Raw genomic sequence first — 72,089 nt, 5'->3', positions numbered from 1 at the left:
ATAAGATTACCTTTTGATGTTACTGCAGCTGGTGTTCTGCAAGGACAGCTAGTGCTATCCAAATGCTGTCCGCATTCTTCTTGCACTTCCAAAGGGAAAAGCCTTCCAAGGGGGATTTCTGCGCATACAGTATGTATGTATATGACCAAGTGAAGGTCTTCCAATGATTCATTGCTGAGCAGCAGGCTGCTCTCCAAATCTGGACTGCCCATGGAAGGGAAAAGCCGAATGAGACTTGAGCAAGTTTGGTCATTAGATCTTCGTTATCTTTAGGGATGAACAAGCCGAGGACACCAAGTTCTTCATTGTCTCCGTACAAGTTTGTTGTATTGTTGGGCAATACTATCAATAACACTGGTTCAGTAAATTGTGTTTCATTTTGTTAGTTTTCCCTATAAACCTCATTGTACAAGGGACAGAGTTTCAGATAATCACAGTGTAAGGCCGAGGAATGGTTCTAAATGATGGACAAAGTTATGTATTTGTGAAGGGTCTTGAAATGTCCTGAAAGCAGCTATGGAGAGCAGCAATTCCTCTTCATAGCTGCTGTCTGAATCGCTGAGTTTCTGCAGCATTTTCTGTAGGTTGCTCAGGATATCAAGCATCTGCAGAACCTCATGTCTATGATTTCCCATTCCATTGAGATGTCTCTCTGGGGTATCCCTACCCTGAAGAAGTTTAAATCCTCTCTTCGACGAGCGTTCAGTGAGCCCCTCGTTTCATTGCTCCATCTTTGTGTTCTCTGCTTCTTGTTAGCTCTTGAACCACGTACTTATCCAGACTCGCTGCCATAGCCATGTATCCTTCCTGGGAACTTGCCTCTGTCGCCATCTTGTGCCACATGGCTTCCAGCTCCATTTCCAGGCCTCCCGGTATGGCCCCAGCAAGGACTTTCTCGATCCCTTCATCTCTATCTCCGGAGATGCAACCAGAGAATCTGGAGGAAAGCCACGTAGTCATGGTGAGAACATATGAATTGAACTCAGGTCACTGGTGCTATGCTATCATGTCGGATTAAACTCCATCTGCCATTTTTATGCCTACTTCACCAAACATTGACTTCTCTTTGCAGCTAAGGCTATTGTCAACACTATCAACAACTTCATGGCCTCCCTGAATTTAATGATCTTTCCTCCTGCATCCACATCCAAGTCACTACAAATGACATTTCTCCATAACAATCTCCCATTTGGGTTCATGTCAAAGACATTATTAAAACTGATATAACTCACATCTTCTGCCCTACTCTCAATGAAATATTTTGTCACCTCTTCAAAGAATTGAATCAAATTGGTCAGACAAATTTTATGAAACACATAACACAGAAAACCTACAGCACAATACAGGCCCTTCGGCCCACAAAACTGTGCCGAACATGTCCTTACTTTGCAAATTATCCAGGGTTACCCATAGCCCTCTATTTTTCTAAGCTCCATTTACCTATCCAGGAGCCTCTTAAAAGACCCTATTGTATCCGCATCCACCACTGTCACTGGCAGCCCATTCCACGCACTCATCACTCTCTGCGTAAAAAACTTACCCCTGACATCTCCTCTGTACCTACTTCCAAGAAACTTAAAACTGTGCCCTCTCATGCTAGCCATTTCAGCCCTGGGAAAAAGCCTCTGACTCCACACGATCAACGCCTCTCATCTCATCATTTTATACACCTCTATCAGGTCATCTCTCATCCTCCGTTGCTCCAAGGAGAAATGGCCGAGTTCACTCAACCTATTCTCATAAGGCATGCTCCCCAATCCAGGCAACATCCTTGTAAATCTCCTCTGCACCCTTTCTATAGTTTCCACATCATTCCTGTCGTGAGGTGACCAGAACTGAGCACAGTACTCCAAGTGGGGTCTGACCAGGGTCCTATATAGCTGTAACATTACCTCTCGGCTCTTAAACTCAATCCCACATATTAAAATGTTATTTTTTTGTTATTCTTAATTTACAATTTTAGCATGTTTATAAATATTACAAATATGTTAAAAAATTGTAAATTTATGAATAATAAAAAAATTTAAAAAAATCAAAATTAAACTTTGTGATTTTGAACTACTTACAATTAAAAAACATACAGTTTATTGGGAAAGGTATTGTCTAGCGTGTTTTATCATGTACTGAATTTAATTGGTAATGGGAATAAGAGAAAATCAGTGAATTGGGATAGAGAAGAGAGTAAACGCAGTGGAAGGGAGAGATACGTTTTTTCAGGGAATAGTTCACACCTGCCACTTCTGAAGAGATTTGTAGCACCTTTCTCTCTCAGTTGGACAATTACATGTTGAAGTCCCACTTCAGAGGCCTGAAATCTAGATTGACACATTATGCTGTCCTGAAGAAGTGCTGTACAGTCAAAGATGCCTTCTTTCAAGTAAGAAAATAAACTAAGGATCTCTCAACATCCCAGGAAGACAGAAAAGATTATGTAGTTTTAGAGAAAGGCATGGCAGGCTATATTTGGTATTGCTCTCCAATCTACGTTACCAGGAGATATGATAGGTCTATCATCAGATCCATATCTCATAGCAAATCATAAACACAAAAGATTCTGCAGATGCTGGAAATTCAAAGCATAGCTATTTGTGTTTCCTTCATTCCAACTTTGACTACACTTTGAAAGGATATTATTGACTATAAGGTGCTTTGAGACATCAGTAAGTCCATATGAAAGGGGCTATGTCAATGTGTGCTTTTATTCTTAATGCTCAATCACAAAGTTTCTACTTATATTGGAAAAAGCTGCAACAAACATTCTGTGGGAGAGCAGGGAATACTTGGCAACAACTTTTATATTTTCCTGTTCAGTTTTATACTGTATATGCACCTCAGAAGCTGTGATCAGATTTCCTTTATTATAATAATAAGGGCAAACTGCCTCAATATTATTCTTATAGTGAACTTCACACTAATAAAGTTCCTATAAATACATCTATCCTGCCTTTTAATTCATGGTTGGAATACATCACTTTTCCATAACACCATTATAATCATGGAAGCCACTGCAATATAGAACAGTACAGGCCATTTGGCCCATGAAGTAGTGCTAACCCTTTAACCTACTCCAAGATCAATCTAACCTACCCTCTCACTTAGCCTCCGTTTTTCTTTCATCTGTGCGGTGATCTCTTACATGCTGCTAATGTATCAACACCAACAAGGAGCTCTAATCACTTCCCGCTCTCTATGGAAAGTTCAAGTTCAAGTTTATTGTCATCTGACTGCATCTATACAACCCAGCGACACAATGTTCCTCGGGACCACGGCGCACCCACAAAACATATGTCACACACAGCACATAAAACAAAATATTACCATAAATAAGTTAATAAATTATAATTCAAAATGCATGTAGTGTGCAGCACAGGTAAACAGTAAACACTCATTGCTGCAGTGACAAGATTCTCAGTTGTGACAGGGTATTAGTCACACAGCCTGAGGGAATGAGCTGTTGCTGAGTCCTAGTCCTGATCCTTCTGTACCTCCTTCCTGATGGTAGCGGGTCAAAGAGATTGTGGGATGGGTGGTTCTGAACCTTTACCTACAATGTCACAAACAGGAGGGAGGAAGAAGCTGGTGATTTCTCATTGTTTTTTAACTATCTTTGGTAGGTTCTTGCAGTCCAATTCCTTGTAGCTTTCATACCACACAGTAATGCAGCCAGACAGGACACACTTGATAGTGCTCCAGTAGAAAGTTATTAGAATGGAGACTGGGGAGTAAAAAAAAACTATCTTTGACATCCCATCATACTTTATTTCAATTCCCTTAAAAGTATATCCTCTTGTATCAGCCAACCTCCATATCATCTAATAAAACTTATTAACTCAGCCTTCTACTTCCCCATCCAAATCATTTATAAAAATCACAAAGAGCAGGGAGTCCAAGAACATTACTACTATGTTGACTCAGGCCTAGGGGGCCGGCGTCGGGCACGATGACGGACTCTCCACTTCTCCCTCTCCCTCATCAGTGTGTTCAGTTCAGCTACATTAGCCGTGCCGCTGTCTTCTAGGAGCGTGCTGACCATAGTCTTGGGAGGGCGCCCAGGGTTCATCCTCCCGTGCTTGGGCTCCCATATGATGACTAGGCTGGCAGGTAGCTCGGGGTGGCGCTGATTGCAGTCTTCTCACCTTGATTTTAGTGGTGAGCATCGGTAGGTTGTCATAGAGCTCGAGGTTCGTCATGTGCTGTTGCCAACTCACGTCAAGAGCCATCCGGAGCATTCATGTATAGCAACCACCTAGAGACTTTCGCATAGTCTTGGTGAGTGTCCACGTCTTGCATCTGTACATGAGAATAGACTCTATGACTATCAAAGAACAGATCTCTATGAAAAACCACTGGTCACCAACCTCCAGGCAGAATACAGTCCATCTACTACCACCCTCTGCCTTCTGTGGGCAAGCCAATTCTGAGGACAAGGAACCACTTTTCCGTGGATCCAAACATTCCTGACTTTCTGACTGAGGCTACCTTGTCTCTGGTTTTGCTAACTTTGAGTGAGAGATTATTCTGGTACTGCACAACCAGACTTTCCTTAATTAGAGTGTTTACAAATTATAACTATTACCAGGCTCCAAAGATGATATAATGATGATTAAAATTGTTGTTTTTATTATTAACATTGTAAAGCAGTTCAAATGAGTATGAGTTAAATTTTCTTTATATTTTCCTCTCTTTTTATACATTTTCTGAAACATGCAGATTTTTTATTCCATTCCAACAAAAGCTGCAACATGTACAATCTGTCTTCTCTTGTTGCTCTTCCTAATAAAGTGCATAACCTCAATTTTTCCACATATATAATAATAATACTTTATTGATCCCGAGTGGGAAATTCTTTTGTTATAGCAGCAACTTTTAAAAACACACTTAGCAGTGTGCAGACCGAACTAATAATAAAGTACAGAATAATAATATACACAATAATAATTTACCAATGTGCAATACTGTGCAATAATAATGTACAAAATAGTAAAACAGAGACTATTGTACTATGATGTGTGTTCTCCTGTTGCACCAAGAAGAATTATTGTATATGCTTATTGCATTTGGTGGGAAAGATTTTCTGTAACAATCTTTGTGACAGCAGAGCTGAATGAACCTGTTCAAAAAGGTGCTTCACTGATTATTCAGTAGGTCATGGAGAGGATGTGCCAGATTGTCCATAATGGGTAACAGTTTGTTCAGTGACCTCCTCTCCATCACTAACTCAAGAGTCTGGGTTGTAGCCAAGGACGGATCCAGCCTTCTTGAGTTTATTTAGTCTTTTAGCATCTCCAGCACCGATGCTCTTCCCCCAACATAAAGCCACAAAGAAGACAGCACTCGCTACAACAGACTGGTAAAGGATCTCCAACGTCCTGCTGCACACATTGAAGGATCTCAGCTTCCTTAGAAAATAGAGTCTGCTCTTCCCTTATTGTAAACAGCCCTGGTGTTGGTTTTCCAGTCAGGTCTGTTGTTGAGGTGAACACGCAAGTATTTATACTCCTCCACCACCGCAACTTCTTCTCCCAGAATGTATACAGGACTCATCACAGTCCTCTTCCTCCTAAAATCAATCAATTATACTTCTTCTTCCATCCTATTGCCCACTTGTTTAACTTTCCTGCATCCTTTTGCAAATACTTTGCACTCACTTCTATCGCTTTCGTAACTGCACTGTTAAACTAAGATAAGGAATGCTTACTCTGTTCCAAGCCCAGACCATATTTCAGTAAATCTGATCACTTGTCCGTCCTCCTCCTACCTGCATACAGGCAAAGGCGAAAGAGCAAAGCTCCAGAGATGAGAACGAAGAGGTGGTAGTGGGAGGCTGAGGAGTCGGTGGACTGGACCGTGTTCAGGGGCTCATCTGTGGATCTGAATGAATACACCATGATTGTCATGGACTTTATTAACAGTTGCAGACAAGTGTGTCTCCGCAAAATCATTCGGTGTCTTCTCCAACCAGAAGCCCTGGATGAGCCATGAGATCTGCAATTTGCCGAGGGCCAGATCAGAGTCATTCAAATCTGATGGCCAAGAAAATTACAAGAGGTCCAGGTATGATCTCTGGAAAGTTATCTCACGGGTGAAGTGGTAATTTTAGACACAAACAAGAGAAAATCTGCAGATGCTGGAAATCCAAGCAATGCACACAAAATGCTGGAGGAGCTCAGCAGGCCAGGCAGCATCAATGGAAAACAGCGAACAGTCGAGATTTTGGGCTGAGACCGTTCACCAGGACTGGAGAAGAAAGATGAGAAGCTAGAGTAAGAAGGTGGGGGGAGGGGAGGAAGAAATACAAAGTAGTAGGTGGGGGCTAGGGGGTGAGGGGTGAAGTAAAGACCTGGGAAGTCAACTGGTGAAAGAGATAAAGGCCTGGAGAAGGGGGAATCTGATAGGAGAGGACAGAAGGCCATGGAAGAAAGGGAAGGGGGAGGAGCACCATAGTTATGTGTTGGGCAGGTAAAGAGATAAAGTGAGAGAGGGAAATTGGAATGGGGAATAGTGAAGGGGTGGGGGTTCATTACTGGAAGTTCAAGAAATTGATGTTCATGCCATCAGGTTGGAGGCTACTCAGATGGAATATAAGGTGTTGTTCCTCCAACCTGAGTGTGGCCTCATTACGACAGTAGGGGAGCCTAGGACTGACATGTTGAAATGGGTATGGGAAGTGGAATTAAAATGGGTGGACACTGGGATACATCACTTTTTCTGGTGGACAGAGTGTAGGTGCTCGGCGAAGCGGTCTCCCAGTCTATGCTGGGTCTCACTGATATACAGGATGCCACACCAGGAGCACTGGATACAGTAGGTGACCCCCCCTACAGACTCACAGATGAAGTGTTGCCTCACCTAGAAGGACTGTTTGGGGCCCTGAATAGTAGTGAGGGAGGAGGTGTAGGGGCAGGTGTAGCACTTGTTCCACTTGCAAGGATTAGTGTCAGGAGGGAGGTCAGTGGGGAGGGATGATGGACAAGGAAGTCACGTAGGGAGCGATCCCTGCGGAAAGCAGAAAGTGGGGTGGACGGAGGGATCCCGTTGGAGATGGCGGAAGTTACGGACAATTATGTGCTGGACGCGGAAGCTGGTGGGGTGGTGGGTGAGGACAAGAGGAACCCTAAGCCTGGTGGGTGGCCAGAGAATGGGGCGAGGGCAGACGTGTGTGAAATGGAAGAGATGCAGTTGAGGGCAGTGTTGATGGTGGACTTTCCTGGACTAAACTTGAATCAACGAAGTATGGTCGACGGTTGTGGCAGGGCTTGAATGCTATTACCTCTTATAAAGTAAAACCAAATGAAATAAGCGGCACCAGGGGTTTTCATCCAGATAAGCTCAAGGCCCTTTATGCTCATTGACCATCAAAACAAGGAGGAACCATCATGAACTCCCTCAGCTCTTGATGATTCTATGATTTCATTCTCTGAGGGCGATGTGTGATCAGTCTCAGGAGGGTGAACCCACGAAATGCATCTGGCCCAGACAGCCAAATACAAAAAACCTGCGCTGATCAACTGGCTAGAGTGTTCACAGAGAACTTTAACCTCTTAGTTTGGCAGTCTGATGTACCTGCTTCAAGCAGACTTCAATTGTACCGATCCCCGAGAAGAACGTGGAAAACTACCTCAATGCCTGCTGTCCAGTAGCACCTACATCCACAATGGTGAAGTGCTCTGAGAGGTTGGTGATGAAACATATCAACTCCTGCTTGAGAAATGACTTGGGTCCACTCCAATTTGCCTACTGGAGCAATAGTTTTACAGCAGATGCCATCTCACTGCCTCTTCACTCAGCCCTAGAACAACTGGACAGCAAAGACACATATATTAGGATGTCCTTTATTGACACAGCTCAGCATTCAATACCATCATCTTCTCAAAACTAATCAATAAGCTTCAAGACCTTGGTCTCAATACCTCTTTGTGCAATTGGATCCTCGATTTCCTCACTTGCAGACCCCAGTCAGTCCAGATTGGCAACAAGATCTCTACGATCTCCATCGGCAATCTCCTATGAGCCAGTATAAGGCCAATCTCAAATGAGCCAGCCTTCATTAGAGGATTGGAGGTAGAGAGGATCAGTAACTTTAAATTTCTTGGCATTATCATATCAGAGGTTCTTTCTTGAGATCAGCATGTAAGTGCCATTATAAAGATGACACAACAGTTTCTAAGAAGTTTGCATAGATTTGGCTTATCACCTAAAACTTTGTCAAGTCCTAACTAGTTGCATCATGACCCGGTATGGAAACACCAATGCCCAGGATTGGAAAAGTCTACAGAATGTGGTGGATACAGGCTAGTCCATCACAGGAGAAACCTCCCCAATCATTTACATTGAGCACTGCTACAAGGAAGCAGCATCCATCATCAAGGACCCGTACCATCCAGGCCAGGCTCCCTTTTTGCCTCTATCATTGGGCAGGAGATACAAAAGCCTTAGGTCTCATACTACCAGGTTCAGGAACAGATGTTATCCTACAGCCATCAGCCCCCTGAACCAGTGGGGAGAACCTCACTTGGAACTGATTCCACAACCTACAGACTCACTTTCAAGGACAATACAACTCGTGTTCTCAGTAATATGTATTTTATTTGCACAATTGATCTTTTTTTCTTGAACATTGCCTGTTTGTCATTCTTTGCTTATGTATGGTTTTTCATAAATCCTATCGTATTTCTTCATTTTGCTGTAAGTGCCTGGAAGAAAATGAATCGCAAGGTAGGTAGTATATTATATACACACTTTGAAAATTAATTTACTTTGACTATAAACTAAGGACACAGTGATATCACACAAGTGTCTGTGCTATTGAAACATCCCATTTATTCCTATTCTTTGTTTTCAATCTTTTAATCAGCACTCCTTGATACTTTTTCTTCCTGGCCATCAGTTTTCTTATTGTAATTAACTGTTTATTTGGAGATGCACCAAGGTGTACACCAACCAAATGAAAACTTGCGGCCTGATTTCTCCTATGTGACGAATTAATTTACTAACCTGTACATTTTTGGATTGTGAGAGGAAATCGGAGGAAATCCACTCAGAATGTACCTCCGTGCATTTATATACACACACACACTCATGGGGAAAGCTTCCGGAGTAAACCCTGAGCGAAAAATCCAGAGCAGGAATCCCTAAGGCAGTCTTACATTGAGATCAATGCTGACCAGAAACTCTTGTGACGTTGCTGGTGCTAAACTGTCTCGGTCTCTGCCATTCCTTTGGGTTTATCATGATGCCTGGAGAGGGGGAGCTTGCTACGTGGGCAACAGATTGCTCTCCATATTGTACTGCCCTGACTTTCCTACCTAGACAGCTAGGATGCAACATTCGTGGTCGTCCCTGACCGATGGAGGCCTCATATACGGTGTGCATTCAGGCTTGGTGATGCTGGAAATGGCCAGCAGTGAAAATGAAGGATTTCACTACTTCAACAAGTAGAATTTGAAAGTAGTGACAATCATCTTGAATGTGATACAAAAAAATGAAGATTTGGAGGATGCAATCATTGCAAGCATTGTATGAAGACTGTCCATTATTTGCACTAGGTGTCTGTGCTGATCTTGTCCATTTACAATCAATCAAAAGAATGCAGCAGTGTACACTGGATGAATCACTCTGTCGATAACTATTAGTATTACAGTACTGTAGTAGTATTGGCTCAATCACCTTTGGTCCCCGCTGGACACTCATTTGTTCTGTATTTCATTTAGATACATAATTTGTTACTCAGTGAAATGGTAGTTTTTCTTTTTTTTAATATACTTTTAACTAATTCCATGAAAATTCAACTAATTGGGGTAGCCACCTAATTGGGCCAAAAAGTACTGGGTCCAATGCATCACAATTAACTGTACATTTTATATATACTGTATATATAAACACATATATACACACACACACACACATAGAGTATATATTTATGTATCTGTATGTGTGTATGTATACATTTTTTTCTTAGTGTAGTAATTATTAAATGTCCTTGGAAATCCAGGTATACTCAATCTATGTTCTCTCCCTATTAAAACTTCTAGATAAATATTTAAATAGAACTTTCCATTTACTCACATATACTTGGATGTATTGAAATCAAAATATACAGAATTCTTCAACATAATCCATATGAATTATCTCAATTATCAGTTTACAAAATAATAATTCAAAGAAAGATTGATTTATCTATTGGATAAATGACTTTTTAAACTTTAAATCAAAGATTTGTATACTAATTGTATACTAATATCATTAAGAAGTAACCTATAAAAGCTTAACAGAAGAATTCACTCTTGGAAATAGTTTAATGAGCTACTCGTTTTGCTAATGGTACTGGAACACAAGGGCTGCCATCTTTCCAAAGATGTTGCAGGAATCACACTCCCAGGTTCAGGAACAGTTATTACTCCTCAACAATCAGGCTCTTGAACCAGAGGGGCTAACTTCACTTTCCCTACTGTTTCCACAACCTATAGACTTAGTTTCATGTTCTTGATATATATTTCTTATTTATTTATTAATTATTATTACTACTTATTTTTTTCTTTCTTTTTGTATTTTCACAGTTTGTTGTCTTTTGCACATGGGTTGTTTGTCTGTAGTATTGGATGTGGTCTTTCATTGATTCTATTCTGTTTCTTGTATTTATTGTAAAAGCCGGCATGAAAATGAACCTCAGGGTACATGGTATTGGGGGCAGAGTACTGACATGGATTAAAAATTGGCTGGCTGACAGAAAACAAAGAGTAGCGATTAACGGGTCCCTTTTGGAATGGCAGGCGGTGACCAGTGGGGTACCGCAGGGTTCAGTGCTGGGACCGCAGCTGTTTACAATATATATTAATGATTTAGATGAGGGAATTAAAAGTAACATTAGCAAATTTGCCGTTGACACAAAGCTGGGTGGCAGTGTGAAATGTGAGGAGGATGTTATGAGAATGCAGGGTGACTTGGACAGGCTGGGTGAGTGGGCAGATGCATGGCAGATGCAGTTTAATGTGGATAAATGTGAGGTTATCCACTTTGGTGGTAAGAACGGGAAGGCAGATTATTATCTAATTTAGGAAAAGGGGAAGCACAACGAGATCTAGGTGTTCCTGTACATCAGTCACTGAAAGCAAGCACGCAAGTACAGCAGGCAGTGAAGAAAGCTAATGGCATGCTGGCCTTCATAACAAGGGGAATTGAGTATAAGAGCAAAGAGGTCCTTCTGCAGCTGTACAGGGCCCTGGTGAGACCACACCTGGAGTACTGTGTGCAGTTTTGGTCTCCAAATTTGAGGAAGGACATTCTTGCTATTGAGGGAGTCCAGCGTAGGTTCACAAGGTTAATTCCCGGGATGGCGGGACTGTCATATGTCGAAAGATTGGAGCGACTGGGCTTGTAGACTCTGGAATTTAGAAGGCTGAGAGGGGATCTTATTGAAACATATAAGATTATTAAGGGATTGGACACGCTGGAGGCAGGAAGCATGTTCCCGCTGATGGGTGAGTCCAGAACCAGAGGCCACAGTTTAAGAATAAGGGGTAAGCCATTTAGAACAGAGTTGAGGAAAAACTTTTTCACCCAGGGAGTGGTGGATATATGGAATGCTCTGCCCCAGAAGGCTGTGGAGGCCAGGTCTCTGGATGCTTTCAAGAAAGAGATGGATAGAGCTCTTAAAGATAGCAGAATCAAAGGTTATGGGGATAAGGCAGGAACTGGATACTGGTTGTGGATGATCAGCCATGATCACGGTGAATGGCGGTGCTGGCTCGAAGGGCCGAATGGCCTATTCCTGCACTTATTATCTATTGTCTATTGTATGGTGACATACATATAGTTTGATAATAAACCTACTTTGAACTTTTTAATTTTCAACTTCGAGCATCTCATTGCATTTACAGCACAGAATTTTACTATTTTACTGTTTTACTATTTAACTATTTATGGTTCTATTACTATTTATTATTAATGGTGCAACTGTAACGAAAACCAATTTCCCCCGGGATCAATAAAGTATGACTATGACTATGACTATGACTAGAAGCAGATCCCATGGCACACCAAGTACCCATTTACACGAATCCAATACCAATTTTAATTTATTCTCCCCACATTATCTCATCACCCTTCAGATTCTATCACTAGAGGCAATTCATTGTGGCCAACTATCCTCAGGATGTGGGAGGAAACCAGAGCATCCAAATGAAACCTACTCAGTTACAGAGTAGTCCACACAAATGTAACCCAGGGTCAGGACTGAACCTAGGTTGCTAGATCTGTGAGGCAGCTTCTCTACTGGCTTGCTCTTGTGCTCTGGGAGTTGTTCAGCCAAGGGCCCATCTCTCTCCTCAGGGAGACATAAAAGATTTCAGGCATCATTTCCAGAAAGGTCAGAGGTGCTCATGTAGATGTGCTCAATGGTAGGGAGGGCTTTACCCATGGTAGCCTGGGCCATATCCACTACTTTTTGTCGGATTTTCCATTCCAGGCTGTAATGCAATCAGTTAATATATGCTCCATCACACATGCATATTAAAGTCATGCCAAATCTTCGTAAACACCTAAGGAATTAGAGGCGTGTAATTGTAGGTAAATGCTGGACACAGAACTGATCTTCAGAAATGATAACACTCAAGAATTTAAAGTTGCTGACACTCTCCACCTCTGATTCCCCCATGAGGACTGGCTCATGGACCTCCGACTTCCTCCTCTTGAAGTCTCCTTGGTCTTGCTGATATGAGTGAGAGGTTGTGGTTGATGTACCACTCAGCCAGATTTTCAATCTCCCTCCTATATGCTGATTCCTCACCACCTTTAATTCGGCTGACGATAGTGGTCTCATCAGTAGACATAAATATGGCACTGGAGCTGTGCTTAGCCTCACAGTCATAAGTAAAAAGAGAGTAGAGCAGGGGACTAAGCACACAGCTTTGTGATGCACCTGCGCCAATGGAGACTGTGGAGGCAATGTTGCTAAACTGAACCGACTGGGGTCTGCAAGTGAGGAAATTGATAGTTTTGAGGAGCTGATGGAATTGAAAGCTGACCTGTTAAGAGCATTCTGATATATGCATGTTTGCTGTCCAGATGTTCCAGGTTTGAGTGAAGAGCCAATGAAATGACATCTGCTGTGGGCCTGTTGTGCCCATAGGCACATTAGAGCAGATCCAAGTCTTCCAGGAGATGATATGTTTCATCACTGGCCTCTCAAAACATTTTATCACAGTGGATGTAAGTGCTACTGGACAATAGTCATTGAAGTAGGTTACCAGGTTCTTCTTACGCACCCGTATAGTTGAAGCCAGCTTGAAGCAGCTGGGAACCTCAGACCGCCAAAGCACATGGTTAAAGACATCAATGAACACTCCAGCCAGTTAATCAGCACAGTCTTTAGTATTAGGCCAGGTACCCCATCTGGGCTGGATGCTTTCCATGGTTTCAGCTTCTCGAAGGATGCTCACACTTTGGCCACAGAGACCGAAATCGCAGGGTCATTGGAATTGTGGGAGTTCGTGAAGGCTCCTCCATGTGTTGACAGTCAAAGTCGGCACAAAAAACATTGAGCTCATCTAGGTGCAAAGCCTTGTTGTCACCTACGTCTGTTGGTTTCACTTTGTAAGTGGTAATAGCATTCAAGTTATATTACCACAGTTGTCCAGCATCCTTCAGTGATTCAAGTTTGGTCTGAATTACCACTTTGCCCGTGAGATGGCTTTCTGGAGGTTGTACTGGTACCTCTTGAATTTTACTTGGTTGCCAGACCTGAGTGCCTCTGATCTGGCCCTCAACAGATTGCGGATCTCATGGTTCATACAAGGCTTTTGGTTAAGGAAGACTGATTGATTTTGTGGGGACAACACCTGGCTACAACTGTTTTTATAATGTCTGTGACAGCAGTGGTGTATTCATTCAGATGCTCTGCGTCCTTGAACATGGCCCAGCCCACTAACTCCAAGCAATCCCACAGCAGCTCTTCTGCCCCCAACGACCACCTCTTTGTTTTCCTCGTCTCAGAAGTTGCAATATTATGAACAAGTCTAAAGTTTAACAGTAGTACAGGTATTGTTGGAAGTGAAATCTATAGTTGAAATAAACAAAATAATTTTCAATTCTTTTCTGAATTATGACCATAAAGTATTTGACTTTTATCTAGGCTGTACTGATTAAAGTAATAATGCGCCTTTATTAAAATGGCAACTTTCTTTATCACAATTACGGAGTGAAGTAGGGGACATTTATACCATAACATCCATGATTATATTCACATGGAAACATAGCTCATGACAATAGCCTAGTATTCCATTCTTTTAAAGATTGGCGCATTCAGGTACAATAAACCTACGTTGCATGCTGAATCATATCTCACCCGCCCCCCACCCCAGCTTTGCCACGGAGTTAACAAAATCGCATTTTCTTGTTTTGATATTCGGCTCGTTGACAGACCGCCCAGAGCTGAAATGCTGCCACAGAATGGAGTTCATTTGGGGACAGCGTTGCTGCAATTCAAGTTGAATACTGATGAATGTGGTATTTATTGCTCAAAGAAATAAAATGGAGCTGGTTTTAATCGCTACAATCCTGACTAAACTTTGACGAAAATCATTTTAATTATGAAGTTCGAAGCGCACGCACACTCACTCACTCACTCACTCACACACTCACTCACTCACTCACTCACACACTCACTCACTCACTCACACACACACACACTCACTCGCTCGCTCGCTCGCACACTCGCTCGCTCGCTCGCACACTCACTCACTCACTCACTCGCTCACACACTCACACACTCGCTCACACACTCGCTCACTCACTCACTCACTCACTCACTCACACACTCACACACTCACTCACTCGCTCGCTCGCTCGCTCACTCACTCGCTCGCTCACTCACTCACACACTCACTCACACACTCACACACTCACTCACACACTCACTCACTCACTCACTCATTGAACAGCTGCGTTTCAGATCAGTATTGCGGTAAATTCCAAATACAGTATTTGAGAATCTACTCCCAAAGAACACAATACTTTAAAATTTGAAACGCCTACAAACTGTTAAAACAAAGAAATACACAACGAACGATGGATCATGACAAAACTTTTTCCCCAGAAGTTTTAGCTCATGTATCTTAAAAATATCACTCAATTACACCACTTTGAATTCTCCTTCCTGAAGTAAATAAAACAATAAAGTACTAATTTAACTAAATGTGCCATTACCGCCACCATTTCCACTTAATCCGGGTTATCTGAGTACGAATACAATTTCAGAGTAAATTTCCTTATTAGGCTGCGTTTCCAAGAAAATTCCAGTCGAAATCTCTGTATCTGCCGAGATTCTTGACTGTTCCTCCACTACGGACTCGACCTCGAAAGGCTTAACCTAACGGAAACCCGAACTCTCGGAGACTCTGTTCCGGTGAATTCTGAATTGGCGAGTTTTATATATATTTAAGCTGACGTGTTTCGAAGGTACACATTTCCAACAAAGCCGGAAAAATCAGCGTGCTTGGATAAAAGGAAATGCAAAGTTTACCTAATATGAGAAGTATTTGCATTTACTTTGCTTTGCTTTCTAGGAAAATGGATGTGTAAGGGATCGGTATCTTAAATTAGTCTGAAATGCTTCGAATGTTGTGCAACGTACATCGTTGATATAGAACTTTCACATTTATCTATTTTTTTTTACCAGAAGAACCAATGGAGTTTCCTGGAGGTGAAGGTAAATTGACAAAAAGTGGGTGCTCTTGACGAAGCAACTTCATTCCGTGGACAACTGATTGGAATATTCTGATGCTACAGTAACAGTTCGTCTTTCTATTTCATTTTGTGCGATTTAACTAACTCTATAAGTTGATTAAAATCTTGGATAGATTCACAATTTCTTTTAAATTAAAATGTGTTTCTTTATCAGCATTCATAAAAATGTTAATGAGCGAGACATCATCAAAAGAAGGATTCTACAAAATGGTCCAGACTTGCTGGATATAACGGTGGCTCCACTAGACTGAATTGGGGCAGCACATATGCTGAATTACTCTTGTAGATAGATTGAGGACATTCACAAGAGCAGGAAAGCCACTACATTTCATTCCAGTGAATGACGTGTCACCTACTCAGGTGACTATCTGATGCACCCCCCCCACCCCCATCCTTTGTTGGAGTTGTGGAAGCCTATTTGCAGAATCACTCTGTCCCATGTGATTTTACAAACTACCCATTTGACTGGGGTAAAACTGAATCTGTACATTATCATTCCTGTTATGACTTCTGTGCCTGGCCCTGACCCAGACTGGGCAGGGAGAAGCTAATCGAGATTCCAGAGCAGCATAATGCAGAACCCCACAAAACTGATGAATCTGTGTAACATTGCTACTAATATAATAACAGATTATTAAAAAAATCAGAAGAATTGTATGATAATAGGATTAGATGGTAAGTGTGACAAATTATAATGAATTAACATGCTTTGGTGCAACCTTTGTACTATCTTATAATCTTGCCTGGCTTTCAACTATTAATTAACTGGAAATCCAATTTATGTGTAAATAGTTCTAATCTTGGTTATGAAAACAGCTCACCACAGTGCTGCTGTGCCCCCCCCCCCCGCCATCTCTACATGTTGATTGGACCTGCTTATAGTTTCTCTATAAAATTTCTCCCAGTTGCTTTCCTTTTCTAACTTCTCTTTTCATAATGTAAAAGAATCATGCTTTTGACAATTGATTTATGCAAACCCTCTCTTGTAAAATTAGTCAGCTCCATCGTGGGTACTAGCCTCTGTAGTATCCAAGACTTCTTCAAAGAGCGGTGCCTCAGAAAAGTGGTGTCCATTACTAAGGAAGTCCTTTACCCAGGGCTGCCCTCTCCTCATTGTTACCGTCAGGAAGCCTGAAGTCACACACTCTGCAATTCAGGAACAGCTTCTTCTCCTCTGCCATGTGATTTTTTAAAATGGAGATTGAACCCGTGAACACTACCTCACTTTTCTTTATTATTTCTGGTTTTGCACTACTATATTTAATTTAACTATTTAGTATACATATATACTTGCTGTAATTCATTTTTTAATTTTTCTGTATTTTATCATCTATTGCATTGTGCTGCTGCCGCTAAGTTAACGAATTTTACGACATATGCTGGTGATATTAAACTTGATTCTGAGTCTTTGTTACTGTCCCCTTTATTCAGTAATAGAAACATAGAAAATAGGTGCAGGAGTAGGCCATTCGGCCCTTCGAGCCTGCACTGCCATTCAGTACGATCATGGCTGATCATCCAACTCAGAACCCTGTACCTGCCTTCTCTTCATACCTCCTGATCCCGTTAGCCATAAGGGCCATATCTAACTCCCTCTTATATATAACTCCCTCTAACTCCCTCCTAAATTCGTTAGGCACTATTAATTTTCACTGAAGGGTTGTCGTGGTGGAGGAGGTAGTCAAAACTGCCCAACACATCACCAGCACTAGTCTACCCACCATCAAGGACATGTATACAAAAAAGTGCCAGAATAGGGCCAGTAACAGTTTGAAGGATCCCACCCACCCACCCCTGCTCATGGACTGTTTGCCCTCCTCCCATCAGCGACGAAACTACATAGCATCCATGCCAGGACCACCAGACTCAAAAACAATTACTTTCTCCCAGCAGTAAGGCTGATTAACACCTCCACCCACTAACCCACCCTCCACATCTCCCACCACCATGACTTTATCATTTCCAGTCAGTCACCTTGTGTCCAGCAAAACTTTATAGACACATAATCTATGTATACAAGTTATGTATTTATATTTAATTGTGTTTTTGTACTGCAGCAGTTCTGCAGTAACAATTATTTCATTCTCCTTTACACTTGTGTACTGGAAATGACATTAAACAATTTTGAATTTCTGAACTTGATTGGAGACGTTGTTCCAACTCAAAGGATAGCCTGTAAGTAGTCAGACTGTGGATAAAACAGACAGCACATATTTCTAGGGTTAACCCCGCTTGAGGAATAAACTTATTTTCTTTCTTTAATTTGTAGCATTCCAGCTCTCTGCAGCTCAAGAGATGTGAATGTCATCAATTTTTAAAAGTTGTTTTAAACAAGTCCCTATGTCTTATATAGCAAGTTGATGTTTGTAAATCACATCTTCCTGAAGGTGTGGCCCTTAGCCAATTAACCAAACCATGTTATTTTTTTTAAAATTATGATTGCTTGTGATAGGACAAATCTCAGAGTTGTGTTTTGTATACATACTTTGATAATAAATGTATGTTTACTGTATAGGAAAAAACATACAACAATTCTGTTGGCTAAATATATTCTAAGAGCTACTAATAGATGCTCAATAAAACAAACTGTTAACAAGTCATAAAATGGTTATTGCATCCAGAATTAGAATTAGATTTATTATCACTGACTTGTAAAGCATGACATTTGTTGTTTTGCTGCAGCAGTACAGTGCAAAGACAAAAAATTGCTATAAATTACAGAAATGAATAAATAGTGCCCCCCCCAAAAAGTAATAATGAGATAGGGTTCATGGTGCATTCAGAAATGCAGAGGGAAGAAACTGTTTCTGGTTTAATAAGTATGGGCCTTCAAGCTCCTGTACCTCCGTCTTGATGGTCAGAATGATATGACATTTCGGCTGGTGAGAGTTCTTAGTGATGGATGAGGAGGGGTGTCTGTTCTCTTGGCTTCCCCTTCCTGAAGTTCACTATCAATTTCTGGAGGCTGCAATAGATATCCAACTGATTAGGGGACAAGCCAATCACTGGAATGAAGTGGAGCGTTATTTCAGCTCTTCCCAGCTCGAGAGATGTGAATGTCATCAATTCATCCTGAAGAGTACTTCAGCATAATACATCCAGGGTTTAACTGCCTGAATTCAGTCTAGTGGAGTGCCAGGTTGTTGTCGTGACATCACTCAACCTGCCAACTATCTTATACCTGCATGCCTGCTTGTTGCCATCTGAGATTCTACCCACAACAGTGGTACCATTGGCAAATTTATAGATGGCATTTGAGCTATGCCTAATCACTCAGTCATGAACGTAGAGAGAGTAGAATAGTGGGCCAAGGTTCACTTGTGTTGATTGTCAGTGAGGAGCAGATCAGAATCAGAATCAGGTTTATTACCACCGGCATGTGTCATGAAAATTGTTAACTTAGCAGCAGCAGTTGAGAAAAATTTCAGGTGCTCAAAAGCAGAGTGAAAAGCTGGTGCGATTGTGTCTGCTGTAGACCTTTTGTGACGGTAGGTGAACTGCAGCAGGTCTGGGTCCTTGCTCAGGCCGTTAATTACGACCATGACCAACCATGTTATTGCAGCGGATGTGAGTGCTATTGGGCAATACTCTTTGAGGTAGCTCACCCTGCTTTTCTTAGCCACTGATATGACTGGTGCCCGTTTGAAGCAGGTGAGAAAAGCAGTGAGGGGTTGAAGATGTTCCTGAATGCTCCAGCCGCTGAACATCTATCCATTATTAATGTTACGATCTCAGCAGTACAGCTCATGATATAATACGTCAGTCTCTGTCTAGATCAGGGGTTCCCAACCCGGGGTCCACAGACCTCTTGCTTAATGGTTTTGGTCCATGACATAATAAAATGTTGAGAACCCCTGTTATAAATAGAGGGAAACTCTACAAAATGTGGCAAGTCTGCTCAATTACAAATAACATTCTTGGGTAAATTCAAAGTTCAAAATAAATTTATTATCAAAGTGCGCATGTGTTAACATTAATTTTCTTGCAGGTATTCACAGTAGAACGAAGAAATGCAATGGAATCAATGAAAAACTACACCGAAACATGGTTGGCACAGCATTGTGGGCCGAAGGGCCTGTAATGTGCTGTAAATTTCTATGTTCTCTATGTTATGTTCAAACAAAGGCTGACAATCAATGTGCAAAGGACACGTTGTGCAAATACAAAAATAGATAAATAAATACTGAGAACGTGAGTTGTAACTTTAAGAGAGCTAAGTGTGAATGCAGGAAAACTGAACTCTTGGCATAAAGAATGAGCTGAAATCCTCGGCAATGTTTCAGCAATAAAGATTGTCATTTCAAAGTGGAGAATGAAGCCACAGCATTCCTGTTATAAGACAGACAAATAATGGAACAATCAGAAATGAGAGGAGGCAGTTATTGTTTGGGGGAGGAAACTGGAGTAGGGGTAAGTGGATGGTGGATAGTCAGCTATGGTGGGAGGAAGGATCGCAAGAGGCTGCAGAGGGTTGTAGGTTCAGCCATCTCCATCATGCATACAACTCTCCCCACCACGAAGAACAACTTCAAGAGCTGGTGCTTCAAGTAGGTGGCTCCATCATTAAAAAAATCCCTCACCATTTAGGACGTGCTTTTTCCATATTACAACCATCAGGAGGAAAAACAGGAGGCTGAAGAGCAGCAGTCAGTGCTTTACGAACAGCTTCTCCCTTTCTGAGCAGTGTGTGCACCCATGAACATTACCTCCTTATTTATCGTTTGCACTTTTTAATTTGTAAACTTGTAACGTTAATGTCTTGCACTGTACTGTAGGCACAAAACAACACATTTCATGATATACTGTATGCGTCAGTGACAATAAGCCTGCTTCTGTTTCTAAGTCCGCTTTCTTGTTGTACGAGGGGTGATTGATAAGGTTGTGACCTAAGGTAGAAGGAGTCCATTTTAGAAAACCTAGCACATTTATTTTTCAACATAGTCCCCTCCTACATGTACACACTTAGTCCAGCGGTCGTGAAGCATACAGATCCCTTCTTTGTAGAAGTGGTCCACAGCAGGGGTGATTGATAAGTTGGTGGCCTAAGGTAGAAGGAGATGAGTTATTAACTTCAAACTAGTTGAACTGCACGTGCATGTAACGAGAGTGTCTTGGACCTCCAGGTGGTCCACAGCAGGGGTGATTAATAAGTTTGTGGCCTTAGGTAGAAGGAGATGAGTTACACAGCTCTTGTTAAATGCATGTGCAGTTGAACTCTTTGAGTGAAAATGCAGAAAGTTTGAAGTTAATAACTCATCTTCTTTTACCTTAGGCCACGAACTTATCAATCACCCCCCCCAGCCCTCCCCCGTATATCTGTATGACTCTATGAAACCCAGTACTTCACTTCTGCAAGTGCCTTTTCCCAAGATAATGTCTGATAAAGTCATACCACCTTTATATTGACTGTTATATTATCTGGAGTGATAAAAGGCACTTCAATCAGCTAAATGTAAAGCTTCCACCACAGTTCGGTTTCCATGACACCTAACATGCTTATACCGTTTCACAAGAGGCACTTGCCTTTTACAGTTATTCTCTGTTCTCAGCTTCCTCCCACACAAGAAAATGACACTGTTGTGAGATTTAGGGAGCTGCTCAACATAGAGAACGGCAATTTCAAGTGCCATTATAACATTATTTTGTTAAGGTAAAATGGGAACAAAGCACAATGCAATGGATATTTCTTTTAGGCTTGTGTTATTTAATAGGTGGAAGGTAACTTGCACTTTGAGCAGAAAAGCATTTTACATTTATTCAATCTTTTCCAACTGATGGCGTGGTGTAAAAAATATTCAGAGTTACATGTATGTACTTGGGCAGCAGCACAGACACATAGCATCATGTAAGGATCATTTAGAAGGATAACAAACTACACACACTTTAGAAAATAAAACACAATTAGAACAAAAAATGTTGTGCCAAGTGGTCAAAATGTTCATACTGCTGCTAAACTGGAGTGATTAGGGATGTGCCAGTTGGTTCAAGGACCAAATGATTGAAGGGAAGAGGCTGCTCTTGAACCTGGTGTGTGGGACTTCAGGCTTCTGCACCTCCTATCCATTGATTGCTGCAAAAAAATGGCATGGCCCAGATGATGGGGCTCCTTGATGATAGATGGTGCCTTCTTGAGGCAGGGCCTCCTACTGAGGGGAGGGTTGTGCCCGTAATGTATTTGCCAGAGTCCACTACTCTCTGCAGCTTCTTACATTCTTGCATGTTTGAATTGCCATCCCAGACCATAATGCAACAAGTCTGGATACTTTCAACAGTACACCTGTAGAAGTTTTTAAAAATGTTCGATGATAAACCAAACCTGGACACTTTCCTTGTGAATGCATCTATATACAGTACTGGGCCCAGGGCAGCTTATCCAATATATTAACAACTAGGAACTTAGAGTTGCTGATTCATTCCATTGTCAATTCCCCAATGCACCTGTCCATTGAGCAGTGGTTAGTCAGCAGCTCATCCCACTGTGGCCCTTTATCATTGCGGCCAAATGCTGTGTGCTATGAATTTTACACAGTTTGCCTAGCTAACAGGGTTTGTTAAATCTTGTGCAGTACAATGAGAAAAAAAATGATTAATTGTCATGCTGTGAAGTAGAGTGCGGTCATAATGTGGTAGAACTAAGCTTTGGAAAAGCTAGAAGTGAATATAACCAACACACATAAAAGTTGCTGGTGAACGCAGCAGGCCAGGCAGCATCTCTAGGAAGAGGTGCAGTCGACGTTTCAGGCCGAGACCCTTCGTCAGGACTTCCTTCAGTTAGCCTGGCCTGCTGCGTTCACCAGCAACTTTGATGTGTGTTGCTTGAATTTCCAGCATCTGCAGAATTCCTGTTGTAAGTGAATATAACATTTGATTATTAATATTTGCTATACATGGCTAAATTCAGATTGCAATCACTTCCAATTAAAAAAAATCACTATTAAAAATAAACTGATATATTATGAAACACAGATACTTTAAAAAAAACCTTATTCTTTTCTTCCACAAGTAAAATCTTCATTCAGGGAAATAGTCTTACAGATCCTGTAGCACATAATCTGGTTCAGGATTGATGAACAGGTGTGAATGCTGGGAATTTACAGTAATTTTGTGGAGTCCAGCAGCGGAGCGTGGTTGAGAAATTGCCAGTGGAGCCTTGCCAGCAAGTTCAGGACTTTGCATGGGAATCCTGAACTTCCTGGCACTCATGTTGAGAAAGGCACTGCCAGCCATTCTCAGCAGCCCTTTTCATCTATATTGTGGAGCACAGCATGAGCATGTTGTTTTGTTCAGGTTCCTTTGTACTATGCTATACAAATTTGCTAAAGGAACATTGTAAGTATACAAAAACATTGACCTCAATAACCAAGGAAACAAATACAATTAAGATTTAAAGTACCAGAGCAGAACTTAAAAGAGGAACTGAACCCATTTTCAATGAAGAAAGTGTGTATTCGGGCCACAACTCAACAGAATAATGTAAATTTGGGTGCAGGCTATAATCATTTTGGTATTACAATGAAACAGAGGTTACTTGACAGCTCAACTCACTGTGGCTCTTTATTGCTGCAGCCAAATGTGTGCTATGAATTGCATACAGGTTTGGCCAGCTAACAAGCTCTTTCAGATTTTGTGTTAGTATTGTGCAATGAGAAAGAATTGATTAATAGTCTTCATAAGTAGAGACTGCCCATGGTAGGGTTTTACAGTAGTGATTTAGTTCAATCAGAAACCAGAATTTTCAATCTTAACAAAGGAAACTATGAATGTCTGATGGATAGATAAGTTGCGATAGATAAGGAAACAACATAAGAAGATTTGACAATAGATACACAATACCGTAATTTAAAGAAACAATACATGATTTGTAACAAATATACATTTCTTTAGAAGGGCAGAATGGGAAATTCAATTTATGGTTTAATCCTAGTGTTAGAATCTTTGGTTCAAGTGTTTTCAGTGAGAAGAAGCTGAGGCTAGGTTAATGTTTTGTCAAGTTCTGTTTCTTTCGTTACTAGTGGCTAGTTAGAACATTGAGAATGAATCCTGAGGCAGTGGTGTGATCCTCTTGCAAGATGTGGGAGATTGAGAAGACCTCCAGCGTCGCAACTGCAAAATCTGCAAGTGAATCGGGTGCAGCTCTTAAAGGCTCTTTTAGGGAACTGGAGCTGGAGAAAGATGATCTACAGATCATTTGGGAGAAAGGCGAGTTGATGGATAAGAGCTACAGTCACACCTAAGTTGCAGGAGGCTGGGTGACTGTCAGGAAAGGGAAGGGAACAGGCAGACAATCCAGAGTATCTCAATGGCCATTCCCCTCAGTAAAAAGTATACTGCTTTGGATCTGGCTGGGAGAGATGTCCTGCTGGTGGAAAGACAGAGCAGCCAGGTTTCTGGTTATGAGACTGGCTCGATAGATCAGATGGGAAAGGGGGAGAAGAGGAGAGAGATGGTGATAAGGGATTTAATAGTTAGGGGTAATTATTGTTAATTACAATAATTGTGTGGATGTGAAAGAGACTTTCAAATGGCAAGTTGCCTCCCAGGTGCCAGAGTCAGGGACGTTTCAGATTGGGTCCACAGCATTCTATATGGGGAATAAGAGCAGTCAGATGTTGTGGTACATATTGGTAGGAAAGGGGATGAGGTGCTGAAGAGTAAATATAGAGAGCTGGTAGGAAGCTAAAAAACAGGGCACCAAAGGTGGTGATCTCTGGATTGCTGCCAATGCCTTGTGCAGTGAGGATAAGAAAAGAATGACATGGCAGATGAATGTCTGGCTGAAGAATTGGTGCAGGGAGAGATGTTTCAGATTTGTGGATCATGGGGATCTCTTCTGGGTAAGGTATGACCTGTATAAAAGAGAGCGGTTGCACCTGATCTAAAGGGAGGCCAATATCCTAGTGGGCAGGTTTGCTAGACCTCTTGGGAAGGGTTTAAACTAGGTTGGCAGGATGACAGGAACCAATGTGATAGGTCAAAGGATGAAGCAGCTGGTGTAAAGATGTATGCAACATGTGGAGAGACTTTGAGGAAGGATAGACCATGGGTAGGGCATAATTGCAGTCAGTTGAATGGGTTGAAATTATCTACTGCAATGAGAGAAGTAGGGTTATGAACTTAGTGTGTGGATCATTACATTGTACTACAACGTTGTGGCCATTACTGAGGCTTGGCTGTCACAAGGGCAGAAATGGCTGCTGAATGTTTGGGGATATAGGTGTTTCAAAAGGGACAGAAGGAAGTTAAAAGTGGTAGGAGAGTGGCAATGCTAATCAGGGATAGTACCACAGCTGCAGAAAGGGATGTCATCATGGAAGCATTGTCTACAGAATCAATGTGGGTGGAAGTCAGAAATGGGAATGGAGCAGAATTTATTTTGAGTATTTAGAATACTCTATTTTGAGTATTCTATAGATCTCCAAAAGCCACCAGTTCACTGGGGCAAATTTTGGAAAGGTGCAAAAATAACAGGGTTGTTGTCATAGGTGACTTCAACTTCTCTAATATTGATTGGCACTTCCTCAGTGCCAAAGGTTTAGATGGGGTAGAATTTGTTAGGTGTGTCCAGGAAGGAGTCCTGACCCAATATGTGGATAGGCTGATGGAGAAGAGGCCATAACAGGTCCACTACTAGCCAATGAACCTGGTCAGATGATAGACCTCTTGGCAAGTGAGTATTTCAGAGACAGTGACCGCAACTCCCTGACCTTTACCATAGCCTTGGCCAGGGATAGGAGCAGATGGATTTAATTGGGGGAGGGTGAATTCTGATTTATGAATTATGAAGCAGGAACTTGGAAGCATAAATTGGGAACTGATGGAAACATACAACAGAAATGTGGAGGTCGTTTAGGGAGCATTCACATGGTGTTCTGGATGGGTTTGTCATCTAGAGAAAGAGCACGAATGGTAGGTGAAGAAACCATAGTTGACAAAAGAAGTGGAACATCTAGTCATAACTTAAGGTGTAGGAAGCAAGGATTTAGGCCTGGAATAAGGAGAAAAATTCTTTACGTTGTGAATGATAAATCTTTTAAATTTCCTATCACAGATGGCTGTAGATTTTCAGATATTTGGTATGTTCAAGGGCAAGGTTATTTAGATAATAAGGAATTGGAGGATATTGGGAGGAATCGAGAAGGTGATAAGTCATGATCATATTGAATAGCAAAGTCATGAAGCCTATTCCCCTCTTCATAGTACTTATGTGGATATGTTCCATAAATGCTTTTGTACAGGAGTCAATTGAACTTGAACCAGCATTAATGGTTTTATTGCAATAAAGCAACTGCATTAAATTAATTATTGCCAAGTGTGCTGTCCAAAGACCATGCTGCGAAGTTTTGATTTCTGACTGTAAATTTAATAGGGTTTCTATATTGGTAGAGTTGAGGATTGGCTAAAGGACTGAACTAAGTATTTCAGGCTTTCGTGATTTCCAAGCTAGATATTAACAATAGATTTATTTTTGCAATACCATGTTGAATTACCAGGTGAACGAGTAGTTTTTGGGGTACTGCAAGTCGGTGCCTTTATTGATGCTTGCTGTATACTTGAGTGCTTGGTGGAGGGCGCTGATGCTTTATTTGCTCGTGGGGGTGGGGGGGTGTAGTTGCCTTGTTGCTGCTTGTGCGCGGGAGGGGGGAGCTAGGGGGGTGCTTTAGGGTTCTAACATTTAACTGTCATTCATTCTTTGGGGCACTCCTCTGTTTTCGTGGATGTTTGCGAAGAAAAGGAATTTCAGGATGTATACTGTATACATTTCTCTGACATTAAATGTTCCGATTGAAACTTACTGAAATTGCACAATCTGCTTGTACATAAATAGAAATACGGCATCTGATGTGTACTCTGGATCGCCACAGCCAGTTGTGTTTTGGCTGAGGTGAAATGTGTTCTGTTGCAGTCCATGGAGCTTTCACATTCTCAGCTATCCTGGCAGCTTTCATTTCATTGAATTTAATTGTAAAAGAATAACCTTTTACATGCAAGTATTATTAACTTAATAAAATACTGTTGAATAGACTTAACATATTTCTCAAGGTATTACTTTTACTAATGTTAATTTGAAATTGCAACTTGTAAGAGAATCATGGGCATTATGTAGAATTATGTAGAATTTCCAAAGGTTGGTATGGAATGCCACAGAGACCAATCAGATTAAATACATATGCATTTTTAATATTGAAAGCTTTCTTAAATTGTAAAAATTACTGCGAATGTTGGAACTGCTTGTTCAAATAGGATGTTGTTTTCAATTATTAGCAGTAGAATCTCTTCACAGTATAAGCATATATAAACCTGTTAAAATTGATGTTAGTTCTGATATAGTTTTTATTGATGGCGATGTACACAAAATGCTGAAGGAACTCAGCAGGTCAGGCAACATCTATGAAAATGAGTAAACAGACAATGTTTCGAGCTGAGGGCCCCTTCTTCAGACCCTTTTCCAGCATCTGCAGACTTTGGTGTTTATAATTTTTGTTGATTATTGCTAGCAAGTCCATATCTAGTTACCATCCTTAATTCTCAGAATGACTAGCTGGCCAAGTGATCTTAGTGTGCATTTACAGGAAGAGTCAATTACGTCTCTATGAATCTGAATATATGCAAAATTCCATGTAGGGGGTGAAATATCCTTCCCTGAACAGATGAGTTTTTTATGGAAATCCAGTAGTTTCACAGTAAATATTCCTTAAGTGAGCATTTGATTATATACTTATTGACTTAAATGAGTTTAAATTGCCTTGTTGTCTATTTGAACCCATCCTGGTCTTTGGATTACAAGTCCAGCACCATATGTGATCAGATCATTCAGGATGAGCATAACTCTTTACAACATTACGAGTTGTAATGGTAGAATATTGGTAGAAGAGGGTTTTGTTTAATTGGAATCAGAATCAGGTTTAATGTCATCAGCATATGTCATAGAAATTATTAACAGTGACAGTAGTACAATGCAATACATGATCAATATAGGAAAAATAAATGAATTTCAGTAAGTATATGTATATTAAATAGAAATCAAAAATAGTAATTCAAAAAACAGAAATAATTTTAAAAAGTGAGGTAGTGTTCTTGCGTTCAATATCTATTTAGGAATTGGATGGCAAAAGGGAAGAAGCTGTTTCTCATTCACTGAGTGTGTGCCTTCAGGCTTCTGTACCTCCTTCCTGACAGTACCAGTGAGAAGAGGGCATGTCCTGGGTGATGGGGGTCCTTAATAATGGACGTTGCCTTTCTGAGGTACCGCTCTTTGAAAATGTCTTGGATACTATGGAGGCCAGTGCCCAAGATGGAGCTGACTAATTTTACAACTAATTACTTACATTTATATATACATTCCCAAGAAGTTTCACATTGTGAGCTAAAGGCATAATAGAAGTTCTTGAGAGGCAGTAAGCCAGTTTTCATGCTGTTTCTATCAGTTGGTTCAACTAAGTTGATCAGAAATTGTAATTTTATGAATATAGCACAATAATGCAAGGCTTTTGGTTCTAGCAGAGTTATTGTGTTTCTCCTGATAAGTTGGATGATAAAATGTTATATGAGGAGAGGAGTATCATACTGGGAACTGTAACATGGGATTATGGAGGCTAAGTCATTGGGTGCAGTTAAGGTAGAGATAGATAGGTTCTTGATTAGCCAGGGCATCAAGGGGTACGGGAGAAGGCTAAGGAGTGGGGTTGACTGGAAGAATTGGATCAGCCCATGATTGAATGGTGGAGCGGGCTGGATGGGCTGAATGGCCTACTACTCCTATATCTTATGTTTTTTCAGCCACGACTCAGTGATGCCCAACTGTCATATGGACCAATGTCTAATTGCGCCACGAGTTCGTCCACCTTATTCTGAATGCTACGCACATTTAAATACAACACCTTCAATCCTGCATTCTTCACCCTTCCAAATTTAACTCTGCTCTGTCTGCATTTGTACCCAATCATTGGCTTGTCCTTCCTTACATTCATGTCATACCCATCAACTACTTGTAAACCTGCTGGCTCATCCTCAGCTCTGTCATCCTGGTTCCCACCCCCTTGCCATAATAGTTTAAACCACTCCCAACAGCTCTAGTAAATCTATCCGCAAGAATATTGGTCCCCCTTGGATTCAAGTGCAACCCGTCCCTTTTGTACAGGTCCCAACTGCTCCAAAAAAGGTCCCAATTATCCAGAAATCTGAATTCCTGCCCCCTGCTCCAATTCTTCAGTGACATATTTATCTGCTACCTCATTCTATCCCTATCCTCTCTGTTGCATGGCACAGGCAGCGATCCCAAGATTACTACCCTTGAGGTCCTGTTTCTCAGCTTCCTTCCTAACTCTCTGTATTCTGTTTTCAGGATCTCCTCCCTTTTTCTTCCTATGTTGTTGGTACCAATATGTACCACGACTTCTGGCTGCTCATTCTGCCTTTTCAGGATATTGTGGATGCATCCAGAAACATCTCGGATCCTGGTACCTGGAAGGCAAACTACCATCTGTTTTTCCTTTTTGTGTCCGCAGAATCACTTGTCTGTCCCCCTGACTATGAAGTCCCCGACAACTGCTGCCATCCTCTTCAGTTTCCTACCCTTCTGAGCCACAGGGCCAGAAGCACAGCCGATGTTGCTTCCCCGTGATTTGAACCTAATGCTACTGACTCTCCACCGCCGATTCCCCCAATGTAAACTGGTGCTTGTCCTCCCTCCTTTTCCTGAAGTCAATAACTAGGTCTTTAGTTATGCTGATGTTGGGTGAGAAGTTATTGCAGCACCATTCAACTAGGTAACCAGAGAGAGTGCAAAGGAGATTTACAAAGATGTTTCCTGGATTGGAGAGTGTGCCTTATGAGAATAGATTGAGTGAACTTGGCCTTTTCTCTTTGGAGAAAAGGATGGAGGATGAGAGATGACCTGATAGAGGTGTAAACGATGATGAGAGGCATTGATCATATGCATAGCCAGAGGCTTTTTCCCAGGGCTGAAATGGCTAACACAAGAGAGCACAGTTTTAAGTTGTTTGGAAGTAGATACAGGGGGAATGTCAGAGGCAATTTTTTCGTACAGCGTTGGGTATGTGGAATGCACTGCCGGTGACAGTGGTAGAGGTGGATACAATAGAGTCTTTTAATAGACTCCTAGAGAGGTACATGGAGCTTAGAAAAATAGAGGTCTATGCAGTAGGGTAATTCTAGGCAGTTTCTAGAGTAGGGTACATGGCTGGCACAACATTGTGGGCCGAAGGGCCTGTAATGTGCTGTTGATTTCTGTGATCTGTGATCTATAATCCAGAATCTTGCAGTACAAGTGACACCTACTTTACAAAAGATGGTGTTCCAAGAAAACCATTTGTATCATGATTTTCTATCATACTTATTAAATCCATGTTATGCTGCAAATGAGATGAATTCCTGTAGAATGTTTTTCTCTCAGAAGTAATGATGTGGGTGGGGGGGGGGTGGGTGGCACTTAAAGTTTGCCTTGTCAGTTTTGAAAGCAAATCTTTTACGTGATCAGTAGCTGCATTTGGGGACACGAGCAACAGAAGATGCTGTGACCTTCCTTCAGTCTGAATGGAGACACAAATTTTTTAAACACATATCAAAGGTTTACTTTATTGTCAAAGTGTGCACGCACAATACAACTCTGATAGTTGCCTACTTCATATAGCCATTAAATACAGAAAAAGAATGGGTGTTGATGAAAGAAAAGACATCAATTCCACCCACTGGCATGAAAAAGAGAAGGAACAATACTCACAGGCCCGAAAATATAGCATATAGTGCTATATTTGACATTTCCAAAACAATGCCACTGCCAAATATACATTCCCAACCCTTCCTCTTTCCATATTTTGAAAGGACTATGTCCTTTAGGTCAATCTTGTTTACTTTTCCATAACCAACATGAACAACACCTACCCAAGCTATTGCAGAAGCAGCAGCACTTGCCTTTTTACCTCCTTGTTTCTCACCATGCATGTCACAAGTACAAATGAATCAGCAATTTACTTAGAGTTTTTTTCAAATTAGTGTAAAATATTTACAATGCACTACGTGGTCCTCTCCACACTGGAAAGACCAAATGCAAATTAGGTGACCAATTTATATTCTACTTCTGTTCAGTCAGCAAGCACAATACTGAGCTTCAAGTTGTCCGTGCTTTCATTTGTCAACCCAATCCTATTAATATTCACTCTGACCTCTTTTGTCTTCAGCCTCTTACAATGTTCTAATGTGTTCAATAGCAGGCTGAGGAACACAGCTCATCTCCCACTATAACCTTCCCAACTCAATACTGAGTGCAATCTGGATACTAAGTATTTCCACCTTTCTTTGTTTTCATTACAGCAACGAGACACTTTTCCTTTTATAATTTCAACAATAGATCTGCTTATTTCTTCTACACTTCTAGACCAAAGTTTTGTTTCTTTACTTGTCCCATAATCATTTTCCATCTTGCATCATTCTGTAGTATTTTCATCTTCCTTACCTTCTCCCTATTACTGACCACCTTCCCTTTTGCATTTTGCCTTTTTTCATTCTCAGCATTTTAAATTCTTTTGTTTTTAACCTTTCACAGTCCCAATGATTGAAATAATATCTCATCATCCTATCTACATAGATGCTGCCTAACATGCTAAAAAGATCTAGCATTCCCTGTTTTTAATCCCTTTTTTCACTTAGGGAAGTGATATTGTTCTCATTATTGCCAAGGTTCCATCACCTTATGTAATGGAAAGCATTGCCTGAACTATCAACTTTTCTAACTTGCAGTGCTTTGCATGATACAACATACACTATTTACCCCAATATGTCAAGAGTACTTGGAAGTCAATAATTCTTAAACTCTTTAAGTTATTTGATCGAAATCTGAGATTTCACTTTTACTTATTACAATTAATTTTGCCTGTTGCCTTTCAGATATACACAGAGCATTTGCAAAGAAACTACAACAAAAAACAATGATTGTGTCACACTGATTATTGTAAAGTTTTTCAGATTTTGAAATAAATCAGAAAATTACAGCTGGCTGTTGTTGAACCACACTGCAGTATGATCCAGTGCATGTGGTGCTGCCTAGATTTGATCACCAGAGGGCAAGAACATTCAACTTTAAGACATTGAAATACTGTCCAAAACTATTTGCAAAAGAATGTAGCAAATCAGGAAATGGATAAATTTAGAATAGTATTAATCAGCAAAGCAAATGGACGCATGGAAAATATGAAATTAGGTAGGCATCTGATCTGCTGAATTTATATTGTGCGTACATTTATGACTGATATTTAGTCCTGCATCCTCATAATATTCAATCTCAAGTAAATTAGGTTAAAAAACACAAGGATGTCCCTTTAGAACAGAGATTAGGAGAAATTTCTTTAGCCAGTGGGTGGTGAATCTGTGGAATTCATTGCCACAGACAGCTGTGAAGGCCAAGTCATTTAGGTACATTTAAAGCAGATGTTGATAGATTCTTAATTAGTAAGGGTGTCAAAGGTTACAAGGAGATGGCAGGAGAGTGGGGTTGAAAGGGATAATAAATAAATCAAGCATGATCAAATGGCAGAGAAGACTTGGTGGTCTGAGTGACCTAATTCTGCCCCATGTCTTAGAATAATGAAATTTCATTTCTTCCCACTGGGATTACAGGCAGTGTTTCTCTAAGCTCTAGAGTTACAAAATAAACGTGGACTAAGATGTTAACTGTCCTGTGCTATCACCAGTGGGATCATCAGTTGATCTGCCACCTGACTTCGGGAGTTTCGGCCCGCTTATGATCAAGACTCCCTCGAGGTGGTGGGCCAGCAGTGCTAAAGCACCACCTCCCACTGGTGAGCTTAAAAACTTGGCATCTGCCTCTATCAGAGTTGTTGGTCACTTCCATCCAACAGATAGTCTGCTCTTCAGGTGTCTATGGAACTACTGAAGGGTTTGCAAAAGATGGATACGCTGTCTGACTATCTGCCCCTCTGGTGCTTTCTTCAACTCAACCAAATCAAACATGTGCTTTCCAACATTGTAAATCATATCGCCCATCACTTCTAACTTTCTCTTTGATGTTCCTCTGAGAGTGTTCTCCAACATCATACTGATATCCTCATCAAATACACGCCAAGCCTTCTCATCTGCCATTGCTGGCCACTTGACCTTCCTCTTCTTCTCTACCTCCACACCACCGCCATCATGCGAAGGATCTACCTGGGTACTGTGGTCTGAAACCTGACCTGGATTATCTCTCGTCTGACCTGGAGTGTGATGACTCTCTCCAGAGCGAATCGCTGTGGCTTGTGAATCAGTGGTTGAAAAGACCACATCATCTGTGCTTGGTGAAGTAATCTCATCTTCATCTATAAGAAAGCACAGCCTTTTATGCCTCAGTTATTGAAGTACTTGTCTAGACTCTTCTTAAGTGTTGTCAGAGTATCTGCCTCCACCATCTCTTCAGGCAGTGCATTCCAAGTCCAACATCCTCTCAGATCTCCTGTAAACAAATAAATAAATCTCCTACTGCTCACCTTAAGCCTGTTCCATCCTACCTGAGATATTCCCAATATGGAAATATTAGTTTTCACTATCTGTCCACCTTAGAATTTTATATACTCGCAGCAAGTCACCTCTCTGCTCAAAACAAACCCCAGCCTATCCAGTTTCTACTTTTAACTGAAATGCTCTAATCCTGGCAACATCTTGGTGAATCTCCTCCGGGAGAATGAAATCCAGTGGTGTGGCAAACAGAACTCAATAGGTTCAGTAGGCACATTTAATATCAGAAATGTATACAATATACACCCTGAAGTTCTTTTTCTTCGCAAACATAGATGAAAACAGAGGAGTGCCCCAAAGAATGACTGACAGTTAAATGTTAGAACCCCAAAGCCTCCCCAGCTCCCCCTCCCATGTACCAGCAGCAAAGCAATGATCCCCCCCCCCACCGCCAGCAGAAAAGCATCAGCACCCTCCACCAAGCACTCAAGCGTGCAGCAAAGCATCAATAAACACACTGCCTTGCAGTACTCCAAAGACTACTCGTTCACCCGGTAATTTGACTTACCACAGGCTCTCTCTCTCTCTCCCTAATAAGGGAAAAAGAAGTGATCCCGTTTCACAGAGAGAGGGGAAACATAACAAAGAACTCACTGATTTATGATGTTAAAAGTCTATTGTGTCGTTTTTTTCAGAGCCCTGCACCCAGAGAATCGGCCCCAGACAGGCTCAGGTCTCTGGGCACACAGCCAGCAGCTAACCTGTTGCTCCTGATGTTCCGTGTTCTTCCACAATGCCTCAGTCAGGGGCACTGGCCTTCAATTAACCCATCTCCATAGCTACGAAAATCCGGCACCCTGAAGGCATGTTAGTCTTCTAGGCCACGGCCTTGACATATCAAAAAGCGGCCAGTCATGAGGCCCTGAGAGTGGGTACCATTCCTGCGAAGAACTGAAGTCAGAGTGTAACTCCAGGTCAGGGTCTTCAAATGAACCTAGAAAAGGGGGAAAAAAAAGATATCAAAGACAGAGCTGTTTCCAAAGGTGCAAGCAAAGGAGTTGCTGCTTAGTGCCATCTTAACTTTGCTTTGCCCTTAGGAGTACTGTACGCAATGCTCCTAAACAAATGGTCAACATGGCTTTCGTCCAGATGACGTCAGCTGGACAGATAAACAACAAATGTACTGCAGTTCCATCGGTTCCTGATGTTGCATAGGATAGATCTGGCCGTTTTGCTGTGGAATACAGCTGAACTCTACTGTGCCACCTGTCCCTTGTAGAAATGTTTGACCATCAAACTGTCCAAAGTAGTGCTCTGCATGGAATGCCTCTTAGGCCATGCAGAAAAAGGAGATCATAAATACTGTCAGTGTTTCCTAACCAGATGGTCGAAGTTATTTGTACGATTCTCTCGTCGTTAGAACTTTCAAACAAGTACCAAGACTTTGCTTGGACTAATGAGAAGAGCCCTTGCTGACAGATCTTTCACATTCTGTAGAAGTTTCAGTGCTCTCACACACTGTTTTCAAGGTGGCTGCAGGGAGGATAAGGTTGTCACCCATTTAACTTCTGGAATCTGCATTTCCTAAAAATGTCTGGAAAGGGATTCAGTGGTCTTCATTGAGTTTAATCCTGAATAGCTGTGGTAATTAGGATCTTGTGCTCTGTGAACTGTCAGAACTTACAGAGCACAGATACACACTGAGCCAAACACCAACTGTTGCGGGAGAAAGTATCATTGTGTTGAAAGATGCTCTCTGGTCCGTTGAAAAAATTGTGATCTTGCAGAGCAAGGATTACTTCTGTGACTGAATGCTGTGAATTGCTGAACTTCATGCTACAGGGCTCAGTGTTGAGGGATGCACTGTAGGTTGGTCTAGATCTTGCAAAGACTCAATTGAGAGAGGCCACAGTTGAAGACCACTCTCTGGCTGCACATTAAACTCTACAACCCATGTTTAGAAAAACCATGAGGACTGTCTACTCAAGGAATGTTTGCAAAGGAAAATTGATGTCATACCAATGTAATGTAAATTGTTTACATGAATGTTTATTATACATTTTCAAATGTTATGAAAATAATATTTTTCAAATAAAAACTTCTGGGTTAATAGTAAGAATACACCTTAAAAGCAATGACATTTGTATCCTCCACAAGTCATGATGTTTCAGAGCATGAAGGATCTGAACTGCAGCATGGCAGCTTTGAATATCCACTTCCCAGCCAGATTCCTTGAGCATACAATGACAATGTGCTTGCATGTATTGACTGCCTACTCTTCAAAATGTAGGCAGGGAAACAAGGCAATACATGTCCACTAATGCACCAAGATTGTGGGTCTTTCCCAAATACAACCTGTTCCTTAAAATGAGTTGAATGTTTATTACACATCTCCTCATCTTGTGCAATTTGAAAATTTCTTTGTTTTATCTAAAGTTTTCAAATGAAACTGGAGATTTAAGGTAGAGATTGAAATTTAGTACATCTCCAATAGATATGACATTTGGAATTTAGTAGAACAAGAGATAATCTTATTGAAGTTAAGATCCTAAGAAGAGATGACAGGGTAGATGGTGGGATGTTTCCACTCATGGGAGAGTCATGGACAAATGGACAGTTGCAAAATAAAGGGACGGTCGTTTTAAACTGAGGTGTGCAGAAAATTCTTCTTGCAGAAGATAGTGAGTCTTTGGAATTTTTTAAATTTGGAAGTCTGTGGAGGCAAGGTCACTGCAGTTTAAGAAAGAAGGAGATAACTTTTTGAAAGATTAGGAACTGAGAGTGATGTCAAAATTAGGACAGAAGAGACTTGGAGTCATTGAACAAATATCATATTCAGGGGCAAGGCAAGCTTGAAGGGCCAGATGGCCCACTCCTACATCAATCTTCAATTTTCTTGTAACAGCATGAGCAAACATTTGTGACTGGTATCATCCACATTTGCATGTTTTATTAATTAATTGGAACAATAAAGTTTTGTTTTTATTAAGGTTTTAAATTTGTAATGGAGTATGCTAATAGTGCACTCAACTTTTTACTTCTTTACAATTATGGCAAGAATATTTCCAAAACTGTCAAATTCTGGGATGCTAATAAAGAACAGTACTGCCAGACTTTAGGAACCTCAGTGCTCTAACAAGCCATCAATGTCTTTAACTCGTCTCTTTCTTATCAATTCCTGTAGACTCAAGAATAGAATACAGCACAGTACAAGCCCTTCAGTCCACAATGTCCTGCCGACAAGCCGACACTTTAACCTACAACATCAATGTAACCCTTCTCTTCCACATAGCGCTCCATTTTTTGATTCAAGAGACTATTAAATGTTCCTAATATTCCCAATGTACCTGCCTCTATCATCACGCTTAAAAGCTCATTCTGTGCATCTACCACTCTCTAGGGAAAAAAAACTCTGAAATTTCCCCTATACTTCCTTCACAAAATCTTAAAGTTATGCTCCCTTCTATTTACAGTATTTATTTAGAGATGAAGTGTGGAATAGACCCTTCATGTCCTTTGAGTTGTGCTGCCAGCAACTCCCAATTTAAGCCCAGCCTAATCATATGACAATTTACAATGACGAATTAACCTACTAACCAGTACATCTTTAGACCCTGGAGGAAACCCACACACTCCATGGGAAGGACTTACCTACTTCTTACAGAGGATCGTGGGATTGAACTCCACATTCCAACGCCCTGATCTGTAATAGTGTTGCACCAACTGCTACACTAGCATGGCATCCATTTAGCTTCCATGATCCATTTCTGTCCTGGGAAAAGGTCTCCGCCTGTCGACTTGATCTATGCCTCTGGCATCTTGTACACCTTTATCAAGACACCTCTCATCCTCCTTCACTCCAAAGAGAAAAGCTCTAGCTTGTTCAACCCAACCTCATAAGACATGCTCTCTAATTCTAATAAATCTCTTTTGCATGCACTCTAAAGCCTTCTTATCCTTACTTTAATGAAGCAATTTGAATTGAACATAATACTTCAAGTGTCTCTAACTAGAGTTGTTGTTGTTTTTTTTTAAAAAGAGCTGCAACATTACTTCATAGCTCCTGAACTAATGAAGGCCAACATTATATGCCTTCTTAATCACCCTATCAACTTATGTTGCAGTTTTGAGGGAACTATGGACATGAAATCCAAGATCTCTTTGTTTGTTTGTCCACACCATTAAGAATCCTACTATTAACCCTGTATCCTGTCTTCAAGTTAGACCTTTCAAAGTGAATCACTTTGCACTTTTCTAGATTGAACTCCATCTGCCATTTCTCATCCCAGATGTGCATCCTATTAATGTCCTGTTATAAGTTATCACAACTTACTACATTTTCCACATCACCACCTAGCTTTGTATCATCCACTTTCACATTCTAGTCACATATAGAAATCGTAAAGAGCAGGGCTCCCTGCAGAATGCCAACCTATTTCCTCAAAGATTTCCAACAGATTTGTCAGGCAAGATTTCCCCTGAAGGAAACCACGTTGACTTTGGCCTATTTTATCATATGCTTTCAAACACCCTGAAACCTCATCCTTAACAAGGGATTTCAACATCTTCCCGATCACTGATATTAGATTAACTAGTCTATAATTTACTTTCTTCTGCCTTCCTCCTTTGTTAAGGAGTGGAGTGACATTTGCAATTTTCCAGTCCTCTGGAACCAATTTATGATCTGGAAGAGACCTGGAACGTCACCAAAGACACCTGCAAATTTCTACAGATGTACCGTGGAGAATGTTCTAACTGGCTGCATCACCATCTGCTATGGCGGGGGGGGGGGTCACTGCAGAGTATTGGCAAAAGCTGCAAGTTGCAAACTCAGCCACCTCAATCTTGGGCATTAGCCTCCTCAGCATCCAGGACACCTTGAAAAGTTTGATGCCTCAAAAAGGTGGTGTCCATCATTAAGGACCCACATCACCCAAGACATGCCCTCTTCTCATTGCTACCATCAGGGAGGAGGTACAGGAGCTTGAAGACACACACTCAGCTTTTTGGGAACAGCTTCTTCCCCTTTGCCATCAGATTTCTGAATTGACAATGAATCCATGAACATTACCTCAGTATATTTTTTCCTGGCTTTTTGCATTACTTATTTCCTTTTAATATACACTGCTTATTGTAAGATATAATTTTATTATGTATTGCAATGTACTGCTGCTGCAAAACAACAAATTTTATGACATATGCCAGAGATATTAAACCTGATTCTAATATTCTCCTTAGAAAAAGCAACCACACTCACTTTTGCTCCCTTGAATGTCCCTAAGACTGGATGGGATATATCCATGTCACTACAGGAAGTCAACAAAACTCAGGAAATTATCCCCAAACATTTCATAAGTGAACTCTAAAATATATTTGCAGATCCAGAGATGAAAATGTTTGCAGGAGTGAAGAAATCCTAAGGTTTGCAGGGGTGAGGACTATCAAAATTGGACTGGAAAGAGATCACAAAACATTAATGGTTAAAGACTGGAGTTGCAATAAGGATTTGTGAGGTTTTGGAAGGTTACTAGCATAGCAATGGGCAAAGACCATGATTAATTTTAAAGTTCAAAGCATAAAGTCATTTATTATCGAAGTATGTATATTGTATACAACCTTGAGATTCATCTCCTTACAGGCAGCCACCAAACCAAGAAACCCAATAGAACTCATTAAAAAATAATGTCAAACACCCAATAAGGCAGAAGAAAATCAAAATCATACAAACAATAAAAGTAAGCAAATAACATTGAGGACTAAAGGTCACGAAAGTGAGTCCACAGCCACGAAGTCGGTCATCACTGCAGCCGGCCAAGGAGACTATTAGTTGCAAGCCACAGCCTCAGTTCAGCACAGAGACGGGTAAATCTTGCGGAGCAATGAGCTCAACACAGGTCCATTCCTCTCCTCCGGCCCTGACATCCTGACCCTTTCAATCTGCCCCAGCACTTGAATCATCCATATCTCTGGCTGTTCCTCACTTTTGGATCTGGCCGCCTCTTCAATATACTCTTGGGCCCGGGCCTTGCTGCCTCGATTTAGTCCATACCTGACTTTTCCAATCTGACCCAGTGCTTAAATTGGGCAAACGATAGGTTGTTCTTTGCTCTCTGGCCTGGGCACTGCTGACTTGACACTGCCTTGCCTTGCCTCGGCTCATCTCACCTCAATATTGCCCCTTCAAATCATCTCTAAGTAGGGGTGTATGGGGTGTCAGGGAGGGGTAGCACCTTTGGTGGGGGAACATGTCACGTCCTTTTCAAGGCGGTTAGCCCACCTTTGATCCCCACCTGGCACTCAGCTCTCACCTGTGGCTCCGTGTAGCTGTTTGCATGCGACAGTGGCCACTCCCCAGGCCACGGCTTCAACAAGCTGGCTAAACGAGGTCAGGGTAGCCGACGGGTCTCAAACCCTTGGTGAGATAGGGAGTTGTCTATCCCAGCATGTGAAGACAGACTCCGGCAGACTGAGCGGACGAAACCAATGGAAGGTCCAACGGTCAAGAAGGCGGTCTCTGCAAGCGTCGTGGAATGTGTAGAGCAGGACAAGACACAGAAGACATCTTGGTCACCCACAGCACCTAGTCCTATCTCCAACCGTCTTTGACTCTGTCTTACCACTGGATCCAGATGGGAATTGGGAAGAGAGAGTGAGGCTGACGCTGCGCAACTCTCCCTCACTTAAATCCAAATCATGCGCTAGTCTCAACACCATCATAATGGTGTTGAGGTCTTCATTGAAGTCGACGATGGACGAACACAAGTCCACTCTAGCAATGGCCTAACATTGGCTCATTCCCTACTTTCAGACCTGGGCCCTGCTGCCTTGATTTGGCCCGTACCAGCCACACCACAACCATCCTGCACCTTCAGGCTCAGTTCACACTCAGTTAAACCAAATTTTAACAACAGAACTAAATTTTGAATGTGATATTTTGTGAGAATGGATACATCTAATTCAGCAAAGATAGGAAAAATGGAGGACTGAATTTTGGTGCTTAGTAGGATGCAAGTCATAGAATTTTGGATGAGATGTTTTTACAGTCTGTATGCAGTGCAGGTTGGCCAGGAAGTACTTAAATAATTGAAATAAAAAATATTGGAATAAGGCCTTTTGCAACCAGGACAGAATTAGGTAAGGTAGCATATTACATGTTTTTGATGAGACAAGAAGACTTATTCTGCTCCAAGTAGAATGTTTAAGTTGTAATCTGTCAAATTCAAAGAAGCCAACAGGATCATTAGCAAAAGATAAATACTTGAATATATTGAATAAAGATTGGCAATATTCTTAGGGGACCTGAGGAATGGGGCATAGATGAAAAAGAAAAGTAGGCATTGAAGATGCACCAGCAATGATCAGATAGGTAGGTGAATTGAATTCCTCTGAGCTAGGTGGCAGAGGAAAGGCATTTGAGGACGTTGGAGTGGTTAACTGTCTCAAAGTTACCAGAGGATGAGGAACCTGAAGACGACCATGAAGGAAACCCTGTATTTCTAGTGTAAAGTCATCTCAGACCATTGAAATATGACAAAGTTGATTTCATTGGCAAGTGTAGCTTCTATGACAGTTGGTGTTTCTGTGTACAGATGATCGTCTGATACAGAAAAAGGAAATGCTGATTCTAATCAGGAAGCCAGCCAGTGTTTGTATGCTCCACGTTGGTGGTTTTTCATTTAGATCATTGAGGTGAAATATCAGCTCTGCTGTCACCAAATGAGCATCTCCAGCTTTTTCTGCTTTTATTCAGATTTCCAGTATCTGCAGTATTTTGCTTTTGGATGATTTGTCTGAGATCCCATAATTTTCCCCAGAAAAGATCTGTTGGCAATGGAAGTTAAAACTTACACATGGGAGATGCAATCTGGCTGTTAGACTTGGACTGCAACTAAATGTTAAATAAATAGCAGATGGAAACATTGAGGACAATGTTCTCTGATAGTGCACTAGAGACACTGGTGTAGACAGAGATGGGAGAAGGCTTTAAAAGCTCCCATTTCAGCTTTAGAGGCTATGACAATGGGTTTCCAGTGTGTACATCTTCCAAGAATTTGTTGTTCAGCAGAAATCTGGAAATGCGGTTGCTCTCCATCCCAAAAGCATTTTCTGCTCTAACAAGCTGAAGACTTGCCTGCCGCCCAACAACCAATCCAGCAATGCACTTGCACGTCAGCCAGTCAACACTGAATACTGCAGTCCGCAGTCAGGCCTTTCCTTGCCCTTCAATGGAAAGACCCTCAACAATATGGACCAAATGCTGACATTGAAGTCAAGTCAACACTGACATTCACAGTGTTCACATTAAAATAAAAGGAAAATATTGGAATTGGTGGATATCAGAACAGGTCAACAGACACAAACGTAAATTGTTGGTTCTCCTCGAACAGATAAAATCTGAATTACTAAGGAATTCTAGCCGTCCTTTAACATTGGCCGGTGGGGAGGGATGTGACTCAAGAGGTGCTGGTCTCAGATCTTACCAAACACAGCCTGCCTCTCTCACACACAGTCATTTGTAGTCATAGCTGTGCGTACTGCACACCTGACCTTTCTCCCACAAATGACAAAGGCAAAGAAAGAATAGGATGAGGATAGTTAGTGACACAACCACAAGCTAAAATGCTGTCCTAATTGTATTTTGGCATTGTTCATCATTGCTGGACTGTTCCTTTCTGGAAATAGATCATAATAAGGCAGAACTGACAACTCATCCCAGTAGTATGCCAGGAGATACACAACTTATTAATATTTAAAACCAAGAACATCGGTAATTAAAATATAGACTGATCTTCAAAGTCAAAAACATGAAAGCAATCTATACCCCCATGTAGTGCAGTATCACTTTGATAAAAATAATTATGATACCCATGCACTTACTTCCATTTGTGGAATGCATCTTGCACAACCCACTAGTGAGTTCTATCCGATTTGTCTCAATTGGTGACGGTTGGTAGATGATCTGAGTCTTCTTGGAATTGATGATAAGTCCAAGTTTCGTGAATGCATGGTTGAAGGCAATCGGAATCTGTTGTAGGTGGTTTTCTGAAAGAGCTGCAACACTGTTCAATTCAACTTGTCGAAACAACCCTGGAAAACTTAAAGAAGGCAAACGTAAAAGAGACGGACAACAGAAGAGATTCAAAGATGTCTTAAAAGCCAACATGAAGAAATGTAACATCGACATCAACAATTGGGAAACCAATGCCAAGAACAGGAAACTCTGGCAAGCCAACATCTGAGAAGGAACAGCAACTTTCAAAGCCAACAGATGTGCAGAATTAGAAGAAAAGAGAAGAAAATAGAAAGAGAGGCAGCAACAACCAAAGTACGATCTGCCATCTGGAACTACCTGTCCTGAATGCGGAAGAACTTTCAAAGCCAAGATTGGACTCATAAGCCACTTCAGAACCCATAAGTAGATCAACAGAACGAAGACCATCATCCTCGACCTCGAGGGATAGCCACGACGACGATGACGATGACTAGCGAGTTAACAAATATTCATTTCTTAAACCTGACTGGGCATTTTAGCCATATGAGTATAAACACTTTTTTATTCCAGATATATTTAAATAGCCAACCTTCTGCTGTTACTGCTAATAAGTTTGTTCTATTTTAAATTGCAGGGTAGGACAATCTTGTTAAATTGTAGAGTCATAGAAAACTACAGCACAGAAGCAGGTCCTCAGCCCATACAGTCTGTGCTGAACCATTTAAGCTGAATAGTCCCATCGACCTGCACCCAGACCATAACCATCCATACCCCTGCCATCTCATAAACATTGAAATCTTTTACGTTCCAAGGAATAAAGTTTGAACCTGTTCAATCACCCAGGCCCTCCAGACCTGGCAACATGCTTGTAAATTTCCACTGGATGTTTTGATCTTATTTATGCCTTTCCTGTAGCTAGGTGACCAAAACTGCACACAATACTCCAAATTAGGCTTCACGTCTTATATAACTTCCACATAACATCCCAACTCCTGTACTCAATACTTTGATCTAGAAAGTCCAATGTACAAAGGTTTCTTTATGGCCCTATCTACCCGTGACACCACTTTCAAGGAGTTATGCACCTGGATTCCCAGATCCCTTTGTTCTACTGCTCTCCTCATTGCCCTACTGCTCACTGTGCAAGTCCTACCCTGGTTGGTCCTACCATATTGCAACTCCTCACACGTCTGCATTAAATTCCACCTGCCATTTTTTCAGCTCATTTGTTAAAACAGAAAATTGGGGAAATGGAAGATCAGTTAGAATCTGTTGGTAATAAGACCACAAGACATAGGTGCAGAATTAGTCTATTTAGCCCATCGGTCTACTCTTCCATTCCATCACGGCAGATATATTTTCCCCTGTCAACCCCATTCTCCTGCCTTGTCCTTATTACCTTTGACATCCTTACTGACCAAGAACCTCTGAATCTCCACTTTGTTGTGGAGAAAATATTATCCTGAGGAAGTTTAACTCGTTTTAATGGGGGTTCAGTAAGACTCTCTCTCACTGCTGGTCCCCTGTGATCTCTACTGCTCTCTGACCCCTTTGATTCTATATTTGCTAATGACACACGAAGACCATTTTGAGTTACTGAGTCTAAATTGGCTCAGAGACCATTCCCATTAATTATGCCCAGTAACCCATTTTCCTTACATTCCCATAATTCTACTGCTCGAATCTAAGCTATCGTTTGTTCACCATCCTCTATTATTTTACATCAGTATCTCTAGTTTCTTTATCTATGCATGGAGCTGAAAGAGATGGGATAGATTCTAACTGGCTGCATCACTGTCTGATATGGGGGGTGGGGGTACTGCACAGGATTGAAATAAGCTACAGAAGGTTGTGAACTCAGTCAGGTTCAGTCATAGGGATGAGCCTCCTCAGCATCCAGGACATCTTCGAGGAGCAATGCCTCAAAAAGGCGGCATCTATCATGAAGGACCCCCATCACCTAGGTCGTGCCTTGTTATCATTGCTAGCATCACGGAGGAGGTACAGGAGCCTGCCAGCACACACTCAACGATTCAGGAACAGTTTCTTCCTCTTTGCCACCAGATTTCTGAATGGACACTGAGCCCATGAACACCACCTCACTACTTTTTTTTTCACTACTTGTTTAACTATTATATATGTTGTGCAGTAATATGTAATAATTTACTGCAAATCATAGTTTTTATCATGTATTGCGTTGTACTGCAGCTGCATAATTAGAAATTTCATGACATATGCCGGCAATATTAAACCCGATTCTGATTCCGAAATGAATTTTTCTGTCTGTACTTAGGAGACAGACACAGAGTCTATAGGAGAGAGAAAAGTGGAGTAGGGAGATGATTGATTGTATTTGCATTACAGAAGATGAGGTGCTGGCTGTCTAGAGGTGAATTAAGGCTGGTAAGTCCCCAGGGCCTGACAAGCAGTCCCCTTGGACCTAGTGGGAGGCGAGTGCAGAAATTGCAGGTGCCTTGGCGGAGGTATTTAAAATGTCCTTGGCTACAGATGATGTGCTAGAGGACTGGAGGATAGATAATGTTGTTCCATTGTTTAAGAAAAGTTCTGAGAATAAGCTTGGCATTTATAGGCCGGTGAGCCTGATGGCAGTCATGGATAAATTATTGGAAGGTATTATAAAGGACAGGATATATGAGTATTTGGATAAACAGGGTCTGATTACGGATGGCTTGGTACATGGCAGGTCATGCCTAACCAATGTTATAAAGATTCTGGAGGAGGTTACTAAGAAAGTTGATGAAAGGAAGGTGGTGGACTTCATCTACATGGACTTTAGCGAAGTCCTGCATGGGAGGCTGGTCCAGAAGGTTAAGTCGCCTGACATAGTCAGTTCAGTTCAATGTTGGCCTAGCAAGAAAATCCAGACAGTGGTAGTATATGGTTGTCTTTCTGATTGAGGCCGGTGCCTAGTGTATGCTGCAGGTCCATTGTCGATTACCATCTATATTAAATATTTTGACGATAATGTGGCAATTCCATAAGACAAAGGAGCAGAATTAGGCCTCTGGCCCATCGAGTCTGCTCCACCATTCAATCATGGCTGATCTTTTTTTCCTTCTCTCCAACCCCAGTTCCCGGCCTTCTCCCCGTAACCTTTGATGCCATATCCAATCAAGAACCTATCAATCTCTTCCTTAAATACACTCAACGACCTGGCCTCCACAGCTGCACATGGCAACAAATTCCATAAATTCACCACCCTCTGGCTGAAGAAATTTCTCCGTATCTCTGTTTCGAAAGGGCACCCCTCTATCCCAAGGCTCTGCGCTCTTGTCCTAGACTCTCCCACCATGGGAAACATCCTTACCACATCTACTCTGTCTAGGCCTTTCAACATTCAAAAGTTTTCAATGAGATCCCCCCATTCCTTCCGTATTCCAGTGTATACAGACCCAGAGCCAACAGATGTTCCTGGTATGATAACCCTTTCATTCTATCAACAAATTTACGGATGACACCAAGTGGACAGTGATGAAGGCAATCTCAGCTTGCAAAGTGATCTGAACCAGCTGAGAGCACATGCTGAAAAATGGCAGATGGAATTTAATGCAGAAAGTATCACACTTTGGGAGGACAAACCAGGGTAAATTTTACACAATGAATGGTATGGCACTGAGGTGTGCTGAACAGAGGGATCTGGGAATACAGATCTATAATTCCTTGAAAGTGGCATCACAGGTAGATAGGGTCATAAAGAGATCTTTTGGCACATTAGCCTCCATAAATCAGGGCACTGAGTACAGGAGTTGGGATGTATTCAATAAACTGCAGCTTTATGTAGGTATTGCTGTGAGTGCTACTACTCAGTCTAAGCTGAAGGCACAGCTTGGATCTGATTACAGATTTGATTTTAATTTTCATTCACACCTCAAATATTCAATGAGATGTCTGGAATTTCATGTTTTTAAAAAGCATTTAACAATTTCAAAACTCATAAGATGAATAAGCACTAGTTTTATAAAAATGCAAATTAAAAGGGGACAGATGGGTATATTATATGACACCAATTTGTTCACATGCTTTGATTTTTTTTTTGTTCTTGAGTCTCCCAGTTGACTGCAAGCTCCCCACGAATCTTTGTCATTTTCTGAAATGCCTCATTGATAATCCTGTTATGTACTTCAGTGATGCCTTAAATGTTTACTTGGTGAAACAACTCTTTCGTAACACTTCAATTCCCAGAACAAAATAGCATGTTGCGTCACTGAAGATCACATTTTCTGCCTCAGTGAGTACTGTATTTTAATTCTAAATTTAAAAATAATTGTTCTGCCTTTGCTGCTTCCTGAAGTTTAGTCATTTGTGCTCAAGTACCAATTTAGGTTTGACTTAAATTTTCGACCTTGGAGTCATCACTTTATTTTTATTTGATTGCATTCTTTAAGTTCCCTTTGGATAGATTACACAATATCATTCCCATCAGATGTTAGAAATCTAAAATATTTCCTTATTGTGCTTATTAGCTACAAGCTGAGTTTACATTTTGATCTTAAAGGATGGAACGGAGGGAAAATCATGCAGTGAAAATATGGTTAGTTTGAACTCATTTGGTTCACACTTCTACACCGGGGGTGATAAACCCTGCAATAATTATAGGTGATTACAAAGCATGAACTGTTGTGTCTGAAGAGGAGATATTTGGAAATGATGGTTGACCAAATGTTGACTTTTGTGGAGGAGGAAGGGTTATCAAACAAGCTAGGTTCCTTTATCAAATTCCTTGAGTACATTTTTTAAAATTTCCTTTTAAGAACGGGAGTTCCCAACCTGGGGTTTACAGAACCCTCCCGTTAATGGGAGGAGTCCATGGTTTATGGACACCCCGGTTAACAGTAGGGGTCCATGGCATTAAAAAGGTTGGGATACAGCTCAATAACAAGCCCTTCTGGCCCCACGTGCCCATGCTGCCCATTGGACCAATTAATCTACTAACCCAGACGTCTTTGGAACGTGGGAAGAAACCAGAACGCCTGGAAGAAATCCATGAGATCAGGAGGAGACTGTACAAACCCGTTACAGATAGTGGCGGTATTGAATGTGAGTTACTTCCACTGTAATAGCATCACACTAACTGCTGTGCTACCGTGCTGCCCTGAGAAAAGGACAAACTCATACAAATGGTATAAATTGCAAATGCTTAAGTCAAAGGTAGAGAGATTGTTGTAAAAGGTACTCCCAATTGATAACTCTACTAGTTTTTGTCAATCAATACCATAAATTTGCCAGCCGGTGGCATAGTGGCATCTGCACTGGACTTCAAGGCGAGTGATCCCGGGTTTGAATCCAGCCCTCCTTGCACGCTTTCCATCTGTGCTGGGTTGAGCATTGAGGTAGCAACTCAACCTTGTAGAAAATAACAAAGGCTAAAGAAAGGGCAGAGTTGCCGTCCATTGCACCACAAGGGGTTGGAAGGGAACAACAACAACATAAATTAGTTCAAAGAAAGATAACCACACCCTAGTCAAATTTATTGTCAGGTGCACAAGTTCATGTATGCACAGGTGCAATGAAAACCTACATAGTATCTGATACACAACTTTCAGAAGGAAAAACATAAATTAAATGTAAATTATACCCATATTTCTTTTGTTTTTAAAACAATTGTAACCCTCAGGTTTGGCCAGTTGCGTTAATCTAGGGGGAGACTATAGGGTTAGTAAAGAAAACAAAAAGGGCCCATTTTAATGAAAGAGTCTAATGCGCACGTTGGACCTCACTGTTTTCCTGTCTCCATCGATTTCCCCCGGGTGTCATCGACTCCCAACCCCATTCCAAGTCCGCTCAGTCCTGCAGTCTACGACTTCCCTGTTCTGGCATCTTCTCTGTCCATCTTCTCCCGAACCAAAAGCCCGTGAAATCCCTTCGCTTGGGCACATAAAGAAAGAAAAACACCTCCCCTCATTGGCCAGCACACATTCCAAAGCCCACATTATCTCTAGTCATAACCCAAACACTGCTGCTACAGAGAAACCATTACATTAGCAGTGAACCCCTTCCCAGGGTGTAAGACTATGAACTGTAAAGAGTGGCTTCAATGGAATAAGCCATTGTCAGATGAAAATAAGGCTATGTAGTGCAAATATTTAAAATATGAATGGACAAAAGCTTTGAATATACTAACATTTCTCCCTAATGCATGGATAACTAATCGGATCTGTGGCGAAGTTTGATAAAATGCAGTGAGAGTGGGATTCATGTAGGGTCAGTGTAAGTGGATAGTTAATCACTTGTGCAGTCTTGGTGGGCTGAAGGACTTGCTTCCCCGTTCTATCTCACTATGACTGGTATTCTCAGAAAGGTTTAGACTACTGAGTTGGGGATCAATATGTAAATGGAGAATGCTTTTCCAAAAGCTGCACTGTACAGACCATGTGCCAGATCTCTCTCATACGTTCCCTGAGTAGATTGTTTGTCAAGAGAGCAGACCCATATGAATTGGAAATACAAATGGTTATGTAGTAATCCCAGGAATTATCATGTAATAGATAGAACTAAGTAATCCCACAATTTGTGATTCAGATCAAAGCTCAGAAGTCCTGCCATATCAGAAACTGATAAATTTGTCGGCTACAACATGGGTCCAAGCCTCCATATTATCCAAGACGTCTTCAAGGAGCGGTGTCTTACCTCGCAGATTGGATCATTAAGGACCCCTACCACCCAGGACTTGCCCTCCTCTCATTGTTACCATCGGGAAGGAGGTACAGAAGCCTGAAGGCACACACTCAGCAATTCAGGAACAGCTTCCTTGCCTCCGCCATACAATTTCTAAATGGACATTGAACCCATGAACACTACCTCACTACTTTATTTCTATTGATTTGGCACTGCTTATTTTAATTTAACTATTTAATAGACATAGATATACTCAATTTTTTTCTCTGTATTTATTTATCATGTGTTCCATTGTACTGCTAACAAAGTTAACAAATTTCACGACATATGCCAGTGATATTAAACCCAATTCTGACTCCAATTGTATACGCTAGTGGATAGTTAAATTACTAACAGGGCAAGGAGCCTTAAAAAAAAACATTCTCATTTGCACTATAGCAGGGGTTCAGCATCTGAGTATTAAACACAAGACTAAAGCATTCACAAGTATGAACAGCCAACTGGATGATCCACCTTGGCTTCCACCCGAAACTCCATTGTCACAAAAGCCAATCTTTAGCCAATTTGATTAACTCCACATGATTTAAGAGCTTTGGATAAGAACAAAAGGAACAGGAACTGGAATAAAGCATTGGCCATTGGACTCCACCATTCAATAAGATCATGACTAATCCAATCTTGGCCTCAACACCACCTTTCTTTGATCGCCATACAGCAAGAAAGTCTGAAAAAAAATCCAAATGTTTGTACTCCAAATCTTACTAGATCACCAGCCAAACTGTTGCAGTACAGCTACAAACTTGACATCTACCCAACAATGTGGGATATTGCCCGATATTTCCTGCCTACAAAAGCCAAAATAAACCAATCTAGTTCATTACATCCAATTAGCATTTTCCCAAGTGCCAGCAAAGTGCCGAAAGGTATGATTGACACTAGTACCAAGCAGCAGCTACTCCCAAACCACAGAATAGTGCTCATTTTGAATTCATCAGAACCTCATGACTCCAGTCCCCATCACAGCTTTGGTCCAAACATAGACCAAAGGGCTGAATTCTACATGAAAGGTGGGAATAAATGCCTTTGATTTAATGAACGTTTGATCACTTTGACTGAATGGCATCTAGGCACCCTGACAGAAGTGACGCCAATGGACGTCAATGAAAAATTACTCTACTGGCTGTAATCATACCTTATGCCAAGCAAGGGAATTATGGTTGGAGGTCATTCATCGTAACCCTATGGACATTACTTCAGGAATGTCTCAGGGAGTGTGGTAAGCCCAGTTATCCTCAAACGGTTCATCAGGACTTCTGTTGTATTGAAAGATCAGAAAAGGGAATGTTTGTTGATGATTACCTAATGTTAATTTCCATTTGCAACTCCTCAGCAAATGAAGCAATTATGCCTGCGTGAATTAAAATTACATTCAGGATAAGCTTAGTGTCATTAAAAAAAAAATAATCTGTCAACTAGATTTCTTCTAGTACTTACCCTTGATACTCAGTGGCTTTACCCTCATTGAGACACTCAATCACCAACATTTTGGGAGTCAACATTACCCAAAAACTCAAATGAACCAGCTACATAAATACTGCAAGAGCAAGTCAGAAGCTGAGTAGGTGATTCAATTCTTAACACCTCGACACCTTTCCAAAATACGCATGGCACAAGACAGTGTGATGGAATACTGCTGGCTTGGCTAGATGAATGCAGCTCCAGCAACAGTCAAGAGGTTTGACACTATACAGGGCAAGTGGACAGGTAGCCCCTAAATTGACCTCTACCACTATTATGCAATGATCTATCCATCTACTGCAGTTACTTATCCAGGTTTTCCAACAGCACCTCCCAAACTCTCATCCTCTGCCAAGAATGACAAGGATTGCAGGCTCAAGGGAACAACAGCACCCAGATAGAGTCACACAGCACATAAACAGGCCCTTCAGCCCATCATGTCTAAGCTGATCATCAAGTACCCATCTACACTAATACAAGAGATCTTGCAGATGCTGGAAATCCAGAGCAACACACACCCAAATACTGGAGGAACTCAGCAGGTCAGGAAGCATCTATGGCAATGAATTAAACAATCCATTTTCCCAGCTGAGACGTTTCATCAAGACTGGAAAGGAAGGGGGAAGACGCAAGAAAAAGAAGGTGGGTTGAGGGGAAGGAGGATCAACTACAAGGTGATAGTGAAGCCGGGTGGGTGGAGGAGAGAGGATGAAGCAAGAAGCTGGGAGATGATGTGTAATAGGCAAAGGACTGGAGAAGAAGGAATCTGATAGGAGAGGAAAGTGAATCATGGGAGAAAGGGAAGGAGGAGGGGCACCAGGGGGAGGTGAAGAGAAGAGGCAAGAGGCCATAATAGGGAAATGAAGAGGAGGGAAGGAGGAGGGGAAAATACCAGAAGCTGGAGAAATTGATGTTTATGCCATCAGATTGGAGGCTACCTAGATGGAATATAAGGTGTCGCTCCCCCAACCTGAGAGTGGCCTCATCCTGATAGAAGGGGAGGCAATTGATCCCATTTACCAACACTTAGTCTGTAGCCTTTTACGGCTTGACGATTCACATGTGTATCTAAATATGGCTTGTGCATCAAGAGTATCTACACATTTCCACAACCATTTCAGCAGTGTGTTCCAGATTTTATTCAATCTTTGGGATCCTCAGATGGCCTGAAACCCCTTTTTCTTGCTCTAAACCAATGTCCTCGTTTTTGACATCTCCATGATAGGATAAAGATTCCCACAATCTGCCAGGTCTTTGTCCCTCATAATTTTGTACACCTATATCAGGTCTCCCCTCAACCTCCTCCACTCCTAGGAAAACAAACCCACCCTTTAGTTCTCCTCATAACTGAAACACCTCTATCTGGCAACATCTAGGCAAATCTCCTCTTTCCATTACTATCATGTCCTTCCTACGTGCATTTACACAGTACTCTAGTTGTAACCTAATCGATGTTTCCTGAAATCCTGCTGTAACCTTCCTGTTCTTGTGTTTAATGTATAAGCTAATGAAGGCTACCATCCTGTATACATTATCTACCACCTTGAAGGATGTTTGAACATGTACACCAAGTCCTACTGTTACCCACTATTTTCTTAGGCTTTCCTATTTATCTGTTTATTCTTATAATCCTTCCGAAGTGCTCCACTTTTTAGCTGATCAGGATTAAATTCCATACGTCATTCCTCTCCCCATTTTTCCAACAGACCAGTGCTTTCCTGTGAACTGTCTTTTCTAATTGAACAGTTGGAGCAGTGGGAATGACATTCAGGGAAGTGGTGTGCTCCTCTTGCAGCACGTGGAAATCAGGGAGACCTGATGACAAGACATGCAAAAGGTTCATTTGGTTGCAGACCACGTTTGGTAACTGGAGCTGGAGTTGGATGAACTACAGCTCATTTGGAAGACTGGTGGGGGGGGGGGTGGTGGTGATGTTGATAGACAGGGCTTACAGGGAGACAGTTACTCCTAGGATGCCAGCAACTGGGTGACCGTCAGGAGAAGAAAAGGAATTGTGCAGGCACTGCAGGGTTGGTGAATTGCAGAAAGTCCAGGTGGTTGCTCAGGGTAGGGTTTCATAGGTTCAAAAGCTCATTTATTATTAAAGTATGTATGCAGTATACAACTCTGAGATTGGTCTTCAACAGGTAGCCACGAAACAAAGAAAAACCATGGAAGTCAAAGAGAACCATCAAACCACCCCCTTGCACAATAAAGAACAACAACACGATCTTCAAACCCCGCTCCCCACACAAAATTTAACAAAACTGAACAAGAACATCGACCCCCCCCAAACTCCCCTCCCCCACAGAAAATGTAACAAGAACGTCGATCCCCAAACCACCCCCCAGCTCCCACACAAAATACTAACAACATGTAGCAAGAACAATGACCCCAAACCCTCTCCCCTCGCATAAAAAAGCAAAAGACTGAAAGTCCACAGTTCATAAACACAATAGTCCAATCCATAAATGCAGACCTGGGTAAGATCCTCTGCTGTCATTGAAAGAGAGACACCACTCGAATGGAGAGGCTTATCCTCTGGCACAGCGAGCCACCACACAAAGTAAAATGAAGGGCCAGGTGGGAGCGAAGTGTTGGAGAGATCGTGGAGTGTGTTAAAAGGTCAGCACCACACTGTGGGCTGAGGGCCTGTACTGTTCTACGTCCTATGTTCTATAATCAACCTCTTGAAGCACTTCTTTACGGTAGATGTGAGAGCTACAAGATGTTGAGGCAGCTCACCCTACTCTTCTAGGGCACCGGTATGATTACTGCCCCTTTGAAGCATGTGGGGACCTTATACAACAGTAGTGAGAAGTTGAAGGTGTCCTTGAATACACCAGCCGGTTGGTTGGCAAAGATTTTCAGTACTCCTTCAGGGCCTACCACCTTGTGAGATTTCACCCTGTTGTAGGATCTCCTGACATAGGCCTCTGAGCTGGAGACAACAGGGCATAGGGATTTGGGTAGGTATAGTGTTATTCACTCTTTAAAAACATGCATAAAAAAGCATTAAATTCATCAGGGAGTGAAGGACCACTGCAATTTCTGCTGTTTGGTTTCACCTTATTGGAAGTAATTTCAATGAAACACTGTCACAGCTGTTGTGCATCAATTGTGTCTCTAATTCACATGGCATTGCCTTTTCGATCTCATAATGGCCTCCTGTAGGTCATACCTGGACCTCTTGTAGGATTTTGAATTGCCATGTTGTTTGTCTGTTTTTATAATTGTCTAAAAGGAGATGTTTGATGCAAATACATGGCTTGTTATGTCACCTCACAGAGCAATTAATAATCATTTGATTAATAACCAATTAGTCCTGAGTCACATACAGGTCAGCAAATTCCATTTCAACCAAGAGAAAATCTGCGGATGCTGGAAATCCAAGCAGCACGCACAAAATACTGGAGTTGTTTGGTGAAGGGGGAGTCTGATAGAAGAGGACAGAAGGCCTTGGAAGAAAGAAAAGGGTGGAGGAGCACCAGAGAGAGGCGATGGGTGGGCAAATTCCTTCTGTTTAGGGGAAATATTAATTCAGATGGTTTTTGCAAGTCTGTAATCTCAGACTGAGACTGAATTTTTAAAAAATGCAGATGTTTCTATCTGAATTTAAATTCCTTAGCTGCTGTGGTGGGATTTGAACTCCTGTATTTGAATTGATGATCTAAACTACCCTTCTAGCCCCATGCTACTGTTGCCAGCAGTGATTAGACATTTGAGACTGAATCTACCCCATAGTATTTATGTATGGGAGAGTAGAAAGGCTCTGTCAGTCCTTCTATTGTTTTTCCTCTTTTGTTACTTAACAGGATTTAGTATTTTGGAGAAGTTTATGAATGAGGTCAACTGAGGTACTTGCTAACAGTTCAACCAAGGTTTGAGGATCCATGAATAACTCTATAATCCACTAAGCCTGAATAAAATGAGCCTTTTTACTTTTAAACAAAGTTAAGTTTCGTGGCTATAAAATTTGCATAAGATCATAAGGCATAGAAGCAGAATTAGATCATTCAGCCTGTCCAATCTGCTCTATCATTCCATCATGTTATCGTTCTCAAACCCGTTCTCCTGCCTTGTCCCCATAACCTTTGACACCCTGATTTATCAAGAACTCAAGATTCAGGGGAGAAGATTTAGGACGGAGATGAGGAGAAACTGTTTTTCCCAGAGAGTGGTGAATCTGTGGAATTCTCTGCCCAGGGAAGCAGTTGAGGCTTCTTCACTAAATATATTTAAGATACGGTTAGATAGGTTTTTACATAATAAGGGAATTAAGGGTTATGGGGAAAAGGCAGGTAGATGGAGCTGAGTTTACGGACAGATCAGCTATGATCTTATTGAATGGTGGGGCAGGCTCGGTGGGCCGGATGGCCTACTCTTGCTCCTATTTCTTATGTTCGTATGTTCATCAACTTCCTCCTTAAATATACCCAGTGACTTGGCCTGCATACTGTCTGTGGCTCTGTGGCAATGACTACCACAGATTCACCACTCTCTGGCTAAAGATTTTTTTTCTCATCTCTGTTCTAAATGGATATCCCTCAATTCTGAGGCTGTGCCCACTGATCCTGGACTCCCCCGCTATAGGAAACATTCTCTCTACACCCAGTTTATCCAGAGCTTTCAATATTTGATAGATTGCAATGAGGTTCCTCCTCCCTTTATTCTTCTAAACTTCGGTGAGTACAGGCACAGAACTAACAAACACTCCTCAAATGTTAACCTTTTCATTCTTGGGATAATTTTTGTGAGCTTCCTCTGGGTTCTCTCCAATACTGAAGCACCTTCAATAATTCCAAAAGACTGAAGTAGGGTAAACACTGAAAGGCTTTTATTCGCAGTAAAACATGACCTCCATGCTGAGTGTCTGCCCCAGTCTGAGGAGGAGGAGCAGGGCGAAATCGCCTTTATTCAGGAATCTGTGGGAGGAGCCACAGAGGCAGTCAGCAGAGGGGCGTGTCCAGACAGTTAACCCAGTTACAACATATATATATGGTTTACCACAAATACGAGGACATCTTTTCATAGATATAGGGCCTAAAACTGCTCATAATGCTCCAAGTGCGGTCTGACCAATGCCTTCTAAAGCCACAGCATTAGCTCCTTTCTTTTGTATTCTAGTCCTCTTGAGATGAATGCTAACATTGTATTTGCCTTCCTACCTCCAACTCAACCTGCAGGTTAACATTTAGGGAATCTTGCAAGAGGACTCCCAAGTCCCTCTGCTTCTCTGATTCATGAATTTTCTCCCCATCTAGAAAATAGTCTACAACTTTATTGCTTGTGCCAAAGTTCATGACCATGCACTTCCCTGCACTATATTCCATCTGCCACTTCTTTGCCCATTCACCTGATCTGTCCAAGACCTTCTGAAGACGCACTGTTTTCTCCACACTATCTGCCCCTTCACCTATCTTTATATCGTCAACTAACTTGGCCCCTAAGCCACCAATTCCTTCATCCAAATCATCCAAACCTGGCTGTGCAATATCCATTGTTTGGCTGATTAAGATGTTAAACTGGCTCCAATGCATTTTTCATTATGTCTGTCCACCCTTACAAGTAAATAGCTAACACCTATCTGATGTATGCAAGATGGGCATATTGTGATGTCTGTCAGTAAGGTCATGGCAGTGTGGTTAAAATAGAGCAAAGCATTTCATTCAACATTATACCTGAAACTTGCACAGCTGCAGAAGTCCCAGCCAATATTATTTCAGGGATCACTGATCCTTTGCAAGGCCATTATTAAGTCATAAAGTAATACAGCATTTGGCTCATCATGGCCGTGTCGACCCACGGTATTAATCTCAATTTTCAACACTTAGTCTATAACCTTCTCTTATGAAGGACCAGTCCTGTGCAGGAGTCCCACTAATTCTTATCCTCTTGTTTTATTAAGAGGCAAAGAATCTTGCAGTCTGTCCTATCTATAGTCCTCATAATTTTATATAAATTTTACATACCTCAACCATCTCCCTACTCACCTTTTCCACTCCAGGGAAGAACAATCTAGCCTCTGCAGTCACTCCTCATAACTGAAACACTTTATCCCAGTTGCTGGTGACCTCACTGGTACTTGCTCCAATTCCAGATGAGTTTGATTATATTTTTGACTTGTTTCAGTTTGCTAATCTAGTAGGCAAGTGCCTCAGCCTTGATTTTATTGCCATGGCATAGTTGTAAAGTATTGATAAGCATTCCTCTTGGACTAGAGAAAGGTATAGAAGGACGAACTGCTGGATAAGGAAGTGGAGGTAAGTGGGCATATCCACCAATCTGATTCTTCAGCGTGAGATAGTGTACAAAGTGTTCTGCTTCAATAGGGGGATTCATGGGCACACATATATGGTAAGAGTTCTGAGGATCACTGAGCGCTATATACTGCATCAACAACTGCAGACTTGAAGCAGAGTCAAGACCACCTTTTTCAAGGTTGTCGTTGGATTTGAGCTGCAAATATTTGTGTCATCTTGGAGTTGGCTATCCAGTATGACATAAATGAATTCACTAAAATCATTAGCTGGAATGGATTTATCTTGCCACGACATAATTTAGTCATTTTGCTCAATTTTAGGTGGAAGCCAATGAATTGCAAGAGAGACGGTGCAGTCTGGAGTGCAGGTCCAAGGCTAGATCACCAGGGAAAGTGGACAAAGGAATGGCACATGGACTTTAACTCAGGCACGTGCGAAGTGACAAGGGCAAGGACCATGATTTGAGCTGAATTTGTATGTGCTCAAATTTAATTGGTCAGGGCACTTGAAAACCAAGAATTCCCTCTATGTATAAGGTTCTGTAAAGTTTAACCAATAAACAAACGTAAAGCTGAGGAGAAAGCTGATAATGTCCAGAAAAGTTTGGCCTTAAAAGAACAGATTCTCAGCAGCAAAAGCACTACAGTGAGGAAGAGATGATCTGGTACATACAGGCACAAATTGATTGTTCATGGATTGATCACTGGGGCAGCCCAGTGGGGCATGCGAATTTAAGCTTGTAACATCGAAAGAGGGAACACTGAAGGTAGCAGTATCTGCCACTACATTGCTATTGCAATCTCTTAATTCAAGTAAAGGCAAAATGTTGGAAGAAATTCCAGCCTGTTATCACTTATTATATCCCTGGCTTGGACTCTTCTACCACTGATGGTAGGTTGATTTTCACACATTGTAAACATGGGTAAGTTAGTGGAGCTACTTGTCTTACACAGATATAAGTGAATTGGCAGATGAGCAATTATAAATCATTTAAAATGACAGGAGAGTATCAGGTCTAAAGACAAACTAGAGAAAATCTGCAGATGCTGGAAATCCAAGCAACACATACAAGGTGCTGGAGGGTCTCTGCAGACCAGGCCATATCTTTGGAAAAGAGTAAACAGTTGGCATTTTGAGCTGAGACACTTCATCAGGACTAGCAGAAAAAAAGATGATTACAGATTGCAGATTTTCTCTTGTTTGTTTGTGATTGGACTACTACATTGCAAAGTCTCTTCCAGGGATGACTACTCTGAAGAAGTTTAAATTTTCCCTTCAATGGGAGCTCAGTGAAACCCTCTCTCACTGCTCTTCCTCTGAGATCATCTTTTTTCTCCAGTCCTGATGAAGGGTCTTGGCCCGAAACAGCGACTATACTCTTTTCCATAGATGCCAACCTGGCCTGCTGAGTTGCTCCAGCATTTTGTGTGGGGTGCTTGGATTTTCAGCGTCTGCAGATTTTCTCTCGTTTGTAAGTGACCGTGAAGGTTTGATTCCTGATGTAGAGGATAGTCTTGATTTTGAAACTGAAAGGAAGATCCATGGAGATCATTGAATGAAAAGAAATAAGATACAACCGTGAAAATGCAGTTTGTTTTTATAGGAAATCCATTGTTCTTTAAAGAAAAATCATCTAAAAAGGAAAATATCCAGCATTAGCTCATTCCCTACTCAAAAGACAACAAAAAACAAATAACTGAGCACAAAATGCTGTAGAAATGGTCCTGAGGTAGAAGTAGCGCAACAGGAAAAGACTGAATACTCTGATACTAAGTTGTGACCTCTCCTGGAAGATGGCAAGATCAATGTTTTGAATCAGTCTGAAAGACCTGGCCAGGAAATGTACAAGTTACAATGATATTATAAGAAAGAATCATTTTGAGAATGCGTTGCGAATTTTTTATTATCAATCTCATACTATATTATTTTAAACTGAAACCAGTTACAGTTGTTGAAGAAGAAGAAGAAGAATAGCCCTTAACTCGGCAGTGGAGTTATCGGGGCACCTTCTTTTGACGGTGTTTCCGTAGCAAGCTATTTTTGTTTTTATGAGGCTGAGTTGCTAACTCGATGCTCAACCCGACTTGGATTCGGACTTGGGAACCTTCGCTCCGGAGTCCGGCGCTGATATTATTGTGCCAGCAGGCAGGACTCAGTTACAGTTGATGGCATGAATATCAATTTCTCCTCCTGGTAAGCAAATTCCCAACCCCCTTCTTCCTCTGTTCCCCACTCCGATCCTTTACCCTTCTCACTTGCCAATTACTCCCCCCTCAGTCCCCTCCTTCCCTTTCTCCTGTGGTCCACTCTCCTATCCTATCAGATTCCTTCTTCTCTAACCCTTGACCTTTCCTACCAACTGGGCTTCACCTATCGCCTTCCAGCTAGACTCCTTCCCCTCCCCCCACCTTTTTATTCTGGCATCCTCTACCTTCCTTCTCAGCCCTGATTTTCAGCTTCTGCAGACTTGTGTCCACAGTTGATCGATGGTCATTTTCTATTTGCATTTATATTTGCTGACAATACACCTTGAGCAAATCCTGCAGACTGGCTGACTGTGTCGGGGCAGCGTGGCAATGTAGTGGTTAGCACGTAGCTTTACAGTGCCAGTTCTCAATTCCTGCCACTGCTTATAAGGAGTTTCTCTCTGTGATCACAAGGAATTCTGCAGATGCTGAAAATTCAAGGAACACACATTAAATTTGCTGGTGAACACAGCAGGCCAGGCAGCATCTCCAGGAAGAGGTACAGTCGACGTTTCGGGCCGAGACCCTTCCTGGAGATACTGCCTGGCCTGCTGCGTTCGCCAGCAAATTTGATGTGTGTTGCTTCTCTCTGTGATGTATGGGTTTCCTCTGGGCACACAGCTACTTCCCATGTTCCACAAACATATGGGTTAATATTAGTGAGTTGTGGTCATGATTTGCTGGCATTGGAAATGTGGCTTCCAAACAGCACAAGCCTTGCTGATTTGATGCAAAAGGACACATTTTTCTGATTGTTTCGATGTAGATTTGACAAATAAAGCTAATCTTTATCTCTTTATTTTCATCTAAACATTAATATAGCTTAGTTATCTTGCTAGTTAACTAAAAATATTGTTCCTGAGCAGCTCATGCTAACGTTCTCTTACTTCTTACTGCCCAGGATCATCACTTTGTTGTGGTAGCAAGGCTTGTGAGTTCCTGAGAGTCCGAGAGTGACGCCCTCTGGAGTTTAGCCGTCTGATGCTCAGCTCCTGGCAGGGTCAACCACGGCGGTATCATCAAAGGAGAGTTTCCAGACAAAGACTGATCCAACCGAGACCTCCGTGGTGGAGCTGGTGATAGCTGATGACACACCACATCGACAGTGAAGGTGGAGGAAGGCTGCAGCAAAGGAAGGTCCCCAGTCATCTTGCATTCCAGGACACTGGACCCCGACTCCAATCTGTCAAGAACTGTGTGGTGGCTGCCCGTGCATTAGCCTCCCCTACGTTAAACAAAGTCATGCACAGGCATTCTTCATGAAGGGAATCCACCTTCTTGCCAGCTCAGAGACTGGGACGTATCAAATGGTACATTATGAACTCTATTATTAATACCAGTGTTCTTGACCCTTTAGAAATTAAAATCAATCAAAAAATAGTATTAACTATATTAGGGATCTAGTATAAAATCCCAGGTAAAATATTAAAATTCTGACAATTCATTTGGTATAGATTACGTTGTCTAGAAGATATCCATAAAACTACAATGATGGCTTAAAACTTTTGCAGACAATATTAAATACTACAAATGTAAGAAAAAAGACTCCTGAAATTAAAATGACTCCTTTTGTTTCAGCATTTTCTCATTTATCTGTAAATGGCAGTGTTGGTAATCTTGGAATCCAAGTAGGCTTTTTTGACTTCCAAAGGAAACAACATTTTGAACAAGATTTTTATATATAAATATTAAATCTGGCAGTTAATGAATATTTTAAAGCTGTTGGTTGAACAAATTCAGACTACTGCTTAAATGCCATTTAAAAATTGGGTAACTTTAGAAGTACTAAGTTAAGGATTTTACATCCACAGATGGTTGATTAAATAATTTTAGAACCATAGAGAAACTGTATCCCTTTTCAGAACAACTGAAGGCAGAATAATGAACAAATCAATTACATACAATAGAAGGACTTCAACTTCAGCTGAGAGATGAGATGGGTTAGGTGGGTCTAATGCAAAGCTGGGAAGCGAAATTTAATTGCAACACTCCTTTGAGTAGCTTCCCACTCGTATGCAGCCCAATAGCCAAATTGCTTACAAGGCTGAAGAACACCTAGATAAGTTTGAGAAAGATGTGTGGAACTGGGGCTTGAAATGCAGGACCCCTGACTGAGGACTGTGGTACTGTGGTCTGAGGATGGGAGGTTGTGATGAGAGATGGTTGGATGGAGTGTTTCCATTCAGGGATTATTTCTAGCAATGGCTGGTTCACAGAAGACACTACTTGAAGGCGGGGCCTGGTGATCTTGGGAATAGATGTTAGTCGGGGAGAAGCAGACTGATTGGCGGCTGGAGAAACTCAGCAGGTCAGGTAGCATCTATGGAGGGGACTAAACAGTCCAGGTTTCAGGCCGAGACCCTTCGTCAAACGTTTGTTCCCCTCCACGAGCGCTGTTTGACCTGCTTAGGTCCTCCAGCATTTTGTGTGTATTACTCTGGATTTCCAACATCTGCAGAATCTCTTGTTCAAGATTGCAGGCTGGATTGGGTTGTCTGCAGTTTGGCACATGGGACCTATAGGAGAGGCTTTTGTGGTAAATTCACTCATCTCATGATGCCCCATTTCAATGACCCAGTTTCCAGAAGCCTGAAAGAAGCCACATTTTGTGGTTTAATAATCATATTCCAATACCTCACGCAATTAATTTTCCTGCAGGCAGACTGGCCAACTCTGCTGACTCAAGAAACTGGCAGATCAGATTATTGTTTCAGGTGTTTTTCATTTTTATCTCTGACATAAACCCATTTTTGGAATTAAAAATCAAACTAAGGTTTATTGCATTTAGCTGTACTGCATGATCTCCATGCTGAAACATCAGAATATTTAATTACTTTGAAGATAATCAACAGTATAAACTCCATACAATTGATTGCTTGTTCTCATTAAATACTAAGATAAAACAAGTGCTTAGTTAGGTTGTTGCTGAATGTGTACCAGATTTGTTACTCCTAAAATAGCCTTAAATACTGTTCTCATCTGCTTATTGGCAGGCATTATAATCAAAAATAGCACAAACCTTGCCTCTTTGTGGATAAAATGAAGACCTCAAAGGACCTACTCTGGCACAAGCTGAATAAAATGCTTATTTTTAAGATGCCAAAACAATAAAGGCATATTGTGAAACAAAATTAGGCTTTGAATCCCAAGCAGGCTAGCCTCAAGTGACCTACTGCAAATAAAAAGCAAGTATTAGACATCTGAACATTTTGCAACATAATTCCGCCTTGAATTAGAACTTAATCAGATTCATTGGGAATTTCTAGGAGATTTGTGTCAAATCAAGTCTATATAAAACTTCAGTTTTGTGATTGTGCAGGAATTTTGGCACTGGGCTTGAATAAAGCATTATTGGATTAAAGAGCACCAAAGGAAAAAATATTGTCTTAATTTGCTTAGTTTTGTATTACTGTTAGTTACAGAAGTTTATGCAGGAGTTTATAAACTCTCAGTGTATTCAATCCAAAGAAAATAAAAGGACCATTTCCTAAAGTGAGTTATAGTTCTCAAAGATGAAAAGTAAGGCACTTAAAAAAATCAAAAGAAGGTTCATTAAGAATCTGACTACTTGATAGGCTGTGAGCTGTTACTTTAATTTTCCACAACAGTCTGCTCCTGTCGGATATCTTCTCCTCCCTACTGAATGATCAGCGATCTCTGGTTAGTTGAATGGAAGACTGATAGAGCCCATACACATGAAATTATCTCATTCTCAGCATGCAAAGGGCCATACTGTTTCCTCTTCATCCTTGAATCCACTGGCATGACTTCTGTTTTGTATTAAATATTGGCTAATATCTTTATTATTTATTATTCCGCTGCACCCGATGAACAGAGACATTTGTTCTGTATGGAATCTGCTAGCTCTTATTAAAATATTCAACCTTGGTAGTGATGTGGATAGAAAAGAAGGTTACCAAGCTAAAGGTTGCTGGCCGGTGGTATGATAGCAACTACACTGGACTTCAAGGCCAGTGGTTGCAGGTTCGAATCCGGCCGGGCCCTTGCACTGGGATGAGAGTCTAACTAGCAATTTGGCCTCATAACAAACAGACAAATGCTAAAGAAATGGTTGCCATCCAATGCGCCACAAGGCACGGAGAGGAACAACAACAAAGCTAATATGGATTGGATGGAAAGTTGGGCAGAGTGGAGGCAATTGGAATATAATCTCAATTAGTACAAGGTGATGAATTTTGGAAAGTTAAAGAAGGATAATTCATATTAAGTAGAGGAGACGCACTAAGGAACAGTGGGGCCAATGGGTTTAAGTCAATAGTACCCTGAAAATGGCAACATAGATTGATAGGGTCGAGAAGAAGATAAGTGGCATGCTTTCCTTCAAAGGTTAGAGCACAGAATGTAAGAGCTTGGTTGTTACATTGCAACTTTACAAAAGCACTGGTTAGTTTGCCCTTGGAGAACTTTGTGCTGTTCTGGTGACTACATGACAGGAAGTGTAATGTATGGATCTATTTATTTTAAAGCAATGAACTCTACCTCCCTTAACACTACATACTGATCTATTGTTTTCTCTCTCTCGTTGCAATGTGAACACACCAGTTAAAGCCATCTCCTGTTTGCACGCTTCTATTTAATTGATATGTAGCTATGCACAGACACAACAAATTGGTGACGAGTACGAATCTGAATATCAGAGAATATCACCAACTGCACCAACAGTTACGGGACAAAACAGCGAGAGTTAAACAGCATGAGAAGGCCATCACAGATGCTAACAAACATTTGAGTACAGTGCATAGTACAGTGAAAGACGCGCTGAATTTAAAGTGAAATTTAAAGTAATGGCTTTAGTTGGGAAAGTTGACAAATTTGATAGCGCTAATGAAGGCTGGGATTCTTATACTGAGAGGGTAGAACTGTATTGTAATGCGAACACCGTGGAAGAACGAAAGAAAGCCCTTATGCTTCTTAGCTTAATGGGGTTGCATCTCTTACACAACTTAGTAACCCCAGCAAAGCCAGCAAGCAAGACGTTTGATGAAATTGTTACAACTTTACAAACTCACTTGAGCCCTAAACTGCTGGCAATAGCTAGATTTTACAAAAGTAGCCAGTCAAAAGATGAAAGCATTTCTGAACACATTGCAGAAGTACACAAACTTTCCCGGTACTGTGACTTCAGAGATGGACTTTCTGATGCATTAGGGGACAGGCTTATATGTGGCACGCATAGTCAAAGCACTCAAAAGAGGCTACTTTCCAATAGAGTCCTAACCTTAGAATGGACCTTGACCATTGCACTGTTGTTAGAGACTGCAGCAAAGGATGCAGCATAACTGCAGAAAAGGAGATTAGAATGTGAAGTTCACAAAATGTCCCTGAATGGTGCAAAATGCAAAATATGTTATCAATGTGGCAAATCCTCCTGTGATGCAAATGATTGTTGGTTCAAGGAAAAAAAATCTGCAGAAAGTGTCACAGACAAGGTCACATACAGAAAATGTGCAAGGCAGACAAAAAGCAGAACTGAGTGGAAAGTCCCAAACACACAGCCAAGCAAGTACATAACGTGTAAAACAGAATCAGACAAAATGGAGTCTGACAAAGGTGAGCTGCCTTGCCTGGAACTGCACAGTATTACTGAAGCAGATCACAAAGTCATATGGATCGCAACAGTTGTGTCTGGTGTAAAACTGAAAATGGAGCTGGATACAGGGCCAGCTTTGTCCATAATTCCAGAGACTGACTACAACAGACTGTTTTCTAAGATACCATTGGAGAAGACCTCAGTGATGCCAAAGAGTTGGGTGAAAAACTGCCTCCCAAAGGCAAACTGAAAATAAGTCTGATGTATGGAGGCCAAACGCAACTATAGAACTTTATGCGCTGGCTGCAGCTCCTTGAAGACCATGTTAGGGATCTGGAGCAGCAGCTGGATGACCTTCAGCTTCTATGGGAGAGTGAGGAGATCATCGATCAATGTTACAGGGAAGTAGTCACCCTGAAGTTGCAGGAGGCGAGTAGTTGGTGACTGTCAGGAGAAATAGAATTGTGAATAGGCAGTCAGTGCAGAGCACCCCTAAGTATACTGTTTTGGATACCGTTGTCGGGGATGACCTTCCAGGGGAATGCCACGGAGACCGGGTTACTGGCACTGAGCATAGATCCATAGAGCAGAAGGGAAAGGGGGAGAAGAGGGGAGCAGTAGTGATAGGGGACATAATACTGAGGGGAACAGACAGGAGATTCTGTGGACGTGAATGGGACACCCGAGTGGTATGTTACCTCCCCAGTGCCAAGGCCAGGGATGTCTCAGATCGTGTCCACAACACTTTGGAGAGGGAGGGAGAGCAACCAGATGTCTTGGTACATATTAGTACCAATGACACAGGAAGGAAAAGTAAAGAGGTCCTGAAAAGTGAATTTAGAGAGCTAGGTAGAAAGTTAAGATGCAGGACCTCCTGGGAAGTAACTCCTGGATTGTTGGCTGTGCCACGCGCCAGTGACGGTAGAAACAGGATGATCTGGCTGAGAAGCTGGTGTAGGGGGCAGGGATTCAGGTTCTTGGATCATTGGGATCTCTTTTTGGGGGAGATATGACTTATTCAGAAGTGACACATTGCACCTAAACCAGAGGAGAACCAATATTCTCGTGGGCAGGTTTGTTAGAGCTGTTGGGGAGTGTTTAAACTAACTTGGCAGGGGTTTGGGAACCAGAGTGAAGGGACACAGGATAGGACGTTTGGTTAAAAAAAGTAAAAGATAGGTAGCATGCAGTCAGACTGTCAGGAAGGACAGGTAGAAGATAGGACATAATTGCAGCCAGCAGGGTGGGTCATCAGAGATGCAGAATCAAAAAGGGTAGCAAATACAGTACTCAAAGTGTTATATCTCAATGCACGGAGTAGGAGAAATAAGGTGGATAATCTTGTTGCACTTTCACAGATGTTGGGTATGATGTTGTGGCCATCACTGAATTGTGGCTGAAGGATGGTTGTAGTTGGGAGCTGAATGTCCAAGGTTACACATTGTATCAGAAGGATAGGAAGGTAGGCAGAGGAGGTGGCGTGGCTCTGCTGGTAAGGAAAGGCATCAAATCAGTAGAAAGATGTGATATAAGATCGGAAAATGTTGGATCCTTGTGGGTTGAGTTAAGAAATTACAAGGGTAAAAAGACCCTGAAGGCAGTTATACACAGGCCTCCGAACAGTAGCTGGGATGTGGACCACAGGTTATGACAGGAAATAGGAAAGGTGTGTCAAAAGGGCAATGTTATGATAATCATGGAAGATTTCAATATGCAGGGCGATTGGGAAAATCAGGTTGGAAATGGATCTCAAGAGAGTGAGTTTATTGAGTGCCTTTGAGATGGCTTTTTAGAGCAGTTTGTCATTGAGCCTACTAGGGGATCAGCTATACTGGATTGGGTGTTATGTAATGAAACAGAGGCGATTAGGGAGCTTAATGTACAAGAACCCTTAGGAGGCAGTGATCACAATATGATTGAGTTCAACTTGAAGTTTGATAGAGAGAAAGTAAAGTCTGACGTAGCAGTATTTCAGTGGCATAAAGGAAATTACAGTGGTATAAGAAGGGAGTTGATCAAAAGAAGTTGGAAGGAGATGCTGGCAGCAATGACACAAGTTTCTGGGAAAGATGAGAATGGTGCCAGGATAGATACATTCCAAAAATGAAGAAGCTTTTAAAACCATACAGGGAGCAACTAAAACAATCATTAGGAGGGAAAAGATGAAATAGGAAAGCAAGCTAGCAAACAATATCGAAGTGGAATTAAAAGCTTTTCCAAATATGTAAAAAATAAAAGAGAGATGAGAGTGGATATAGGACCGCTAGAAAATGAGGCCGGAGAAATAATAAAGGGGCAGAAGGAGATGGCAGCTGAACTAACTGAGCATTTTGCATCAGTCTTCACTGTGGAAGTGTACAGTTTGTGAAGGATGAGAAGTGCAGTTACTATCACAAGGCAGAAGGTGTTCAAAAAGCTGAAAGACATAAGGGTACATAAATCACCTGGTCCAGGTGAACTGTACCCTAGGGTTCAGAAAGAGGTAGCGGTAGAGATTGTGGAGGCATTAGAAATGATCTTTCAAAAATGGTTGGACTCTGGCATAGTGTCAGAGGATTGCAACATTGCAAATGTCACTCCACTCTTTAAGAAAGGAGGAAGGCATCAGAAAAGAAATTATAGACCAGTTCGCCTGACCTCAGTGGCTGGGAAGATGTTGGAGTCAATTGTTAAGGATGAAGTTATGGAGTATTTGGTGATACAGGACAAGATAGGACAAAGTCAGCATGGCTTCCTTAAGGGAGAATCTCGCCTGACAAATCTGTTGGAATTCTTTGAGGAGATTACAAGTAGGATAGATAAAGGTGATGCAATGGATGTTGTTTATTTGGACTTTCAGAAGGCCTTTGACAAGGTGCCATACTTGAGGCTGCTTCCCAATTTTAGAGCCCATGGTATTACAGGAAAGGTATTGGCATGGTTAGAGCACTGGCTGATTGATAGGCGGCAGCGAGTGGGAATAAAAGGATCCTTTTCTGCTTGGCTGCCGGTGACGAGTGGTGTTCTGCAAGGGTCGGTGTTGGGACCGCTTCTTTTTATCCTGTATATCAATGATTTAGATGATGGAATAGATGGCTTTATTGCCAGATTTGCAGATGATATGAAGATTTGGTGGAGGGGCAAGTAGTGTTGAGGAAACATGTAGGCTGCAGAAGGACATAGACAGATTAGGAGGTTGGGTAAGAAAGTGGCAATTGAAATACAATGTTGGAAAATGCATGGTCATGCACTTTGGTAAAAGAAGTAAATGTGCAGACTATTTTCTAAACTGGGAGAAAATCCAAAAATCTGAGATGCAAAGGGACTTGAGAGTCCTTGTGCAGAACACCCTGAAGGTTAACTTGCAGGTTGAGTTGGTGTTGAGGAAGGCAAATGCAATGTTAGCATTAATTGCAAGAGGTCTTGAATACAAGAGCAGGGATGTGATGCTGAGGCCTCACCTTGACTATTGTGAACAATTTTGGGCTCCACATCTAAGAAAAGATGCGCTGAAATTAGAGAGGGTCCAGAGGTGATTCACAAGGATGATTCCGGGAATGATATGGTTATCATACGAGGAATGTTTGATGGCTCTGGGTCTGTACTGGCTGCAATTTAGAAGGATGATGGGGAACCTTATTGAAACCTTTCAAATGTTGAAAGACCTAGACAGAGTAGGTGTGAAAAGGATGTTTCCCATGGTGGGAGAGATAAGGACAAGAGGACACAGCCTCAGGATAGAGGGGTATCCATTTAAAACAGAGATGCAGAGAAATTTCTGTAGCCAGAGGGCGGTGAACTTTGGCAGTTGTGGAGGCCAGGTTGTTTGTTGGGTGTATTTAACGCAGAGCTTGCTATGTTCCTATTGGACAAGACATCAAAGGCTCCCGGGAGTAGGATGGGGAGTAGATCTGTAGAGGGGAGAAAAGGATCAGCTATGGCAAGTTTGACTCAATGGGCCATATGGCCTAATTCTGCTCCTATGTCTTATGGTCTTATGTCTCAAAAAGTAGAGGGCCAATGGCTTTTGGATGTGAATGGTTGACAAAAATCCAACTAGCTGGCACTCAATCAAAGCTCTCAGTATGCCATCAGCAGTCAAATGGTAGCTCTAACCAGATACTGGCACAACTGCTTAATGCTGGTGAGAAGGTGTTTGAAAAGGGTATTGGTAAACTGAAAGGCATGAAGACCAAAATTGAACTGGATGAAACAACACCAAGATTCCATAAAGTGCATCCAGTGCCTTACACACTACATCCTAAAGTGGATGCTGAATGGCTTAGTAAAGAGCACATATCGACTTTGCTGGTCCATTCATGGACTCAATGTTCCTGATTGCTGTGGATGCTCATTCAAACTTGCCAGAGATTACACCAATGAAGTCAACCACCAAGCAAAGTCTGTCTTTGCTCTGAGGTCTATCTTTATCAGAAACAGCTTACCAGAACAAATTGTGAGAATTCAGACTGTTCATGAAGAAAGATGGCATCAGACATTTCAAGTCAGCTACTCACCACCCAGCAAAGAATGGATTATTTGAAAGGTTTATCCAAATCTCAAGAAGTTCAACCCAGATAAGTGTGAAGTAGTTCAGTTTGGTAGGTCAAATATGATGGCAGAATCTAGTATTAATGGTAAGAATCTTAGCAGTGTGGAGGATCAGAGGGATCTTGGGGTCCGAGTCCATAGGACACTCAAAGCAGCTGTGCAGGTTGACTCTGTGGTTAAGAAGGCATACGGTGTATTGGGCTTCATTAATCGTGGAATTGAATTTAGGAGCTGAGAGGTAATGTTGCAGCTATATAGGACCCTGGTCAGACCCCATTTGGAGTACTGTGCTCAGTTCTGGTCGCCTCACTACAGGAAGGATGTGGAAGCCATAGAAAGGGTTCAGAGGAGATTTACAAGGATGTTGCCTGGATTGGGGAGCATGCCTTATGAAAACAGGTTGAGTGAACTTGGCCTTTTCTCCTTGGAGCGATGGAGGATGAGAAGTGACCTGACAGAGGTGTATAATATGATGAGAAGCATTGATCGTGTGGATAGTCAGAGGCTTTTTCTCAGTGCTGAAATGGTTGCCACAAGAGGACACAGGTTTAAGGTGCTGGGGAGTAGGTACAGAGGAGATGTCAAGGGTACGTTTTTAACACAGAGAGTGGTGAGTATGTGGAATAGGCTGCCAACGACAGTGGTGGAGGCAGATATGATAGGGTCTTTTAAGAGACTTTTGGATAGGTACATGGAGCTTAGAAAAATAGAGGGCTAAGGGTAAGCCTAGTAATTTCTAAGGTAGGGACATGTTCGGCACTACTTAGTGGGCCGAAGGGCCTGTATTGTGCTGTAGGTTTGCTATGTTTCTATGTTTCTAAGTCCTTTAAAACTATGGACAAGGAGGGCATTCCTCCACAGCACAAGGTGGACAACTTCCTTTTTGTGTATCGGAACTCTGTTCATGTGATGACAAATCAAATACCTGCAATGATGTTCATGAACAGGAATCAGAGATCTCACATTGACCTCCTGAAACCAGATCTACAGAGGGAAGTGCAGAATAAATAGTTCAACCAGTTGCCAAGCAAGGAGCTTTGAGATTGGACAGGAAGTCCTAGCGGGTGGTTACTGAGAGGACAAGTGGGCACCCAAGAACTGGACCACTAATGTGCACAGTGGATGTTGGAGATCAAGACAAATCCAGGGCAAGCATCAAAAAGGGCCACTTTTCAACATAATTGTATAAGGGCTAAGAGAGTTGCAAAAGAGCGCCTGAAGGCTTTGTGTGTCAGTGCAAGGAGCATTCGTAACAAGGTGGATGAATTGAAAGTGCAGATTGTTATTAATGATTATGATATAGTTGGGATCACAGAGACATGGCTCCAGGGTGACCAAGGATGGGAGCTCAACGTTCAGGGATATTCAATATTCAGGAGGGATAGACATGAAAGAAAAGGAGGAGGGGTGGCGTTGCTGGTTAAAGAGGAGATTAACGCAATAGAAAGGAAGGACATAAACCGGGAAGATGTGGAATCGATATGGGTAGAGCTGCATAACACTAAGGGGCAGAAAACGCTGGTGGGAGTTGTGTACTGGCCACCTAACAGTAGTAGTGAGGTCGGGGATGGTATTAAACAGGAAATTAGAAATGTGTGCAATAAAGGAACAGCAGTTATAATGGGTGACTTCAATCTACATGTAGATTGGGTGAACCAAATTGGTAAAGGTGCTGAGGAAGAGGATTTCTTGGAATGTATGTGGGATGGTTTTTTGAACCAACATGTCGAGGAACCATCTAGAGAGCAGGCTATTCTGGACTGGGTTTTGAGCAATGAGGAAGGGTTAATTAGCAATCTTGTCATGAGAGGCCCCTTGGGTAAGAGTGACCATAGTATGGTGGAATTCTTCGTTAAGATGGAGAGTGACATAGTTAATTCAGAAACAAAGGTTCTGAACTTAAAGAGGAGTACCTTTGAAGATATGAGATAGACTGGCAAATGACACTTAAAGGTTTGACGGTGGATATGCAATGGCAAGCATTTAAAGATTGCATGGATGAAATACAACGATTGTTCATCCCAGTTTGGCAAAAGAATAAATCAAGGAAGGTAGTGCACCCGTGGCTGACAAGAGAAATTGGGGATAGTATCAATTCCAAAGAAGGAGCATACAAATTAGCCAGAAAAAGTGGCTCACCTGAGGACTGGGAGAAATTCAGAGTTCAGCAGAGGAGGACAAAGGGCTTAATTAGGAAGGGGAAAAAAGATTATGAGAGAAAACTGGCAGGGAACATAAAAACTGACTGTAAAAGCTTTTATAGATATGTAAAAAGGAAAAGACTGGTAAAGACAAATGTAGGTCCCCTACAGACAGAAACAGATGAATTGATTATGGGGAGCAAGGACATGGCAGACCAATTGAATAATTACTTTGGTTCTGTCTTCACTAAGGAGGACATAAATAATCTTCCAGAAATAGTAGGGGACAGAGGGTCCAGTGAGATGGAGGAACTGAGCGAAATACATGTTAGTAGGGAAGTGGTGTTAGGTAAATTGAAGGGATTAAAGACAGATAAATCCCCAGGGCCAGATGGTCTGCATTCCAGAGTGCTTAAGGAAGTAGCCCAAGAAATAGTGGATGCATTAGTGATAATTTTTCAAAACTCGTTAGATTCTGGACTAGTTCCTGAGGATTGGAGGGTGGCTAATGTAACCCCACTTTTTAAAAAAGGAGGGAGAGAGAAACTGGGGAATTATAGACTGGTTAGCCTAACGTCGGTGGTGGGGAAACTGCTGGAGTCAGTTATCAAAGATGTGATAACAGCACATTTGGAAAGCGGTGAAATCATCGGACAAAGTCAGCATGGATTTGTGAAAGGAAAATCATGTCTGACGAATCTCATAGAATTTTTTGAGGATGTAACTAGTAGAGTGGATAGGGGAGAACCAGTGGATGTAGTATATTTGGATTTTGAAAAGGCTTTTGACAAGGTCCCACACAGGAGATTAGTGTGCAAACTTAAAGCACACGGTATTGGGGGTAAGGTATTGATGTGGATAGAGAATTGGTTAGCAGACAGGAAGCAAAGAGTGGGAATAAACGGGACCTTTTCAGAATGGCAGGCAGTGACTAGTGGGGTACCGCAAGGCTCAGTGCTGGGACCCCAGTTGTTTACAATATATATTAATGACTTGGATGAGGGA

At 41.6% G+C, this 72,089-nt stretch overlaps 1 long non-coding RNA gene across 3 annotated transcripts; it reads left to right on the top strand.

The window, feature by feature from the left end:
* The first annotated feature begins 15,286 nt into the window (after positions 1 to 15,286).
* Positions 15,287 to 60,358, top strand: LOC140212221 (uncharacterized). Of its 3 annotated transcripts, none has more exons than XR_011889686.1 (3): positions 15,287 to 15,453; positions 15,674 to 15,788; positions 59,764 to 60,358. It is a non-coding gene; the product is annotated as an uncharacterized lncRNA (long non-coding RNA). The 3 variants fall into 3 exon arrangements; XR_011889675.1 differs by lacking the exon at positions 59,764 to 60,358 and adding an exon at positions 56,937 to 57,615; XR_011889694.1 differs by lacking the exon at positions 59,764 to 60,358 and adding an exon at positions 33,903 to 34,029.
* Positions 60,359 to 72,089: the final 11,731 nt, after the last annotated feature.

The sequence above is a fragment of the Mobula birostris genome, chromosome 1 (assembly GCF_030028105.1).
Source record: "Mobula birostris isolate sMobBir1 chromosome 1, sMobBir1.hap1, whole genome shotgun sequence".
Lineage (NCBI taxonomy): Eukaryota > Metazoa > Chordata > Chondrichthyes > Myliobatiformes > Myliobatidae > Mobula > Mobula birostris.
The sequence above is the reverse complement of the archived record's forward strand: the minus strand, read 5'-3'. Positions and strand labels throughout refer to the sequence as shown.